Source organism: Oryx dammah, unplaced genomic scaffold, assembly GCF_014754425.2.
Source record: "Oryx dammah isolate SB20612 unplaced genomic scaffold, SCBI_Odam_1.1 HiC_scaffold_3, whole genome shotgun sequence".
NCBI classification, from domain to species: domain Eukaryota; kingdom Metazoa; phylum Chordata; class Mammalia; order Artiodactyla; family Bovidae; genus Oryx; species Oryx dammah.
The window spans coordinates 84,279,799-84,351,887 of NW_024070187.1; the positions used below are offsets into that span (position 1 = coordinate 84,279,799).

Below are 72,089 nucleotides of genomic sequence, written 5' to 3' on the forward strand. Positions count from 1 at the left end.
TTTTCAAATTATGTTATACCACTGAGTTTAAGTTTTATTTATTTATTTTTTGCATTTTCAAGTATGAATTTAATCAGTACAAAAAGAATGTCATTATCTCTCTACCTAGCTATCTAATTTATCTTACTTGAAAAAGAAAGCTAACTAATCTTTATCATATGAAAATGTAATAGATAATACAACCATTAAATCTCCTTTGATATTTATGAAGACTGCATAATGTGGGGCCTTGTCCAGTCTATCTTATCAAAATCTCCAGCAAGAACCCTGAGAACTTTCCTTTCTTTACAAATAATTCAAATAAGTTCAGAAAATTTTGTACTTATACCACTAGAAGCAGCGGAAGGGAGGAGATACAGAAGATACAAGCTGTGAGGAAATGTTTTCTTCTTTCTGCTCCTTTTCCTCTCATGTTCGTTCAAGTTGCACGGGAAGTTTCTCCATAAGATTTATGACAGCTTGTTCTCTTCCTTCCTGTATAGGAAAGAACAGAACAGAGAGCAGTCAGACCTCGCCTTATGAATAGGCAGCATTACAAAAACTATTAGTCATTTATTTAGACTGTATGCATTTTACCCACAACGTTGCTTTTAATTTTATTATTTGAAATGTACATTAAGCTAGATGAGCTTGAAATAAAGCTATTTCATCTTTATTTAAACAACAAACAAGTACCAATTATGACATAGTTTATAGAGGAAAAACATTCACAAATCTAACCTTATAGGTTTGCAGTTAGTGTCTCTTCAACAGCTGGATTCTGAGACTGGATGAAGCGTGGAGCTTTTATATTGTCAGCTTGGGCATCATTATCTAATTATATTTATGAGAATATTTTGAGAGGTAGTAAAGTATGCAATATCTGAAGATTATTTTTATGCAGTTTTATGTAGCATCAATAGTGATTAAGAATGACATTTAAGAGTCAACCAAACATAGCTTTGAATTTTAGTGCAAAGTTTCAGTTTCTTCACCTCAAAATGAGTATATTAATACTTCTGCAAGATTGTCTGACACTTAATAAATGTACATACTGCTAAACTTAAAATAGATAACCAACAAGGATCTACTGTATAGTATAAGGAATTCTACTCAGTTTTCTATAATAACCTAAATGGAAGAAGAATTTTTAAAAAGATACATATGTATGTATAACTGATTCAATTTGCTGTACACCTGAAACTAATACAACTTTGTGAATCAACTATGTTATTGCTGCTGTTTAGTCACTCAGTCATGTCCAACTCTTTTGTGACTCCCATGGACTGTAGCCTGCCAGACTTCTCTGTTAATGAGATTTCCTAGGAAAGAATACTGGAGTGGGCTGCCATTTCCTTCTCCATAATCAACTATGCCCAATATAAAATTTTTTAAAATAAATGATCAATAAAAATTGGAATAAAATATAATTTATGATCTCTAAAGGATTACTAAAGGATTACTGTTGGAGACATCAGTGTGAACTCTTTTACTTAATAATGATACAGATAGCTACCTATACAAATATTTATAAATATATGCACATATATAGTATACACATATCAAACTCTTTGTTAGCTGAGAGGGCTTAGGCTCAATGACAACAGAGAAATAATAAACACATCTAGAACCAAAATCTTGATTTTTATTAATTCTCCAAAAAAGGGAACTAGAGCTTCTTAGAGAAATGGCTGATTCTACAACTACAACACAGAATATGCAAGATGAGCCTGGAGCATTTCTCAGTGCCAGACATTAATAAAATGCTCAAAACAAGTAAGTAAATAAAAATAACTCTACAATAATGGGAATATATCAAAAGTATTCATAAGCCAACTAAAAGAGCTCCCAACAGACAAACTGGAACAATTTGAGCAAGGAAATATAGGATTAGCAACATAACCAAAAGTATAATAGGAGTCCATAATGATTTGAATAGTGGTTGAGAATTTAAAAACCCCTCACATAGATAGATTTTAATTTCTATAGATACTTCACTTTTTAGTAGATAAAGTGTTACTTCTTACTTATTAAGTGTGAGCTACAGACTGTGATTTTCTTCCAAAGTGTACAATATACAAAGGGAGGGGGAGAAAAAAAGAGTAACTTTGCAGTGGAAAGTACTGATAAACACTACTTCAGCCATGTGACCAACATTGATAAGTCATATAGTTACTATACATTCTTGATGTGATGTGGTATGAAAGTTAACATTAATAAATCTATGGGTTTTTTCCCAAAAATATTATCTCAGTATAATCATGGGGAAAATATATAAATCCCAATAGAGGGACATTCTATATAATAGCTAATCAGTACTTCTCAAAACTATTAAGGTTATCAAATACAGAGAAACTCTAAGAAGCTTTTCATATCTAAGAGGAGCCTAAGAAGACACAGCAATTAAATGCAATGTGATGCCCTGAATAGTAGCCTGATAAAGGAAACTAATATTAGAGAATAATCAAATAAATCTAAACAATATTTGGATTTTAGCTAATAATATCAATATGTGTTCATTTATTGTGATAAGTATGTCATATTAATGTAAGATATTAATTATAGAGGAAACCTTGTGAGGTGTCCAGGTGTGAGGTTCTCTGTATTATTTTTGCAAAAATTCTGTAAATCTAAAAGTGTTTTAAATGAAAAGTTAAAAAAAAAAGCACAATTGTTATATTTGGAAAAAAAAGAAGGGAGATATAGCTTGTGTTCTTGGATTGGAAGAATTAATATTAAAAAGTCCATACTACCCAAAGCAATCGAGAGTTTTAATGCAATCCCTAACAAAATACTCAAAACATTTTTCATAGAAATAGAAGAAATAATCCTAAAATATATATGGAACCACAAAAGACTCTGAACTGCCAAAGTAACCTTGAGAGAAAAAAAGAACAAACTGAAAACATCATGCTCCCTGATTTCAGGCTACCCTACAAAGTTACAGTGAAAGTCGTTCAGTTGTGTCCCACTCTTCATGATCCCATGGATTAGTCCATGGAATTCTTCAGGCCAGAATACTGGAATGGGTAGCCTTTCGCTTCTCCAGGGGATCTTCCCAACCCAAGGATGGAACCCAGATCTCCTGCATTACGGGCAGATTCTTTACCAGTTAGCCACAAGGGAAGCCTAAGAATACTAGAGTGAGTAGCCTATTCTTTCTCCAGGGGATCTTCCCATAGACCCCAGTTCAATCCCTGGGTCAGGAAGATCCCCTGGAGAAGGAACTAGCAACCCACTCCAGTATCCTTGCCTGAAAAACTCCATGGACAGAGGAGCCTGGTGGGCTGCAGTCCATGGAGTAGCAAAGAGTCTGACATGACTGAGTGACTAACATTTAACTTCACGAAGTTACAGTAATTTAAACAGCATGGTACTGACACGGAATCAGACACATGGTCCAATGGAACAAAATAAAGAGCTCATAAATAAATCCAGGCACTTATGGTCAATTAATCTGTGTCAAAGGAAGCAAGAATATGCAAGAGAAAAGGCCGTGTCTTCAATAACATATTCTGGGGAAACTGGACAGTTATATGTAAAAGAGAAAAAATAGAACATTTTCTAACACCTTATACAAAAATAAAATAAAAATGGATTAAAGACTTAAATGTAAGATCTGAAACCATAAAACTTCTAGAAGAAAATACAGGCAGAACACTGTTTGACAGAACCCATAGAAGTTATATATATACCGATTTGTTTGGTTCTGTCTCCTAAGGCAAAAGAAACAAAAATAAGTTAATGGGACCTAATTAAACTTAAAAAAAATTTGTACAGCAAAGGAAAGCATAGATAAAATGAAAAGACAACCTACTGGGAGGATGGGAGAAAACATTTCCGAATTATATGACCAATAAGGGATTAATATCCAAAATATAAAAACAGATACAACTCAATATCAAAAAAAAAAAAAGAACTGAATAAAAAATGGCAGAAGACCTGAACAGACATTTTTCCAAAAAAGATATATTGATTTCCAACAGGAAAAAAAAAAAAAAGCTCAACAGGTATGTCCTTGGTAATCCAGGGGCAAAGAACCTACTTTCTAGTACAAGTTACTCAGGTTTGATCCTTGGTCAGAGAACTAATATCCCACAGGCCGGGAGGAAACAAAGCCCATGCACCACAACTAGAGAAAGTCTGTATGCTGTCTGTATGCTGTAACAAAAAGCACAACCAAGCACAGCAATCAAGATTTAAAACCCAAAGCAGCCAAAATTAAAAAAAAAAAAAACAACCATAAATAAATAATAAAAAGATTTTTTAAAGTTCAACATTGCTAATCATCAGTTCAGTCCAGTTCAGTCGCTCAGTCGTGTCCAACTCTTTGCGACCCCATGAATTACAGTACGCCAGGCCTCCCTGTCCATCACCAACTCCTGGAGTTCACTCAAATTTACGTCCATCGAGTCGGTGATGCCCTCCAGCCATCTCATCCTTTGTCATCCCCTTTTCCTCCTGCCCCCAATCCCTCCCAGCATCAGAGTCTTTTCCAGTGAGTCAACTCTTCACATGAGGTGGCCAAAGTACTGGAGTTTCAGCTTTAGCATCATTCCCTCCAAAGAAAACCCAGGGCTGATCTCCTTCAGAATGGACTGGTTGGATCTCCTTGCAGTCCAAGGGACTCTTAAGAGTCTTCTCCAACACCACAGTTCAAAAGCATCAATTCTTCAGTGCTCAGCCTTCTTCACAGTCGAACTCTCACATCCATATATGACCACTGGAAAAACCATAGCTTCGACTAGATGGACTTTCGTTGGCAAAGTAATGTCTCTGCTTTTCAATATGCTATCTAGGTTGGTCATAACTTTTCTTCCAAAGAGTAAGCATCTTTTAATTTCATGGCTGCAATCACCATCTGCAGTGATTTTGGAGCTCCCCCCACCCTGAAAAAGCCTGACACTGTTTCCACTGTTTCCCCATCTATTTGCCATGAAGTGATGGGACCAGATGCCATGATCTTCGTTTTCTGAATGGTGAGCTTTAAGCCAACATTTTCACTCTTCTCTTTCACTTTCATCAACAGGATTTTTAGTTCCTCTTCAATTTCTGCCATAAGGGTGGTGTCATCTGCATATCTGAGGTTATTGATATTTCTTCTGGCAATCTTGATTCCAGCTTGTGTTTCTTCCAGCCCAGCGTTTCTCATGATGTACTCTGCATAGAAGTGAAATAAGCAGGGTGACAATATATAGCCTTTATGTACTCCTTTTCCTATTTGGAACCAGTCTGTTGTTCCATGTCCAGTTCTAACTGTTGCTTCCTGACCTACATATAGGTTTCTCAAGAGGCAGGTCAGGTGTTCTGGTATTCCCATCTCTTTCAGAATTTTCCACAGTTTATTGTGATCCACACAGTCAAAGGCTTTGGCATAGTCAATAAACAGTATAGAGGTTCTTTAAAAAAACTAAAGATAGAAAGCCCATGTGATCCAGCAATCCCACTGTTGGGTATAAATCCGAAGAAAATGAAAACACTAATTTGAAAGGTACATGCACCCCAATGTTCATAGCAGCATTTATGATACATGAGATGTGGATACAACCTGTGTCCTTCCACTGATGAATGTGTAAATAAGATGATGAGTGGATAAATATGCACGTGGAATAGTACTGAGTCATAGAAACAATGAAATTCTGACATTTGCAATAATGTAAATACACTTAGAGAGCATTATGCTTAGTGAAATGAGTTAGACAGAGAAAGACACATACTCTATGTTATCCCTCCTGAGTGGAATTTATAAAGTAAAACAAATGACTATAACACAACAGTAACAGATTCAGAGAGATAGAAATCAAACTAGTGGTTACCAGGAGAGGGAGGTATGGACAGACAAAATAATGGTATGTATTTAAGCTATACAAACTACGATGTGTAAAATAAAAATAACCAACAAGGTTGTATTGTACAGCACAGAAAGACATAGTCTTTATTTTGTAATAGCTTTAATCAGGGTACAGTCTATTAAAAAAAATTGACTCACAATGCTATACATCTGAAACCAACATAATATTGTAAATCAACTATGTTCAATTAAAAATAAAAGAATGCTAATATATCTCTTAGATATGAGATCTCTCTAATGAGACATCTCTTATAAAAGTTTACCTTAAAACTTATACATATTTACTAAAAGACTTATATTCCAAGGAAAAATCCATCAAAGAGAGCAACAGATAGATCTAAGAGTAGAAAAATGGGTAGAAAAGACATTGGGTTGGGAAGGTGTAGTGGAGATTCAGCCTAGAGAATCTCTTGTAGGCACCAGATTGTATATGAAATATTGAAACTATTATTAAGGGATCTACATCTGTTCAGATACAAGATGAAGAAACCAAGATGCTCCCAAATGTAACCATATCATGGCAATAGGAAATTCTCAGGAATCACAGGAAGCTGTTGAATTCTGGAAAGACTCTCCATAGGAAGTAAGTTCCTGTCCTCAGCTTAGGTTCTCAGAGCAGAGCTCCTATTCCCAGGGAATAGCCGTAGGGAGACTAATGTTGATCTTTCATCTTTGGAGACTTGAAAATTACATACTCAGAATTTAGGAATTTAGATAAACAGAAATTAGGTATAGAAACATTTCCAAAACCTGAACCATACTATCTGAGACATGAACCATGTAATTCCAACAGAGGCAAGGGCAGATGAGCTATCACTCAGGGAACAACTTGAAATCCTGAAGACAAACAGTAATGGCACAAAGTGTTCTGGGTCAAATTTTCAGGAAAGGGAAATTGAGGCAGAGCTAGGAAACACAGTACCAGTGTTAAAGCAGCATTTCTTGAGCCATGTTAGTAGGGACTAGAACTTAATTTTAAACCACAAGGAAAAGGAAGGAATAGTTTATGAAAAGGTGACAGTTTGTCCTAGTTTTAGGGACTCTCAGAGTGAATGATTAACCAGATTGAAAAATCAAAGCTTAGAAGCACTTTTTTTTTTCCTTTATAAAACCATTCAATTGTCCAAATTAAATCCTAACTGTCCTTATTTCACCAAACTGCAGATCAGACTTCTTTCTTCAGATTTTCAATTTAGGTTCCTCAAATCTCTGTACGGAACTGAAGTTCAGTCTCAGACATTTCCTTCTTATAAATGGCATCAAATTTCTCATTTTGGGCCACTGTGAAATAATTCTTCCAGTCACCTGCAATCCCTAAAAATTACAAATAAGAAAACATATGAAAGAATAAAATATTTTCTTTATTAAGGAAAAGCATTGTATACCAAAAAATAAGACTGAAAGTTTAAAGGAAGCCTTTCTTTGTATTTAAATACTTTAAAATTCATTTCTTTTTTTATTGGTAATTACTGCCATCTATACATAAATAAACAACAGGCTTCTCTGTTGACTGAGATGGTAAAGAATCTGCTTGCTATGCAGGAGACCCAGGTTTGATTCCTGGGTCAGGAAGACCCCCTGGAGAAGGGAATGGCTACCCACTGCAGTATTCTTGCCTGGAGAATTCCATGGGCAGAGGTGGACTACAGTCCATGGGGTCACAAAGAGTTGGACACAATTGAACAACTAACTCTTTGACAAGTTCATAATTAAACAGACTCTGGTTTTAAAGAAACATTATAAGAAGGGTTAGTTTTCTTGTCTAAATTTGCAGCTGTACAATAATTTCCTGAAAGAGATTATTTTAGTGTTTCTAATTGTCCCAGATCATACGGTTACCACTGGTCACTGAATCAATGATCAGGGAATATTTTACTGTCTTTGATGAGTTGCTTTTGGAAACCGTACAAAGAACTGGTCATGAGTATAGTCAAACCGTGAAACAGAAAGTTGATAAATATCTTTTCCCAGAAATAATAAATGAGGATGTTAGGATATTTGGATGATTCTTATGTTCCCTGAACTCACTAGATACATCTTATTTTAATTTTAGAGGAGAAGAATAGCATTAAAATCAAATCACTGAACAATTTTTATAGAAGTGAAACTGCTGGGATATAAATTTACATTTAATCTTTTATTCTTGGATGCTTAAAATATTTGTTTGAAAAATAAATTTTTAATGTACTGCTGAAGTGTTTGGAGGAAAACATTAATTTTGCAATTTATTTAACATTAAATTGAACTTCCCTGGTGGCCAAGTGGTTAAAAATCTGCCTGCCAGTCAAGGGACATGGGTTCTGTCCCTGACCCAGGAAGATCCCACATGCCATTGGGCAGCTAAGCCCATGCACCACAACTACTGACTTCATGCTCTAGAGCCCTTTAGCGCAACTACCTAGCCTGGATGCCACAACTACTGAGCCCACATGCCCTAGAGCCTCTCATCTGCAACAAGAGAAGCCACCACAAAGAGAAGCCTGTACTGCACAACTAGAGAGTAGCCCCCAGTTGCCAAAACCGGAGAAAGCCCATGTGCAGCAATGAGGACTCAGAGCAACCAAAAATAAATAAAATTTAAAAATAAATAAATACGATCATATTGAACTGCAAATCTTATTAAACCATGATGGCTTCATGAAGATTTTAAATCATTTTAACAAGAGACATCCCCATAGACAAAATTGTTTCCCTGGTTATTATACTTTATTCTGTTTTCACCAGAAGTTGATAGTTCTTTGGAATGTATGTGAGGATAGTTCATAATTGGGATAGTACACCTCTAAAGATGTCATTGAAAAGAGGAAGTGTAGATTTAAACAATAAAGAGATATATAAAGCATTCTAATAATCTTCTATTTTGAGTACAAATATTCTATACACAAACACATTTGCTTCACAAGAGTGAGGAAGTGTAAAAAATTTTTGATAAGATAAATTCTGGCCAAATCCCAGGATTTTCTGTTTTGTAGCAGTTTGGAACATAAGCATAAACATTGCCCTTTATCATCTCCCTATCATCATTAATATTGTGTGACCAAACTCTGACCTTGATTATCCAGAGTGGAATCCTTCAAAACTGTTCTTAGCCCTTTGTTCATACTTCACTTTTCAGAATTTTCCAATATCCATTCTCTTGCATTACAATATGAGCTTCTTGAGCATATATGTGTTATTTACATTCTAGAAAATATGATCTGCATATAGTTATTGATGAAGACCTTTTCTTAAATATTAACTAACAAATAAAAGGTATCTTTTAAGTGTTATTGAATGCATGAATGAACAAATAGATGTTATATTAGATAAAAGCATACTAAACTGCAAGATAATATGACTTGCTACTTTTGTGTATATCACTTTTGGTCAGAAAAAAATGCAGTGTAAGCTTCCATATCTTCCATGAAAATCCTTCCCCAAAGCTTGTGCTTCAGATGTTATTCTTTTCTCCTTTTTATCAGTGATGTAACCAGAACTTTGGCAGATTTATTACTGTATGTAATGTCAAAGGTTCAGAGAATGGCACAGCCTGGATAAATCCCAGAGCAATCTGACCACAAAAGTTGTGTCCTTCACTACTCGGGTGGAAAGAGTATCTTTCTTGTGGACTCTCTTCCTTTGAAGTTGTAGAAACCGTGGAATCCAGATACTGAGGTTATTTCTATACCCTAATGAGATATCATTCAATGGCATCAATTTTCATGACTAGGGGAAAAGCTCTCTTGGAAGTTACATTCAATGATCTGGTATAATGAAAATTTGCCTTATTTAATTAATAAGGGTTTGTTTGTTTGTTTTTTTTTTCTGTCTCTGTTTCTTCCACCAGGAAAACATGTGTGTGTGTGTTGTTGTATGTTGTATTACATCAGTCTTATTTGTTCAAACTTGTAATGCACCATTTGCAATGAAAAATTAGCCTTGACCTCTTATACTAGAGCTTACTTTTTAAGTAGTGTTTTGAAAATTTTAAAAAAAAAAACATAATTTGAAAACACTAGGTGTACACTAAGGTACAGAGAAAAATGTGTTAGAAAATTCTGTAATCATATAATACTTTCAGAATCGAGGGTCTTAATCCACATGTTCATATATACAATATATTCCCAGGTTATGTTTACTTTCAGGCACACCAACTGAAATTTTATCTTTCTCTCCAGTTCAGGAAAGAATATTGAAAAGATAGGGTGACATGACTAGGTGGATAAATTCTCACATTTAAGATAATAACACATTTTTAAAGAATACCTTTGAATCAGTTCTGATGAGATGGACGAAACTGGAGCCAATTATACAGAGTGAAGTAAGCCAGAAAGAAAAACACCAATACAGTATACTAACACATATATATGGAATTTAGAAAGATGGCAGTGATGACCCTGTATGCAGGACAGCAAAAAAGACACAGATGTGTATAACGGACTTTTGGACTCAGTGGGAGAGGGAGAGGGTGAGATGACTTGGGAGAATGGTATTGAAACATGTATAATATCATGTAAGAATCAAATTGCCAGTCTATGTCTGATGCAGGATATGGCACGCTTGGGGCTGGTACGCGGGGATAACCCAGAGAGATGTTGTGGGGAGGGGGGGTGGGAGGGGGGTTCAGGTTTGGGAATGCATGTACACCCGTGGTGGATTCATGTCAATGTATGGCAAAACCAATACAGAATTGTAAAGTAAAATAATAAATAAATAAATTAAAAAAAAAAAAGATAATAACACATTTTTGACCCAAACCACATATGATAACCCACAATTTATAGTACTTGACTTAATTGAAATAGAGCTGTATTTTGACAGTGAATGTCATATTTCTGTATTGTTGTCTTAAGTTACATTTAGATTCCATGTTTACCGTTAACATAATTCAGATAGTATTTTTAGGGAACAAAAACTTCCCACGTGCCCCTTCTCTTTGTGAATCCTTCTTAACAAAATGACCACTGCTTTCTAATAATAATGAGTCTATAGAGAAGATGGTACTGCACTGACTGACATTAATTTATTACTGGGAGGAAGGAGGAGGTCTGTGCCAATTTAAACAAAGTTTTAAATTTTAGGAATAAAAAATACAGAATGACTCACATCAGAAGTGACAAAACCACTCCCTTTTTGCAGAGTCGTAAAGAAAGGGAGAAAGATTATTAGGTACTCAAGGTGTTCCAATAACAGGTCTGCATGCATTATTTCCTTTAATAATTTCTAATCTAACTCAGCGACTTTTATGGTAGGTATTTTTAGTGTCCTTATTTTACAGATGAAAAAATTGAGTCCCAAACTGGCTAAATAACTGGGTAGAGATTATAAAACTTACCCTCATTTCAGAGCAATTCATAAGAAAGCAGAAAGGAAAAATAAACTCTGAAAATAGTAACCTTTGCGCATAAATGAGGACTTGCTGTGGTCCATCACTTCACTTGGTAGATGTGTATAATTCACTAGAGGGTTGTCCTTCATCATTTCAAATGATGTGTGATGGATTATCTTATCCAAGATCTCATCATCCAGGTTTTTCTCTAGAAATCGAATAACCTTCTTGATTTCTTGCTTTGGATTCTATCAATAGGGTAGAGATACACCCAAGAAAGTGGTAAATAATAAATCATTAAAATAGTGTGAAAAAAATCATGAAAATGAAAAAAGATCAATAACTTATGTTTAGTAAAGGTAGTGTGGAAATATTTTGCTTATTCTAAGTCTTATTTTTTATTCAAAGTACAATAATAATAAACTTTAACATAATTATTAATATCATTTAGTAAAACAGATTGTAGCAAAAATTTTAAGCTCAATTTGCAGTTAAATTTGAAAACTGACTGTTTTAGGGACCCAGTATCTTTATTCCTTCTGTCTTTATTTTTCTGTTACTCCTCCAAATTGGTTTCTTGTTTATAGTAATAATATTTAATAAAAATAATGTAATAAATTCAGGAAAAACTGAAGATATTTTTAAAATTTATAAACACTGATGAAATCTTGCTTGGATGTACATTATTAAAAACAAACTCCAGTGAAGGTGCAAAGAAATCAAGACCCAAATTATTCATTAGTCATTGAGAGTAAGAAGATAAAAATCTGAGAAATAAATAATTTTTTCAAATTCTAATGGCATTAACTTAATATCTGTAACTTTTTAGGAAGCTAAGCAAAAATCTATACAGGTATGTCTAGAAAGATTTTGGAGGGATTAACATCTAAGCTTAATTTAGAAAGATGTGTCAGAGTTTACCAAGATGCAGTCTCCTGAGCAATTGGAGAGTAAATTTCCAGTAAAGAAAATATAACTCTTGGAAGCATCAACTCACTGTGTTCAAGTGAGAAAAAAGAAAAGTGGTTGGAGTTGGGGTTGAGTTGTTCATAGGAGTGAGAGAGACTATGAGGCAGTAAAGATGAATTGGGATAAAATTTAGAACATCATTGGATGTCCTGCTGAAGGATTTGGATTGTATCTGTTATATAGTAGGGACACAACTCTTTAATAATGTGTCTTATTAACTCTGTGTGTGTTGAGTATGTGTGTGTGTATGTGTATTGAATGTGTTTGCATGTTTATGTTTTGGTAAAGAGTTTCCTATAATGGAAGTTCTGACAATATTTTATGTATCAGACTTTGACAAGAGAACACTGAAATGGCTACTAATGGGGTGCCAGGGGTTAGCATGACTTAAATGTCAGAAATGATGATAGTGGAGAAAAGACTAAGAGAAAAGTTAGTATTGAAAACAGAAAAAAACATATGGACAGGCAAACAAATATAGAGCAATTTCTGTTACATATTTATAGTGTTTGAAGAATAATTTGGACACTGCCAAAGTATCAGTGATGATGCTAATTTATAGACAAGTAGAAGTTAAAGCAGAGAGTGCTAGCTTCTACTTCTTTTTCACCTCATTGATTGAGAGTTTGAGAACTGATGCAGACATTCATAAACCTGATGTAAATTACTAGACTTCTCTCTGAATTTTATTCTTGATCTATACTTATAATTTTGTCATATTATTGTTTTTATATGAAAACCATTTCTATAACATTGTCTAAAATATAGCCATGATAGTAAAAAATGTTGTCTAACAAGTTTAATGTATAGTAAGTTTGAGTGGGATTCAAAATATCAGGATATTCTTATAGAACTGATTAGGCCAGACCATAAATCAATAAGCATAAATTGACCTGAAAAAGGCATTTTCAGTGAATAAGGAGAGAAATATCTGACACGAGTGTAATGTGGGGAGCAGCATGATGTCTGACTCAGAATTTGGATACCAGCTCAGCCTAGGAAATGTATTATTTTGTTTATCCTATGGAGAAAAAGAACTACATCCAGAAGTTAAATTTGCTCTCTTCATAAAGTGAATAAGTTTCACTTTGGTCTCCAGAAAGTAAAAAGAAAATACTTGGCACAGAAAGACAATTTTCTGTCTTATGAAGAACTTATAACTTAATTCTGATTAATCAAGCACCCAAGGGAGAGCATCACTTTTTAAAAGTGGTTTCATAAAACCACTCTAGTTTTACAGCTGTGTATTGTATTGCCAGCAAACTGTCATAAAGGGGCAATGGTAATGTTTAGATCACAAATTCTCTATGAGCTACAAGTAAGTGTGATAGAGAGTGGGAGCCTGGGCAGAGTAGAAAAGGACTCTTATTGATAAGATATGAGAAATGCCCTGAGAGTTTCTCAGAAATATATGCAACAAGAGAGAGTTTACATAAGGTAAGGTTTCTGTGCTGAGTAAGATTAAAAAAAAAAAAAAAGTGAAAGTGTTCCTCACTCAGTCCTGTCCAACCCACTCCAGTAGCAACCCACTCCACTACTCTTGCCTGGAAAATTCCATGGCTAGAGGAGCGTGGTAGGTTACAGTCCATGGGGTCACAAAGAGTCAGACACGACTGAGCAACTTCACTTCCTTTCGTTCTATAATTCTCTTTGGAGAAGGAAATGGCAACCTACTCCAGTGTTCTCGCCTGGAGAATCCCATGGACAGAAGGGCATGGTGGCCTACAGGCTATGGGGTTGCAGAGAGTCGGGACACGACTAAGCAACTAACACACACCACACAAATGTTTGCAAGCACTACTCTTTCATTCATTCAAGCAATCACTTATGCATACAATAAGTAGCCATGAGCACCTATATATGTGGTAGGTGTTGTAAGTACTGTGGATGCAGTTACAAGAAAGGTAGATATGCCTTCCATCAAGAATCTGAAATTCCACAAGATAGCCTTATTTGCATGTTCAGGCTTTTACAACTAGATAAGCTTGGTTTCCATGTTTGTGTGTCTGTGTGCATGTGTGTATTTCCTAATGAAATAAAATAGCCTGAGGATAGGCCTGGAACTTTGCAATAGTATTTAGGCTAATACTAGTTCATATGGTAGACTAGAAAAATCTTTATGAATCCCTGAACTAACAGGAAGAATGTAAAAGAGAGGGGCACACTTAAGATATAATAGGTAGGGCATGTGAACCAGTGGGATGTTCAGGAGAAAATGGAACCATATTCACTACATGAAAGTCAATGAGGACAATTTACTTTCAAATTGTCAACACTGAATGAACAACTAAACACCATTAACCAAAAGACAGAATAAAAGAAAAGGATTACCTTTTGGAAAGAGAGAGAAGCAAGATGAGTTTAATTTTAAACATGTTAAATTTGAGGGTCATTTTAAGAAAAACAAGGATCTGAATTCAGGTTAGAAGTTAAAATGGAGTTTTTGGTGGGTAATTAGCACATAGTTTTGGCAACAATGGGAATAGATATGATCATCAATCTATAAAAATAGTTCAAAAAAATGATGACTAAATGATAGAGATTCACAGGAAAACCATGACAAAATGATAACCCATTAAATGAAGGAGACAAATTTGAAAACAAAGGTGCTCAAGAGAAACACAATGATTAAAAAGGATAAGAGGATTAAAATGTCACTGATTTCACAATTAGATTCATTAAAGATCTTAGCAAGATCTGGGTAAACAGACATGGAAAATAGGCAAAGCAATTATATCATTTGAACTCCATAGATTAATTGAAAAAACTATTAATCCTTTTGCTCCAGGATGTAGTTGAGGAATTTTCTATAATGTATTTCTACTATTTTACCTCTTTCATATCTTCATAGAATAAGAAAAGTATCGGGTGTTCTTCCTTTTTCTTCCACCAACTTTTAACATGATTAAACCAGGAACCATAGGCCACTAAAACCAGAGAAATAGCTTATTTCCATAAACATTTATCAAATTGAAGATTTGTTTGTGAAAAATAAGTCAAACTATACAAATATTTTGTGGAATTTAGTAATCAAGGAACTGAAACTATAAAGTCTATATAAACAAGTATATATAATCCACTACTTATGGATGCACAAGTTTCAGATTTTTAAATATATTAATTACAAAAGAAACATTTCAGATGGAAATACATTGACCTCCAATAGGTTACCCTTGGCCACATGCAGAAGAAAACTATTCTTTTATGAAGTACTTATATCACTTGTTTATCTAACTACTGTAAATGTATTTAACTAATGATTTGGACAAATAAATTTCTGTTGTGAATAGGAACTGAGAATGGGTTTTTATCGACTGAAAAGAGATTTGAGAATATTTTCATTAAGCTGATGTTTAATACCAGGTTTATATATTGAATGTCATAGCAAATATTAAATGTATTTGATTTAATTTGAAATGATTTTTGAATGTACTTGTTACTAATCTGGAAAAAGAAGTGTTTTGAAAGGGAAATTCGTACTTGTAATGGTTAATATTATTAAAAATAATTTTTAGTGACATTAATTTTTAGCCAAGGCCATCCTACCATTTCCAGTCAAGAATTTCTCTAGATATTCTCCCCAGGTTCCAGGAAGAGGCTGCAAATTATTCATTAAGTCAAAGTGGTAAAATGAGACGGCAACATCCTTGGCATTTCGAGCCAAATAAATGATCTGTAGGGGGAAGATGAAGAAAATCAAATGCATGATATTTTATTTAAGAAAAAAAGTAACTTACAGTAGGCATGTAAAACAACAGATCTGAAATCCATGAAATTAAAAACAGTGAAATATCAAGAAAATTAATAGAAAAGAAAAAGTTGGTTCTTTTTTTAGAAAATCAACAAAATTGATAAATATCTAACAAGTCTGACAAAATAGAGAGGACATAAGTTACTGATAATGAGAAGTCTTTGGATGTGCAGGCACAAGATATATGTGGAAAATCTCTAACTTCCTTTCAATTTTGCTATCAATCTAAAATTCTTTTAAAATAAAATCACTGTAGAAAATAAAGTCTGTTAAAGAATAAGGAGGGAGTATTTTTAACAACTTCTTTTTAAATTTACTTTTTATTGAAGGATAATTTCTTAGAATTTTGCTGTTTTCTGTCAAACCTTAACATGAGTCAGCCATAAGTAAGTAAGTGTTAGTCGCTCAGTTGTGTCCAACTCTTTGCAACCCCATGGACTGCAGCTCACCAGGCTCCTCTATTTGTGAGATTTTCCAAGCCAGGATACTGGACTGGGTTGCCATTTCCTTCTCCAGAATCAGCCATCAGCTCAGTTCAGTTCAGTCACTCAGTTGTGTCCAACTCTTTGCGACCCCATGAACCACGGCACGCCAGGCCTCCCTGTCCATCACCAACTCCCGGAGTTCACTCAAACTCATGTGTATCGAGTCGGTGATGCCATCCAGCCACCTCATCCTCTGAAATCCCCTTCTCCTCCTACCACCAATCCCTCCCAGCACCAGAGTCTTTTCCAATGAGTCAACTCTTCACATGAGGTGGCCAAAGTATTGGAGTTTCAGCTTCAGCATCAGTCCTTCCAAGGAACATCAAGGACTGATCTCCTTTAGGATGGACTGGTTGGATCTCCTTGCAGTCTAAGGGACTCTCAAGAGTCTTCTCCAACACCACAGTTCAAAAGCATCAATTCTTCAGCACTCAGCTTTCTTCACAGTCCAACTCTCACATCCATACATGACCACTGGAAAAACCATAGCCTTGACTAGACAGACCTCTGTTGGCAAAGTACTATCTCTGCTTTTCAACATGCTATCTAGGTTGGTCATAACTTTCCTTCCAAGGAGTAAGTATCTTTTAATTTCATGGCTGCAGTCACTACCTGCAGTGATTTTGGAGCGCAAAAAAATAAAGTCTGACACTGTTTCTGCTGTTTCCCCATCTATTTGCCATGAAGTGATGGGACCAGATGCCATGATCTTAGTTTTCTGAATGTTGAGTTTTAAGCCAACTTTTTCACTCTCCTCTTTCACTTTCATCAAGAGGCTCTTTAGTTCTTCTTCACTTTCTGCCATAAGGGTGGTGTCATCTGCATATCTGAGGTTATTGATATTTCTCCCAGCAATCTTGATTCCAGCTTGTGCTTCTTCCAGCCCAGCATTTCTGATGATGTACTCTGCATATAATTTAAATAAGCAGGGTGACAATATGCAGCCTTGACGTACGCCTTTCCTGATTTGGAACCAGTCTGTTGTTCCATGTCCAGTTCTAACTGTTGCTTCCTGACCTGCATATGGGTTTTTCAAGAGGCAGGTCAAGTGGTCTGGTATTCCCATCTCTTTCAGAATTTTCCACAGTTTATTGTGATCCACACAGCCAAAGGCTTTGGCATAGTCAATAAACCAGAAATAAATGTTTTTCTGGAACTCTCTTGCTTTTTCCATGATCCAAAAGATGCTGGCAATTTGCTCTCTGGTTCCTCTGCCTTTTCTAAATCCAGCTTGAACATCTGGAAGTTTGCGGTTCATGTATTGCTGAAGGCTGGCTTGGAGAATTTTGAGCATTACTTTACTAGCATGTGAGATGAGTGCAATTGTGTGGTAGTTTGAGCATTCTTTGGCATTGCCTTTCTTTGGGATTGGAAGGAAAACTGACCTTTTCCAGTCCTGTGGCCACTGCTAAGTTTTCCAAATTTGCTGGCATATTGAGTGCAGCACTTTCACAGCATCATCTTTCAGGATTTGAAATAGCTCAAGTGGAATTCCATCATCTCCACCAGCTTTGTTCATAGTGATGCTTCCTAAGGCCCACTTGACCTCACATTCCAAGATGTCTGGCTCTAGGTGAGTGATCACATCATCGTGATTATCTTGGTGGTGATCTTTTTTGTACACCCATAGGTATACATATATCTCCTCCCTTTTGAACCTCCCTCCCATCTCCCTACCCCTCCCACCCCTCCAGGTTGATACAGAGCCCCTTTTTGAGTTTCCTGAACCATACAGTAAATTCCCATTGGCTGTCTATTTTATATATGATAATGTAAGTTTCCATGTTACTCTTTCCATACATCTCACCCTCTCCTCTCCTCCCCCTATGTCCATAAGTCTATCCTCTATGTCTGTTTCTCCATTGTTGCCCTGTAAATAAATTCTTCAGTACCATTTTTTTTGGATTCAGTATATATGTGTTAAAACATGTTATTTATCTTTCTCTTTCTGACTTACTTCACTCTGTATAATAGGTCCTAGGTTCATCCAACTCATTAGAACTGACTTTTTATAGCTGAGTAATAATATTCCATTATGTATATGTACCACAATTTCTTTATCCATTCATCTGTCAATGGACACCTAGGTCACTTCCATGTTCTAGCTATTGTAAATAGTGCTGGGATACATGGATCTCTTTCAATTTTGGTTTCCTCAGGGTATATGCCTAGAAGTGGGACTGCTGGGTCATATGGTGGTTTTATTCCCAGTTTTTTAAGGAATCTCCATACCATCTTCCATAGTGGTTGTATCAATTTACATTTTCACCAACAGTGCAAGAATGCTCCATTTTCTCCACACTCTCTCCAGCATTTATTGTTTGTAGACTTCTTGATGATGGCCTTTCTGACCAGTGTAAAGTGATATCTCATTATAGTTTTGATTTGTATTTCTCTAATAATGAGTGATGTTGAGCATCTTTTCATGTGTTTGTTATCCATCTGTATGTCTTTTTGGAGTAATTTCTGTTTAGGTCTTTTTCCCACTTTTTGATTGAGTTGTGTGTTTTTCTGGTATTGAGTTGTATGAGCTGCTTATATATTTTGGAAATTAATCCTTTGTCAGTTGTTTCATTTGCTATTATTTTCTCCAGCTCTGAGGGTTATCTTTCACCTTGTTTATAGTTTCCTTTGCTGTGCAAAAGCTTTTAAGTTTAATCAGGTCCCATTTGTTTACTTTTATGTTTATTTCCATTACTCTAGGAGGTGGGTCATAGAGGATCTGCTTTGACTTACATCATCAAGTGTTCTGCCTATGATTTCCTCCTAAAGTTTTATAGTTTCTGGTCTTACATTTAGGTCTTTAATCCATTTTGAGTTTTTCTTTGTGTATGGTGTTAGGAAGTTTTCTAATTTCATTCTTTTACATGAAGCTGTCTAGTTTTCCCAGCACCATTTGTTGGAGAGCCTGTCATTGCCCCATTGTTTATTCCTGCCTCCTTTGTCAAAAATAAGGTACATGTAGGTGCATGGGTTTATTTCTGGGCTTTCAATCTTATTCCATTGATCTGTACTTCTGTTTTTGTGCCAGTACCATACTGTCTTGATGACTGTAGCTTTGTAATATAATCTGAAGTCAGGAAGGTTGATTCCTCCAGATCCATTTTTCTTTCTCAAGACTGCTTTGGCTATTCAGGGTCTTTTGTGTTTGCATATGAATCATGGAATTTTTTGTTCCTGTTCTGTGAAAAATTCCATTGGTAATTTGATAGGGATTGTAGATTGCATTTGGTACTATTGTCATTTTCACAATATTGATTCTTCCTACCCAGGAACAGGGAATATCCTTCCATCTGTTTATGTCATCTTTGACTTCTTTTATTAGTGTCTTATAATTTTCTGTGTACAGTTCTTTTGTCTCCTTAGGTTAGTTTATTCCAAGATATTTAATTCTTTTTGTTGGAATGTTTAATGGGATTGATTTCTTAATTTCTCTTTCTGGTTTTTCATTGTTAGTATATAGAAATGCAAGTGATTTTTGTATCCTGCAACATTGCTCAATTCACTGATTAGCTCTAGTAATTTTCTGATACTATCTTTAGTGTTGTCTATTCTATGTACAGTATCATGTCATCTGCAAACAGTGAGAGCTTTACTTCTTCTTTTCTGATCTGGATTCCTTTTATTTCTTTTTCTTCTCTGATTGCTGTAGCTAGGACTTCCAGAACTATGTTGAATAATAGTGGCAAAGGTGAACACCCTTGTCTTATTTCTGATCTTAGGGGGAATGCTTTCAGTTTTTCACCATTAAGAATAATATTTGCTGTAGGCTTATCATATATAGCCTTTATTTGTTGAGATGGGTTCCTTCTATGCCCATTTTTTGAAGAGTTTTAATCATAAATAGGTGCTGAATTTTGTCAAAGGCTTTTTCTGCATCTATTGAGATTATATTATGATTTTTATCTTTCAATTTGTTAATATGGTGTATCACATTGATTGATTTAATCCTTGCATCCCTGGAATAATACAGTTTGATCATGGTGTATGAGCTTTTTGATATGTTGCTGAGTTCTGTTTGCTAAAATTTTGTTGAGGATTTTTACATCTATGTACATCAGTGATATTGGCCTGTAATTTTCTTTTTGTGTGTTGTCTTTACCTTGTTTTGGTATCAGGGTGATGGTGGCCTTGTAGGATGAGTTTGGAAGTGTTCCTTTCTCTGAAATTTTCTGAAAGAATTTTAAAAGGATAGGCATTAGCTCTGCTCTAAATGTTTGATAGAATTCTCTTGTGATGCCATCTGGTCCTGGGCTTTTGTTTTTAGGGAAATTTTTTTTTTTTTTTATCACAGCTTCAAATTCAGTGCTTATAATTGAGTTGTTCATAAATTCTGTTTCTTCTTGGTTCAGTCTTGGAAGATGATTGAACTTTTCTAAGAAACTGTCCATTTCTTCCAGGTTATCTATTTTATTGTCATATTGTTGTTCATAATAGTCTCTTATAATCCTTTGTATTTCTGCATTGTCTGTTGAAACCTCTCCTTTTTAATTTCTAATTTTGTTGATTTGATTCTTCTCTCTTTTTGACTTGATGAGTCTGGCTAAAAGGTTTGTCAATTTTGTTTATCTTCTCAAATAACCAGCTTTAATTTTATTAATCTTTATTATTGTTTCATGTTTTTTTCACTTATATATACTCTAATCTTTATGATTTCTTTCCTTCTACTAATTTTTGTTGTTATTGTTCTTCTTTTTCCAGTTGTTTTAGGTGTAAAGTTAGATTGTCTGTTCAGTGTTTTTCTTGTTTCTTGAGGTACAATTGTATTGCTATAAACTTCCCTCTTACAATTGCTTTTGCTCCATCCCATAGGTTTTGAGTTGTATTTTCATTGTCATTTGCTTCTAGAAATTTTTTTATTTCTTTAGTAATCTGTTGTTTATTTAGAAACATGTTGTTTAATCTCCATGTGTTTGTGCTTCTTATAGTTTTTTTCTTGTAATTGATATGTCCTTTGTATGTTACCTGTTGCTTTTCCCTTGCTGCTTTTAATATTCTTTTGTGTGTGTGTGTGTTTGAAACTTCCCTCATAGCTTAATTGGTAAAGCATCTGCCTGCAATGTGGGAGACTTGAGTTCAATTCCTGAGTCAGAAAGTTCCCCTGGGGAAGTAAATGGCAACCCACTCTAGTATTCTTGCCTGGAGAATTACATGGACAGAGGAGCCTGGTAAGACACGACTCAGCACTATCTTTTTCTTTCTTTGTGTTTAGTCTTTGTTAGTTTGATTAGTGTGTGTCTTGGCATGTTTCTCCTTGGGTTTATCCTTTATGAGAATCTTTGTGCCTCTTGAACTTGATTGGCTATTTCCTTTTCCATGTTGGGGAAATTTTCAGCTATAATCTCTTCAAACATTTTCTCATATCCTTTCTTTTACTCTTCTTCTTCTGGGATGTCTATAATCCGAATGTTGGTGTGTTTGATATTGTCCCGGAGGTCTCTGAGACTATCCTCAGTTCTTTTAATTCTTTTACTTTATTCTGCTCCTTAGAAGTTATTTCCACCATTTTATCTCCAGCTCACTGATTCCTTCTTTGGCTTCAGATATTCTGCTATTGAATCCTTCTAAAGTATTCTTAATTTCAGTAATTGTGTTGTTTGTATGTTTATTCTTTAATTCTTCTAGGTCTTTGTTAATTGATTCTTGCATTTTCTCTGTTTTGTTTTCAAGGTTTTTGATCATCTTTACTATCATCATTTTGAATTCTCTTTCAGATAGTTTGCCTATTTCCTCTTCTTTTTTTTTTTTTGACTTCTGTGTTTCTAATTTGTTCCTTCATTTGTGTAGTATTTCTCTGCCTTTTCATTTTTTGTTTTCACTTATTGTGTTTGAGATCTCCTTTTCCCAGGCATCAAGGTTGAATTCTTTCTTCCTCTTGGTTTCTCCCCTCCTAAGGTTGGTCCAGTGTTTTGTGTAAGCTTCATATAGGGTGAGATTTGTGCTGAGTTCTTGTTTGTTCATTTTTCCTGATGGCCAAGGCTGAGTGAGGTGACAATCCTGTCTGCTGATGACTGGGTTTGTAATTTTGTTTTGTTTGTTGTTTAGATGTTGTTTACAGGGTGCTACTGGTGGATGGATGATGCTGGGTCTTGAATTCAAGTGGTTTCCTTTGTGTGAGTTCTCACTATTTGATACTCCCTAGGGTTATTTTTCTGTTAATCTCTGGTCTTGGAGTCAGTGTTCCCACTTTAAAGGCTCAGAGCTTGGTCTTTTCTGTCCACTTAGCTTCATTTCAAAATGAGCTACTTTAATTAACTGCTCACCACTGTGGCATCAGAGACCAAGCTTGTCCTTCTTCGTAGAGGAGACTCCACCTCAGCCTTTCACAAGGTACTCATTCTGAGCCCTGTGGCCCTGGAGTCAAACCATTTCTCCCAAGTTTAACATCATGGTCTAAAATCTCCATGAAATCAAGAATGCATGGCCAGGAGGGGGGTCAACTGTCAGAAATACTTAAGCTCTGAGCCAAGCACTGCGTTTTACTTGCTGTGTCACCTTGAGCAATCCACTTGATCTTTCTGAGCCTCTTTCCTCCTCCAAGGCAGAGCCTGAGAGTGCAGTAGCCCAGGAGCAAGTAGATGCCTTTGTGCAGGTCTCCACGCCTGTGTGCTCTGCCCAGCCAGTCCCAGCCCCAGTGCACTGTGAGCTCCCACGGGCACCTGGACAGCCAGGCAGGCAGTTCCTGCTCCCAACAACTTTTCATTACAAAGTTCAACAACTTAGAATTTAACAACTTAGATTCCAACATGTGACAAACTAGTAAATGCCAGATAAATAATCTGAATAGCTTCAAAATATTGGGGGGGAAAAAGTTTCCAATTTAAAAGTTTCCCAAAAGCAAATACCCAGGCTCAGATGTCTCACTGAAGAATTTTACCAAACATATAAGAATTGACAACTTTATGCTGAGCTTTCAGAGAAGGTCAGACTATTGAGGACAGCTGGGAAATAGTAGCAATATTGTTCTGAGATAAAGATTCTGTTCCTACATAATTTTGGAAAATTTGAGTATGCATGTTTAGGCTAAAACATACTGTGTTTTTAAAAATTTAAACACTTTCTTATATAGCTCAGTTCTTATGGTAACAGGTGAACAAAGCATTTGAGCAATCACTTTACTATGTGAGTGAGAAAGAGTTAAAAGACATGTTAAAAACTGACTTGCTGTTTAGAGTATACCTTGCAGTTGTTTTCCCAGAAAGATTTAGGAATGAGATCAATTGGCAGATGTGTTTTCACAACCCGGGGTGATGGATTCTTCTCCAGTTGTTCTAAACCTGAGGAAATTTAGTTTGGTTATATAGGTGGATATATATACTATGTATATACAAAATGAACCTGTTGCTTCATTCTGTCTCCTAACTTCACCAAAAGTTTTCTCAGCCTTTTCTGTCTTGTGATTATTTTGCCATGCAAGGTCCTTTAAAAGCTCCTCCTACACACATAAATATGAATGTTGGGAATATGTAATGACATCTGAAGTATGCACATTCAGGTTCCAGAATAAATCTGAGTGCCAGTTTACTCTCCTTCACCTGCTGTATCTCACCTATTCCCTCTCTGGTGATGCTTCACAGACTGGTTCTCCACCCCACCCTCATCTCTCATCAGTTATCTGATTCCCCTGTTCCTTATTACTTTGATTCTATCACTTTTTCATTTAATATTTTTCTATGGTTCTGGAATCTCAACTCATTCTGCACTCATTTTGGTTACTTGTCCCAGAATGATTTTTTAGTTGCATGCCTTATCATTTCCTTGCTGACTTCAGACAACCACACAGAAAGAACAACACCTTTTCAGTTGATCCTTGTCTAATTGTAGAAGTAATGAGTTCTAGTAGCGGAGAGAATATGAATTCTTCTCTCTACACTGATAGACACATTCACCACCATAATAGTGTCTTCTTATCCCATGTTTCTAGCAGCATTCGAGAGCCAGCCCTTTCTTTCGAACACTTCTCACTTCCTGTAGGACACCCTAGTCTGCTGATTCTCTCTTAGTTCACTGAATATTCCTAAGAATTATAAGCCCTGCATGATCTGTCCCTGTCTAGTCTTCAATTGTTTTAAATCTCACCGTTCCAATCTTTCATTGTTGTTAATTTTTGGTGGTGGTGATATTTTTTAGTCCCCAGACTACCACCCAGGTCTTTTCTGCATCTAGGCCACCATATCTACTCCATCTTCCAGAAATATGCTTCCTCTAGCTGTGTACAAAGCTTTAGGTCTCCATTCAGAGCTAAGATCCCTAAATATCTAGTCTAAAGTAAAATCTCATGTTCCCTTTCATAGAACCCTACCTCTGGATATGTTAAACTAACAGTATTCATATATCGTTAGTTTATTTACTTATTTAATGTCACAATATTATTGTAAGCTCATTGGGGACAGGAAATTCAGTTTACTTCTCATTTTATATCTAGTCCATAGATCAGTGCTTAATTCTTTAGAAATACTCAATAAAATTTGTGCAATGAAAAAATGAATTGTATTAAAAATAAATTTTGTACTTTAAGAATTGGTGCTTCTTTATTTAATTACAGCAAGAATCTAAGTTAAGAAATTAATCCACCAAATGTATTTATTTAAAAAATAAAGTTTTGTTACTTACAGGACCTGGAAATTATATAGCACACCTGGTGCCACACAGCAAGGTCATTGGTGGAGAGAGAGTGAGTGGGCCCAGGGTTCTGCTTTTACTTTATTCTGGGGTGGGAGGCCTAGGGTTTTAAGTGCTCACTCCTTAATGGTGAATTTAAAACATAAAAGCAGAAATTTAAACCACAGGAAGAAAAAAACCCAAGATTTATTAGCAATCACCTTCTTTAAAATAATTGCCTCTTTGAAACTGATGCTTCATTGGCAATCAAAGCATATGTCAGGCACTTGGATTATGAAAAAGAAAAATACGAAACCAAACTGCTAGGTTTTACACTACAGTTGGCCACCAAGAAATTCAGTGATTAAGAAAAAAGAATTTAAGTTGCTTTAGGAATACAATGCCAGGCTAAATAGGAGAAATTATAAACAGCCTTATAGGGCTGCCAATAAAATACGGAAATGGAGTTGCTCAGTCATGTCCGACTTTTTGCGACCCCGTGGACTGTCACCTACCAGTCTCTTCCATCCGTGGGATTTTCCAGGCAAGAATATTGGAGTGGGCTGCCATTTCCTTCTCCAGGTGATCTTCCCAACCCAGGGATCGAACCCAGGTCTCCTGCGTTGCAGACAGGCGCTTAACCATCTGAGCCAAGAGTGTTTAAACAATAAAATATAAAATCTAGGACACTCATATACTGCCAAATTTATTAATAATGAATTTTTTATTTTAAAAGGCATTGGTACTTATTTAGTTGAAGCTTCCTCAGTGGTTCAGCACTAAAAGAATCCACCTGCAGTGCAGGAGATGCAAGAAATGTGGGTTTGACCCCTGGGTCAGGGAGATCCCCTGGAGGAGGTCATGGTAACCCACTCCAGTATTCTTGCCTGGAGAATCCCCTGGACAGACGAGCCAAGTGGGCTACAGTCCATGGGGTCAGAGAGTCGGACATGCCTGAAGAGACTGAGCATACTCACCACACGTTTATTTAATTATAATAATGTTCTAAATTGAAAAATTAGTCTAATAAATTTTATACAACAGAACTCAGTAAAAGGTAAGAAACTTTTTTATCAGTGAGATTTCTAGTCATTTTCCATAACAAAATTCTTTTATCTTTGGTTATTATACCTGGATGTGCATGCGATGGACTAAACTACAGTTTCTCTGTATACCTTGGTTACTGTTCTACTTGCATGCTTCTATTTCATGTTACCAAATACACTCCATTTTTCTTGAATGGAAATCACAAGATACAGTAACTAATATGATACTAATATGTTGCTATAAAATTATAATTCCTGGGTCTTTTAAAATTACCTGAAGTCCTTAGTCCAGGAAGAGCCAGTTCCAACATCGGAACTTTAGCAGTTATAACATCTCGCTTACATTTTTCAACATCTCCATCATGTAGAACCATGTCCACAATTTCACTGATCCAAGTGGTACCTGTGGGAAAAGAACATGTTCTTAACCTTCACCTGAATGTGGGGGAAGTTCCCTGTTGGAAGCCTGCCATCTTAAAATATTCTCTTAGAAAATTAATTCTGTAGAATTTCCCCTTCTATGCCCCAAATGTCTATTTTCATATAATCAAAGTAGGGGGCTAGACTGACTGTTAAGAATACTAATTTTATTTAGAATATTAACAATTTTGTGCAGAAGCTAATTTTCAGGAAACAAAAGTTGACGTTAGACCTGCATTGCCAGGTCACAGAACTCACCTGATTTGGGGTAAGTGACTATCACGATGTCATCTGGTCTGCTTTGAAACTGTTCAATCTTTTCCCAGTTGTTTGCAAAAGCATAGGTGATGGGACAGCCATGGATTAGCTTCAGACTTTTTCTCAGGACATCTTTTGAAGAAGTCATCTTTGTTCCAGATTATACAAATACCTAATGCACATGGAGAAAAGAGAGAATGAAACTAAGCTGAGTAACTAAAGTTATTAAGACATGGCAATTTGACAGAGTAAAACTGGCCTTTAACACAGAGAGAACAAGAGATCTAAATACAAAGGGCATTTTTATGGGTGTTCAGCAGTAGATTGCAAGAGCAGTAGCTGGCTTAGTGACAAGCAGATCAAAGGTCTTTAGTGGAATGGAAGCCTGGGAAACAAATAAGACTGAACATTTAAAAATCCCATTTTCCAGAAACATGCTAAAAAATCTGGACCTATCATTCTTCATCATACTTCTGTTGAATCTCATTTTTAAAATTTATTTATTTTTAATTGTAGGATAATTGCTTTACAATATTGTGTTGGTTTCTGCCACATATCAATATGAATCAGCCATAGGCAAACTTAAGTCCTTTCCCTCTTGGACCTCCCTCCCAACTTCCACCCCACCCCACCCCACCCTTCTAGTTGTCATAGAGCCCCAGACTGAGTTCCCTGAGTCATACAGGAAAGTCTCACTGGCTATCTATTTCACATATGGTAATGTATATGTTTCTATGCTACTCTTTCCATTCTTCCAACTCTCTCCTTCCCTTCCCTCCCCCCAGCGTTCATAAATCTATTCTCTATGTCTGCATCTCCATTGCAGCCCTGAAAATAAGTTCATCAGTACCATCTTTCCATATGCATAGATTCCATATATGCATTCATTAATATGCAGTATTTGTTTTTCTCTTTCTGACTTACTTCATGCTGTCTATTAGGCTTTAGGTCCATCCACATCTTTAGCACTGACTCAAATGTGTTCCTCTTTGTGGCTAATATTCCATTGTATATATGTACCACAGCTTTTTTCTTTTTCCTATTCATCCATCGATGGGTATGTAGATTACTTCCATGTCCTAGTTACTGTAAATAGCGCTGCAGTGAACACTGGCGTATATATATTTTTTTCAATTAAAGTTTTCTCAGGATACATGCCCAGTAGTTGGATTGTTGGATCATATGGTAGTTTTAGTCCTAGTTTTTTAAGGAATCCCCATACTGTTCTTTCATAGTGGCTGTATCAATTCACATTCCCACCAATAGTTCAAGAGGGTTCTCTTTTCTCCACAACCTCACTAGCGTTTACTGTTTGTAGATTTTTTTGGATGATGTCCATTCTGACCACTGTGGGAGACCTGGGTTCGATCCCTGGGTCGGGAAGATCCCCTGGAGAAGGAAATGGCAATCCACTCCAGTACTATTGCCTGGAAAAATCCATGGACAGAGGAGCTTGGTAGGCTACAATCCATGGAGTCACAAAGAGTTGGACGTGACTGAGCGACTTCACTTTCACTTTCACTTCATTCTGACCTGTGTGAGGTGATGTTTCATTGTAGCTTTAATTTGCATTTATATAATAACAAGTGATGTTGAGCTTATTTTCATGTGTTTATTAGCCATCTTTGGAGAAATGTCTGTTTAGGTCTTTTGCTCACTTGATTGCATGAGCTGCTTGTATATTTTGGAAATTAATCCCTTTTCAGATGCCTCTGGCATCTGGCTTCAAAGGGCCTCTTTGTCTGATCTTTCTCTGTTGCTCAGGGCATCAGGCACTTAAAGGGCCACCCTCTCTTGGGTCTATTGGTCAGCTGCTGGCTCTTGCATGTGGGGAAAGAGAGGCTACAGTGATGGCTCCACCCTCTGCATGTGACTCAGCAGTATTGCCTTACCTCCATGGCTGCCCAGCTTTCCTTCCAAGGCATTTCCCCCTTCTATCTCCTCCCTCATGCCCCCTTTCACTGTCTCCCTGAAGTCAACAGCAGATCTCACCCTGGGATTGCTCTCCAATCCCTACAGTCCAGCTCCGAGCCACTGCACATTCCAGGGGACTCGAATCCTGTCCGGGGTAGGTAAGGCTGTAGCAAAGATTGTGTGGTTCTCATTCCATTCAGACTGTCACAGATGAGCTGCTGCACTCTCCGACAGCCTCAAATGCTTCTCCTCTGTCCCAAACAACTGCCCTGATGTGGGTATCTGATCCCTGCTTCAGGTCCTCCACCCCCCGAGTATATGTCCAGTCCTGATAACTCTCCTTTTTTCCTCCCTCCTTCCTTCATCCTACTGTGATTTGTATCGATCTATATATTCCTTTCCCATGGTCAAAGACTCCTTCCCACTCTCAGCTGGTGTTCTGCAAGATATTCTGTGTCTGAAGGTGTATTGCTGATGCATCCATGGAGAGAGAAGTACGCCACATCCACCTTCTCCTCCGCCATCTTGTTTCTCCTTATTTTTTCTTAGAGGAAATCTGTTGTCTTTCTCACCTTGGTTCTTCTGTGTATAATGCATTTGTTTTCTCTGTCTGCTTCTAAGATAATCTATAATATCACTGGTTTCTAGCAATTAAATTATGATGTGCCTTCATGTGGTTATTTCCATGGGTTTGTATGTGTGCCTGTGCTTCCTGTTTATTGAACTTCTGTGAATTTGGGGTTTGCAGTCAATATTTCTTCAAATACCTTTTTTGAGGGTCTCTTTCACTTCTTTCTGATACTCCAAGATACATGAATTTGTTTACAACTCATTGAAGCTCCTTTAATCTTAAAAAAAATTTTTTTCTCTTTGTGTTTCAGTTCAGATAATGTCTATGGCTATATTTCTTTATATTCACTAACATTTCCTTCTGCAATGTGCAATCTGATTTTAATCCCTTCCAATGTTTTTTTTTTTTTTTTTTCCTTCAGACATTATAGTTTTCATCTCTAGAAGATCATTTGGGGAATGATTATACTCTTCCTGTCTCAACTTTTCAGTTCAGTTCAGTTCAATCATGTCTGACTCTTTGCAACCCCATGAATAGCAGCATGCCAGGCCTCCCTGTCCATCACCAGCTCCAGGAGTTTACTCAAACTCATGCCCATTGAGTCAATGATGCCATCCAACCATCTCATCCTCTGTCATCCTCTTCTCCTCCCACCTTCAATCTTTCCAGCATCAGGGTCTTTTCAAATGAGTCAGCTCTTCGCATCAGGTGGCCAAAGTATTGGAGTTTCAGCTTCAGCATCAGTCCTTCCAATGAATATTCAGGACTGATTTCCTTTAGGATAGACTGCTTAAATCTCCTTGTTGTTGAAGGGACTCTCAAGAATTTTCTCCAACACCACAGTTCAAAAGCATCAATTCTTCAGTGCTCAGTTTTCTTTATGGTCCAACTCTCACATCTATACATGACTACTAGAAAAACCATAGCCTTGACTAGACAGACCCTTTGTTTGCAAAGTAATGTCTCTGCTTTTTAATATGCTACCTAAGTTGGTCATAACTTTTCTTCTAAGGAGTAAGCGTCTTTTAATTTCATGGCTGCAATCACCATCTGCAGTGATTTGGGAGCCCAAAAGAATAAAGTCTGTCACTGTTTTCACTTTTTCTCCATCTATTTGCCATGAAGTGATGGGCCCAGATGACATGATCTTAGTTTTCTAAATGTTGAGCTTTAAGCCAACTTTTTCACTCTCCTCTTTCACTTTCATCAAGAGGCTCTTTGGTTCTTCTTCACTTTCTGCCATAAGGGTGGTGTTATTTGCATATCTGAGGTTATTGATATTAGCTCCGATATTTCTCCCGGCAATCTTGATTTCCGATTGTGCTTCCTCCAGCCCAGTGTTTCTCATGAAGTACTCTGCATATAAGTCAAATAAGCAGGGTGACAATATACAGCCTTGACGTACTCCTTTTCCTATTTGGAACCAGTCTGTTGTTCCATGTCCAGTTCTAACTGTTGCTTCCTGACCTGCATACAGGTTTCTCAAGAGGCAGGTCAGGTGGTTTACTATTCCCATCTCTTTCAGAATTTTCTACAGTTTATTGTGATCCACACAGTCAAAGGCTTTGGCATAGTCAATAAAGCAGAGAACTTTTAGAGCATATTGAATATTGTTATAATGACTGTTTTAATACCTTTGTTTGCTAACTCTAACATCTGTGTTAGTTCTAGATTATTTTCAATTACCTAATTTTTCCTTTCACTATGGTTGCCTTCTTCTGCGAATTAGCATGCCTGATACTTTCTATTGGATGTCTGATGTTGTACCTGGGTTTTCCTCCCTGAATTGTGGCCCAGGAATTCTCTCAAAGCAGTAAATGTGGGAAATAATAGGGCCCAAGTTGTTTTCTATCCACATTCCTGTTGGTTATTTCACACAAGGGGGAACATTTAACTTATGATACTCTATTTTGCTTAGAAGCTATGATAATTAATTTTATGTGTCCACTTGACTGGGCCACCAGATGACCAGACATTTGGTCAAACAGTATTCTGAGTATTTCTGTAAGGATGTTTTGGGATGAGATTAATGTTTAAATGGGTAATACTAAGTAAAGCAGATTGCCCTCTCTAGTGTGGAATGATCTCATTCTATGAGTTTAAGGCCTGATTAGAACAATAAATCTGAGTAAGAATGAATGCTTCCTACCTGATAGCCTTTGAGCTGCAATACAGTTTTTTTCCTGCCTTCGGATTGGAACTAAAACGTAAACTCTTCCTGAGTCTGAAGCCTGGCAGCTTTTGAATTAAACTATACCATTAACTCTCATTGTTCTTAGACTTCAGACTCAGTTGGAATTAAATCATCAGCTATTCTGGGTCTCCAGCTTGCAAATCATCTTGCACATCTTGGGACTTGCCCACCTCTAAAATTATCTAAGCCAATTACATATGATAAATCTCTTTATGTATATATACACATAAATATTTATATATAATAAAAATTGTCTTGCATATTTTTGAGTGGCAACTATTCTTATCATAATAATCCTAAATAATACTAATCCTGAATTAGAATATTATTGATCTGCTAACCTATTCAAAACATTTTGAGAGTATATTAGTCAGGATTCTCCAGAGAAATTGAATCAACTTGTCCCAAGCTGGAGACCCAGGACAGTCAAAGGTGTAGTTCCCTTCTGAAGGCCTGCAGGCTTGAGACCCAGTAAGAACACATGTTTAAGTGTGAAAATAGGAAAACATGATATCCCAGCTCAAAAACAGTCAGGCAAGAGGAATTCCACCTCACTCCAAGAGCGTCTGCCTTTTTATGTGATTCAGACCTTCAACTGACTGGATAAGGCTTGTCCACACTAGGGAGGGTAGTTTGTTTTATTCAAATAATAATTCAAATGTTAATCTCATCTAGGAAATACACTAACAGAAACACTGATAATAATGTTTGACCAAGCATCTGGGTTTTCTGTGTGTCAATCATTTTGACACACAAAATTGACCATCACATAGAGCTCATCATTATTTACTTTTTCCACTTCATCTTCACTGAACTTTGCATATGAAACTAGCCTGGCTCTTGCTAATGTGTTTCTCATTTTAAAACCCTCCTCTCTGCCCTCAAGGAATATAAGCCTCTCAGAAATAGAAGGAAAGGTAGAATGTAGAAACTTTAAGATCCATTATAATCTACTATTCCATTTATTTCTGAGAACTTGTGAATCAATAATAATGATAGATAATGTTTACAACCAGATGGATAGAGTTTGAATTAACAACATAAATTATGTATCTCAGATAAACTTGTATTGCCTCTAGCAAATAATTATAACTAGACATCAAAGACTGCTGATCACTGATTGTCAAATTGATATAAATATTTTTATCAGGCAAATATTTTGAAAGTAATTTGATGATTTGAAAATTGTTGAAACTTGTTAAACTAACAATTTGTGTAATGGGAACCACAAACAAAATCACTAACATAAAAGCTAGCTGCTATTTAAACTCACATGCTTTTGTATAGAAAAAGGAATGCTTTAGATTAAGATTTAGATTAAGGTTGTGTAACAACCTTGTGTTTTAGAGATAAGTTCTCCATATCCTGCTAGACCCCATTCTCCAGGCCCTTAAAAAAGTCTAGAAGAGGAGCGTCCCTGATGATCCAGTGGTTAATATGCAGGGGACACAGGTTCGATCCCTGGTTTGGAAATATCCCACAAGCAGTGGAGCAACTAAGTCCATGTGCCACAACTACTGAGCCCAAGTGCAGCAGCTATGGAAGCTCCAACTTTCTAGAGCCCATGCTCCACGACGAGAGAAGCCACTGTGATGAAAAGCCCGCACACCACAATGAAAAGCAGCTCCCACTCTCCGCCACTAGAGAAAGCCTGCACACAGCAATCAACAACCAGTGCAGCCAAAATAATAAATAATGTTTAAAAAAGTCTAGAAGAGACAAATCTGAACATATTTTTCATTTTACACTACAAGATATGCATTATATATCATATTTTATGTCTGACAATTAGTGAATATGCCTACAATAGTGTATTTTTTTAGTTTTCCCAATAAAAGTTATTATTATATAATGTATTTGTCTAAAAATATATGGCATCTTACACTAGAAATATAGGAAAAATAATTTGAATTTTACATCTTCATTACTGCTCCCAGAGTAAAGGATCTGGGGACCTGAGAAGCCTTGAAAAGAGTATCTAAGTGAAAGAGCAGTCTCAGCACAGAGTAGACATACATAGGTTTAGAGCCAGCAAGACCCTAAAACAAGGATGCCTGTGAGAGCTGTGTGGTCTGAGCAGTTTAGAAAATTAAATATTCCATATTAAATTGCTACCTTCATGATATTTCTTAATTATCCTATATGTTTGCATCTGTAGTCCCTTGTTAGGTCTAGAAAAAATTCTGAAACATGTCAACAGCTTCAAGAATGGAACAAATAATGTGGTTGGTCAAAAACTCAACAGAGCAAGAAGTGAAAGGAAGAGGAACTGAGTAGGTAAACATTGTACCTAGAATAAAGTAGGTGTTAAATGAACTGAATGAATGAATGAATGAATGAAGTAACATGTACTTCCCATTCAGAATCTTCTAAGATCTTAGGGATAGTGTTACTTTGGAGTTTGGATATAAGGAATGCGTGAGAGCAGAAATAAACATAGTATATTCAGATATTAGATTTGAGCTTCATATAGTAAATGAAATAGTTTTCCTTGAAACATTTTATTCTATTAATTCCTTAGCAAATTAAATTTTTCAGATTATGCAAAGGTAAATATCAATTCCAGGGCTCATTTGTACACTGGCATTTTCTGAATCAGTTGAGAAAATTAAATGAAGCTCTCTTTTTTAAAATTTTTTGGCTCTGGAATTTAGCATTTATAACTACAAAATTCCACTTACCAACTCTTATTAAACACACAGATTGTCATGGGAAAGCAAGTAGGTTTGAGGACACAGATCTATTTTCCATACGGTCTGCAACAAATCACACAGACAAATTTGTTTCTCACACAGTATGTGCTTAACATTATGTTATACATTTATAACATCATTCCTGGTTCCATTTCACATCTTAAAATTTTTAGTTTGTTTACTTACTCATTTTAATTTGACTTGTACTATTTTCTTGTATTTATATAATTGATTCATAATTGCTATTTAAATATGGTACATATGCAAGCCCTATGCACTACTGTCATCACTTGAGAGCTTGTATTACAGATGCAGAATCTGAGGCTCCAATCCAGAATCAGAATTTATATTTTAATAAAATCCCCAAGTAGGTTACATTTAGAAGAAAATTGGGAAAGCATGGTTTTAAACTACCGTTAAGGTACTCTTTTAACAATAATAGCATGCACATAAATGATTTATCAAAATGAATTGTTTTCCAGAAAATAAATTATATTGAATGTGCTTCATATATATTATCTCCCTGATGATAAGTCTTACTTTCATTTTATAGACTGAGATTAGGAAACAGAGTTGCAGGAATTCTGCTCAGACAAATAGCAAGTGAGGTGTGTCTCAGAAATAGAGTTCAGTTTTCCCAGCTTTGCTCATTTGGTCATACTGCATGGGTAGGCCTGACCAGAGTCTAAGGTGTTCCTGATTTATCTCATTTGGTTAAGGGTGTTCACAGTTTGTAGGGAATTTTTTGTTTGATTGTTTATTTGACAAAGCAAACTTCCCTCTGACAAAAAACTTTAGCTCCTCATGCTGCAAAAATGTTGTCAGAGAAGAAGGGATATGAGTAACAACAAGATAGTGACTACATACTAGTCACATCTGGGAAATGGGTGTAACCAATTCAAGAACCTTGGAGTAGCAGTCTGGGATTAGCATTGCCTCATCATGATGATGATGAGTTTAGAACTATATGAGAAGATAGATTCAGGGGAGAGAGACTGAAGATATAGGATTGTTCTTAGTCTCTTAGTCGTGTCCTATTCTTTGCAATCCCGTGGATCGTAGCGCACCAGACTCCTCTGTCCATGGGATTCTCCAGGCAAGAATTCTGGAGTGAGTTGCCAAGCCCTCCTCTAGGGGATCTTCCCAACCCAGGGATCAAACACAGGTCTCCCACATTGCAGGTGGATACTTTACCATCTGAGTCAGCAGGGAAGACAAAGAATTCTGGGGTGGGTAGGCTATCCCTTCTCCAGGGGAATCTTCCCAACCTGGAATTGAACTGGCGTCTCCTGTATTGCAGGCAGATTCTTTACCAGCTGAGCTACCACTAACATTACTGAGTAAGATACTTTGGCAGATAGTTGATAAGGGATATTTACTTTAAAAAATTGGTTCCTAGAAGTTTCTTAAATCTTAAAATGACAAAAAATGACAAAAACTTGTAATGCGTTATGTAGTACAGTCTACACAATACTACAAATCTACCTAGTTGAGTGATAAGTTAAAAATTAAATGTCTATAATTGACTTAAGAAACATTAATAGAAAATCCATGAACAGAGGAGCCTGGCAGGCTACGGTCTATGGAGTCACAAAGAACTGGATACGACTGACACACACAAACACACAATAGAATAAAGGAGGAAAAGGGAAACCATTGCCCCTCCTAGGAGAAATACACAGAATCTTCTGACACTGAGATTCTTTAGTGGGAAAAGAATATTCGCTCCATTTGTTTCACTCTAACAAACTGCAGCTCTACTTAGTCTACGTCAAACTCCAGCTAATGAAGTATATGAACTAAATAACACGTTCTGTATTCTGGAAAGTACCCTAAAGGGTGTGTATGTGCATGTGTGTATATGGGGTGAAGTACAGATGAGAGCAGAAAAATGAGAGCTTGGAGTGGATTCCATTTTCCATTATGAGCCTACAGTTTGATGGGAAGACCCACAATCCTGGCATGCTTCAGCAGAGTCCCATTGAACCTAGAAAAATGAAAGGGATCACTGAAAGACTAAGAGAGTCTGCACAACATAAACAACACCGCGTTTCCTGAGGGAAAACTGCAATTAGGCAAAAACATTCTAACAATAAACATATGTTCAAAACGGAAATTATTCAAGGAGCTCTTGGTGCTGTGGATGCATGATTAAAAACTCAGAGAAAAGAGATTTAAAAAGAAAACTTTACCTCAGGATTTAATCCCTCTTTTCAGTTTTCATTTTCAGTTGGTGGTGCAGCTGCTGAAAGGAATCTTGGGTGCTGGTGGGAGTCCTGAAGGGAGGGAAAGACGAGCTCGGGGAGGCTCGTTTCAGTCTCTGGGATTAAAAAAAAAAAAGTTTAAAGATATGATTTGAATGCTGTAGTCACTGACTTCATGGGCAAAGATATACAAATTTGAACTATATACACAGAAGCAGGGCCTGCTGCTTCATCAGCTGGAAGAGGCAGGAAGCCTTAAAAGGAAATGAGTCAGGGTGGCAGCCAAAAGTAAGCAAAGTCAGAGATTACATAGATTTAAAGGTTTACATGGCTTCAAAGAGAGAAAAGCAAAGGGAAAGAAGCTGAAGGGTCAATAGGTGGAATCTTGTTGTTTCTCTACAATTTTTAAAGAGTGTCTTGTAATAATTTTGATCATGATAAAAAGTCATTGTGTGTGTGTTTTCATCTGAAAGAAACATGAGTTTCCAACATTACAGAAAAAAGCTACATAAACATACACTAAAGATACACTTTGGCAGAAGAAATAGAGTACAGCTGATGGTTTCAGAATACACTTGTTTTCTGTCACTCTAATCATTTCCACAACCTCTTTTTTTTTTTTTTGGTAAGTCACATATACACAAAGAAGGAGTTTAGTAGGAGAATAATGTGCTGATGATGCTGATGCTGGAAGGGCAAGGGTCTACCACATCCTTTTCATGCAGAAAAGAGGGCAGCATTTTTAGAGATCTAGATTATTTTTGTGATATGTCTAAATATTAAATTTTTAAATATTGGCAACTAACTATTAATACATACATGAAACAATATAAGTATTTCTGTATGGCAGGACATGCCAAGGAATGCAACTGGCAAACTTTGGCAACAAGGTACTAATTTCAAGCAAACCCTACTTCAGATGTGCATAAGTTGCCTGGCCACCACATTATCAATTAAACTGTTAAGGGAAACACTGACTGAAGGCCCCATCCTGGTCAGACACCATAGCAACCATTTGCCTGAGTTATTTTATGACAAGAGGTCCTGATAAGGAACAAGTAAGTAACCAGCCGCCATCAACAGGAAAAATTTGGGAAAGCTCAAAAGAAGACATCACATGTCCTATCAACCTCCCAGAATCCTTCTTTCTGGAATCCAACTTGGCTGGATAATGCGTGTGACACCAGAAGGGACTCTGAGTCAGAAGACTGACCAGTGACAACTTGGCAAGTAATCCCATTACCATAAGACCCAAGACTATAAACCACAGGGCAGAGCAGTTTTCCTGGGTCCCCTACCATCCTGCTCTCCAGGATCCCCTTCCCAATAAAGTCTCTTGCTTTGTCAGCACTTGTATCTCTTCAGACAACTCATTTCTGATTGCTAGTCAAGAGCCCATTCTCAGCCCCTGGAAGAGGTCCGTGTTCCTACAACAAAACCATCAAACTTCAATTAGTATTAATACTAATTGAAAAACAACATAAATCAGAGCTTCTTGAGTTTTAGCATGTTTCAGAATCATTTTGGAGGCCATGACAAAATACAAATTACTGGATCCCAATACCCAGTGTTACTGATAAATTTGGTCTAAGATGGAGTCTGAAAATGTTCTATTAATATTTCAACAAACTCAGAGATATTACTGATGCTATTAGTTTGAGGATCATATTTTGAGAACCATGAATAAAAATTCACCTTTGTTTTAAAACTTGTATCAATATTCTATATTTCATTCATTCATTTATCTGTCCATTCATTTGTTTATTCATTCAGTCACCAGACCTAAAATGTCCCAGACACTACACTGGGAAAAAAAAGAAAGACATTGTGTTTGCCTTCCTGATTTACCAATAATTATTGATAGAAGGCATCCTCAATCTATTGATAGCTCAAGTTTTACCTTTAAGATTCAGAAATTCTAAATGATTTATGTAAAATCTTATAAATATTAGGTAAAGTATCAGGTTCAGAAAATAACTTGTGACTTCTAAGTCATGTGGGCTTACCAAACAAAAGAGCTAGATTAAGAAAGAAAAGATTCACAGTGCATGTACTCTTTTTTCCCTAAAATTAACCCTGTGTACACTTTAATCAATCTAAACAAAAGTGTTCAAGAAGTTTGAATTCTTCCAATGTCACTGTCTAATAAAATAAATACATAAATAAATTCTATGAAGAGTTAAATAAAAATTAAGGTTTTATTTATTTCAAGTGAGAAAGATAAAATTTTAGAGGCACACAAAATCTTAAAATATTTTTAAGTAATATATTTACATTGCAAGATAATTTAGAAGATAGAGAAAATGTGAATTTAAATTTGTTCTAAGTTTCACTGACAGAAACAACTGCTATTAATATTTGGGTATTTAAAGAATATTCTAAATATTTTTACACAAACTGCCCCCCTAAATGGTATTATGCTATACATGCCAGTTTTAAGCTGAATTTTGCTATTAAGAAAAATAGTTCATACTTTGAAAAAAAATGTTAGACAGAATTGCTAAATCAAAGCTATGTATTTCATTCAATTTAAACTTTCATGATTGGACTATCAATGCACATTTTATCAGTCTTAATGACCAACATCATGCAACTTTCCTTTACACAATAGCCTGATATTTATTAATAAATTTTAGTTTTTTATTATCTATCTTATAAGAAGATAAGTTCTTTGAAGACAAGGAATGTGTACTATGTTTTTAAAAATGCATATGCAAAGTAAATACAAAGAAATGATAAATATGCATATAATTTTTATAGATGCATTTGTGAGGAAAAGGGCTTCTAAATTTTAGCCACGCATGCTTATGTCCACAGTGAACTTTACTTTTCACTACATGTTAATAAAAATAATATCCTCAATTTTTGAACCTAGTAATACAGAATAAATGTTCTAATTTTTTTAAAGATCAAGTTTAAAAGATATATTGAGAGGAAACGTTGAAACTGGACATTTTACTTTATGATATTTAACTCCAGGCAAAAGTGATGACCGCTTTTCTCAGATTTCTCTATTTATATTTTAAGAACATTTCTTTTTATTTTCCATAGTTGCTGTTGCTGTTGTTCAGTGGCTAAGTTGTGTCCAACTCTTTGTGACCCCGTAGACTGCAACATGCCAGCTTCCTCGGTCCTCCACTATCTTCTGGAGTTTGCTCAAATTCATGTCCACAGAGCTGGTGATCTCATCCTCTGCTACCACCTTCTCCTCTTGCCCTTGATCTTTCCCAGCATCAAGGTCTTTTCCAATGAGTCGACTCTTCATATCAGGTGGCCAAAATATTGGAGCTCCAGCTTCAGGGACAGTTTTTCCAATGAGTATTCAGGGTTGATTTCCTTTAGGATTGATTGACTGGATCTCCTTGCTGTCCAAGGGACTCTCAAAAATCTTCTCCAGTACCACAATTAAAAAGCATCAGTTCTTTGCCACTCCTCCTTCTTTATGGTCTAACTCTCATATTCATACATAGCTACTGCAAAAACCATAGCTTTGACTGCATGGATCTTTGTCAGCAAAGATCTACTTTTTAATATGCTGTCTAGGTTTGTCATAATTTTCCTTCCAAAGGAGTTTGCATCTTTTAATTTCATGACTGCAGTCACCATTTGCAGTGATTTTTAGAGCCCAAGAAATTAAGATCTGTCACTGCTTCTACTTCCCCCATTCTATTTGCTATGAAGTGATAGGATCGGATCTAAGAGCTTGAAATTTAGTGTCCTAATATTTATCTACTTTCTCCAAGTTTAATTTTTCTTATACCAGTAATGTGTGCATACATAATCGTTTTCTACTTACCCTTCTTAAGAATGCATGAGTCTAAAGGAAAAGGTAAACTTTTTTTGAAATTGCTTGTTTGCCTTTAATTCCTGAGAATGGGGCTGTCTTCTTCCTCCTGTGATAGAAATAATGGTAAGAGTCACTTCCTTGAAATTCTTGGTGTCATCATAGCTCATCTACCTAAGAAAGCAGGGATTAGGTGGAAGATCTCTCTTCCTCCCTCTCTGAAGGCAGATTACACTGACAGGCATTGCCAAAATCGGTTTTTCCTCACTTCCCTATTTAGAACTGGAGAAATCCCTCATCTGAATATTAATATCCTCATATACCTCAGTCACCTTTGATGAGGAAAAGGATGGTAACAGTGAAGGAATATTATTGGATAAAGAAATATTAACAAGAAATACAAAAAATTATTGGCATTGGGAAATAAAATATACAAAAGTGAGCTTAAATAATTTAGACTTCTTTCCTTAGATGTCTTCAAAAGAAAAAAAAAATTCACTCATTTGACATAATTTAAACTTTACTTGCTAGTGATATAGATTAGCACTGATCTTGACCCTTAGAATGAACTTGGTAGATGTTCTGATGAATTAAAGGCTTTTTGATTTATGTCAATACTCATAAAGTTATGTAATATATTAAAAGTTTTTAGTCCTAGATATAGGAACTAGATTAATTTTATTTAATCAGTTGTGCTTGGTAAATGCCAGCATGTAATTAATCTCACAATTGCTTTCTTTAATCCTTAATTTGACCCAAAATCTGGTAATTACCCTTAAGTGTGAACACAGTAGAGTGATGAGATCATGAAATTCAATGTCTACGAGATAAATTTGAATTCAAATACAGACTTTCTCACTTGTTGCTTGTTGGGTACAGTTATTAAAACCAAAATGAACATTAAATTTTCAACTGACACCAGTCAAATATATCCTCTTCTTCCTCATGAAAGACAGCTTCATTTGGTTAGGCAAGGATTTGGGGTTTATGGATATGGACAGGCATTTTTTTTTCTTTCTTCTTATTGTTAATAAAAATGAGTTTTCAGAACAATACACAGTGAACGTCTCAGCACCTAAGTTATAATCTTGAGTGCTACAGGAGTGCTAACTATCTTTGCTGCCAAAGGGAAAAGTCCTGTTTGACACTGTGGTTTTTGTTTATAATCCTGACTTTATCTTGACCCTGGAGAAGGAAATAATAAAGCCTACTACTTGATGTCCAGTTTTCTTCTTCCATTTGTACAAACCCACTCCATCCCCAACACACACCACACATACACACACAAAGGGTTAACCCTGTTCACCATAACATTAGAAGGACTTGAGTGGAAGACCTTTCCCCTCTTATCGCAAGGTGGGAAAGAAGCAACTGGAGACACACGTTGGTTCTGTCTTTTCTTTAGTATACACTTGGGAAAGGTGAGTGAGAAGCTGCCTCTACTGCCCACACTTTCTCCTGTGATTTACATTTCTTGAAAAAGAAACAACAAAAGCTCTCTTAAGGAAGTGTGTCTTTTAGCCCAAGTCCTCATAAGCTGTCTCAGCAAAAAGTAAAAATGACATTTTCTATTAACATATAACTTGTACTTTAATATCCCAACATTTATCCCATTATTTCTCCCTCCCCGATCTCTGTGGCTCTGGAGATACAAACCTCATATCTGAACCTCACCCATTCTCAGCCTGATAAAGTTCATTGGTTGGGCAGGAGTACTTATTGAGCATATTGTTTGATATAAGTTTTTAAAAATGAATATTTACTTGTTTGTATCTTAGATTAATAGTACCTTTGTGTATATCGGTGGATCAAAATACTATAAATTTTTATTTAAAAATCCTTAGAAATTCTAATTTTATAGCTAAGTTCTTAGAAGAGTATTGCCTTCTTTTAAATTCTTATCATCTAGATTTTTACTATAAATTGTTTTTAAATAAATTACCATTATTTGCTTCTTTAAAATAAGTTATATTGTTAATATTTTTGAGAATTTTTACTTTCATAGCTGGATGAGGCAAACATATATCAAAGAGTAACTAGTCTTTTTTTTTGGGCTGGGCCATGTGACTTGCAGGATCTTAATTTCCTGATCAGGGACTGAAACTGGGTCCCCATCAGTGAAAGCCCAAAATCCTAACCACTGAATTTCCAGGGGAATCCCAGCAGAGACTAGTCTAAAATGTTATTTTATGACTATTTGAAATACAAAACAAATTACTGCTTTTACTTTATTTGCATTAAATAAAATGCATTTTTTTCTTTGCAAGGTATAATAATGATATTTTCATTTTTCTTTAATAAAATTAAGTTGATATTATACATTCTAGTTCCTGAAATTTCTAAAATTTATATTAACTTGAGATGAGTGACATCTTTAAATTATTGCATGTTCTTAAAGAACTAAAAATCTGAGTCTAGGATTAAATTTATATCATCTGACTGTGTGCTAGTCACTTAGTCGTATCAGACTTTTTATGAACCCATAGACTGTAGCCCACCAGACAGTAATTCAGTTGACATAGTTGGCTGAACACACACCCTATGAACATCTGAATGTGCTCATAAAATAATAAAGAACTTTAACCAAGAAATAAATACAAAATGGTGATTCAGACTTCTATAAATATAGGTGGCTTATGCTATTCTTTGCAACTTTTTTAACTTTTCTTGAAGAACTGAAATTTTCTCAGACAGGTTGAATATAGTGAGTCTATTCCTGATGTTTAAGCTGGTTTTAGAAAAGGCAGAGGAACCAGAGATCAAATTGTCAACATCCACTGGATCATGGAAAAAGCAAGAGACTTCCAGAGAAACATCTATCTCTGCTTTATTGACTATGCCAAAGCCTTTGACTGTGTGGATCACAATAAACTGTGGAAAATTCTGAAAGATGGGAATACCAGAGCACCTGACCTGCCTCTTGAGAAATCTGTATGCAGACCAGGAAGCAACAGTTAGAACTAGACAAGGAACAATAGACTGGTTCCAAATAGAAAAAGGAGTACGTCAAGGCTATATATTGTCACCCTGCTTATTTAAATTATATGCAGAGTACATCATAGGAAACCCTGGACTGGAAGAAGCACAAGCTGCAATCAAGATTGCTGGGAGAAATATCAATAACCTCAGATATGCAGATGACACCACCCTTATGGCAGAAAGTGAAGAGGAACTAAAAAGCCTCTTGATGAAAGTGAAAGAGGAGAGTGAAAAAGTTGGTTTAAAGCTCAACGTTCAGAAAATGAAGATCATGGCATCTGGTCCCATCACTTCATGGGAAATAGATGGGGAAACAATGGAAACAGTATCAGACTTTATTTTTGGGGGGCTCCAAAATCACTGCAGATGGTGACTGCAGCCATGAAATTAAAAGACGCTTATTCCTTGGAAGAAAATTATGAGCAACCTAGATAGCATATTCAAAAGCAGAGACATTACTTTGCCGACTAAGGTCCGTCTAGTCAAGGGTATGGTTTTTCCAGTAGTCAAGTATGGATGTGAGAGTTGGACTGTGAAGAAGGCTGAGCACCGAAGAATTGATGCTTTTGAACTGTGGTGCTGGAGAAGACTCTTGAGAGTCCCTTGGACTGCAAGGAGATCCAACCAGTCCATTCTGAAGGAGATCAACCCTGGGATTTCTTTGGAAGGAATGATGCTAAAGCTGAAACTCCAGTACTTTGGCCACCTCATGCAAAGTGCTGACTCATTGGAAAAGACTTTGATGCTGGGAGGGATTGGGGGCAAGAGAAGAAGGGGACGACAGAGGATGAGATGGCTGGATGGCATCACGGTCTTGATGGACTGAGTCTGAGTGAACTCCGGGAGATGGTGATGGACAGGGAGGCCTGGCGTGCTGCAGTTCATGGGGTTGCAAAGAGTCAGACACGACTGAGCGACTGAACTGAACTGAATAAGAGGTAAAGGTATAGAAAGTATAGAATAATGTATTACAACTCACACCCCTACTCCACACTCTTTGCCCAAGATTTAATTAATTCTGATTAGTTTTGTTGTGACTTCATTTTTAAATACCCTTCACTTTCTAGTCTCCACCATTTATAACCAATTATGTTAGAGATTCAGACACGACTGAGTGACTGAACTGAACTGAACTGATGTTAGAGATTTAGGGTTGAAGATCAGACCTAAAGATACTTTCTAACCTGATCTCAGCCACTTTTCTCTCAGTAAAGACTAAGAAATATTTCTTAATTTGTCCACTGTTGATTTTCTAATTAATGAAATGCTGAGTTTGGTCAAGGGTGAGGTAGAGTTTTAAAGCAGAACAGAATTGCCTAGATTCCAATCCCAGTTCTGTTGGACATTGGGAAAGCCACATATTGTAATACAAATCTCCCTACTTTCTATATGTAAGATTTTGGGGAAATCATTTAATCTCTCCTTTTGCAGTGGATTTTTCTCTGTCAGTGTGTATGTGTATATATGTATGTGTGTGTATATATATATATATATCCCACTATTTATTACTGCTATATATAATAGTATTCAATTATATATATATATAATGGAATAATATTTATCCATAAACAAGAATGAAATTTTGCCATTTGAGGCAGCATGGATGTACCTGGAGGGTATCAAGTGAAATAAGTCAGACAGGGAAAAACAAATCCTATATTATTTCTCATATGTGGATATAAAGAAAAACAGAAAAATGAACAAAAATAACAAAAGAGAAACAGAGTTACAGATATAGAGGAGACACAGGCGGCTGCCAGAGTGTAGAGAGATGGAGAGATGAGGAGAGATAAATTGGTGAGGGGGTTTAAGAGGTATAAACTTCCAGTTTCATGATAAATGAGTAACAGGTATAAAATGTACAGTGTGGGGAATATAGTCAATAACTGTCTAATATCTTCATATGGTGCATATCACCTATCATGGTGATAATTTTACATCTAGAGAAATACTGACACTGTGTTGTCTAGCAGGAATTAACACAAGTTTAGGTCAACTCTACTTAGAAAACAAAGTCATAGAAAAAAGAGATCGTTCCTATGGTTACCAGAAGTGGATGAGGGTGAAGGTAGATTTGGATGAAGGCATTTAAATATTACAAATTTCTGCTTATAAGATAAATAAGTACTTGAGACATAAGGTACAACATGCTAAATATAATTAACACTATGTCATATGTGAAAACTGTTAAAAGTGGATTGCCATTTCCTTCTTCAGGGGATCTTCCCAACCCAGGGATCAAACCCGGGTCTCCCGCATTGTAGACAGATGCTTTACCATCTGAGCCACCAGGGAAGTCCAATTATTAGTATTATAAAGCAAATCTGATTGCTTTCTAAATGTAAGCTTTTAGGGAAATCATTTAAATTATTAGTAATGGATTTTCTCTGTTTGTAAAATGCTTATGACTCTGTTACAGGAGAAGGCAATGGCAACCACTCCAGGACTCTTGCCTGGAAAATCCCATGAACAGAGGAGCCTGGTAGGCTGTAGTCCACGGGATCGCACAGAGTCGGACACGACTGAAGTGACTTAGCAGCAGCAGCAGCAGCAGCAGCAGCAGCAGCAGCATGCAGTTACAAGCATAATGTAGATGGATCCTAAACTACATATCATGTGTAATTCATAAATGAGATTGTGCTTACATAAAGAAATGATCCTCTTAAGTGTAGAATTAATGGACTTTTAGATATGCAGATGACACCACCCTTATGGCAGAAGTGAAGAGGAACTAAAAAGCCTCTTGATGAAAGTGAAAGAGGAGAGTGAAAAAGTTGGCTTAAAGCTCAACATTCAGAAAACTAAGATCATGGCATCTGATCCCATCACTTCATGGGAAATAGATGGGGAAACAGTGGAAACAGTGTCAGACTATTTTGGGGGGCTCCAAAATCACTGCAGATGGTGATTGCAGCCATGAAATTAAGACGCTTACTCCTTGGAAGGAAAGTTATCACCAACCTAGATAGGTTGAAAATTGATATTGAAAAGCAGAGACATTACTTTGCTGTCTAAGGTCCGTCTAGTCAAGGCTGTGGTTTTTCCAGTGGTCATGTATGGATGTGAAAGTTGGACTGTGAAGAAAGCTGAGCACCGAAGAATTGATGGTTTTGAGCTGTGGTGTTGAAGAAGGCTCTTGAGAGACCCTTGGACTGCAAGGAGATCCAACCAGTCCATTCTGAAGGAGATCAGTCCTGGGTGTTCCTTGGAAGGACTGATGCTAAAGCTGAAACTCCAGTACTTTGGCCACCTCATGTGAAGAGTTGACTCATTGGAAAAGACTCTGATGCTGGGAGGGATTGGGGGTAGGAGGAGAAGGGGACAACAGAGGATGAAATGGCTGGATGGCATCACCGACTCAATGGACATGAGTTTGGGTGAACTCTGGGAGTTGGTGATGGACAGGGAGGTCTGGCATGCTGTGATTCATGGGGTTGCAAAGAGTCGGACATGACTGAGAGACTGAACTGAACTGAAAATGCTTATAATTATCAATACCTGTAATGTGAAGAAATGTGAGGGATACTTCACAAAAGTAAATCAAAACAGGAAGTAAAGATGGATTAAACATTTTTGAAAACTCAGTTTATAGCATCCACTGTGAATTCCTTTATTATTAACTGTCTTCTATGCGCATGTACCATAGTCAAGAAAAACAAAAACAAAATCCAAAAGTAGTTATTATTTATTCTGACTTGAAGACATAAGACACAGGCAGTTTTTTGTCCTCATTGATTAAAAACACATGTGTTCTACAAAGAATACATTTTCTTGGTAACACACTTCTGCAATATAAAGGATAATCCTCCTTACCTTTCAGGGGGAACAAACATGGGGTTTTGTGCTGGTTTATTACCAGTAATATCTTAAGAACAAAGGCACAAGTTATGGCCCAATAACAAATATAGGTCTTTCAGCTAAATAGTATGCTGACATTTTACATCTTTAAATGAAGATTTTCAATTATAATTAAATAAATTATAGATTTTATTAAATCATATACAATAAAGCATATACATTTGCTCATTAATAGGTTGTGAATTTTCTTTATTGCTCTGAAACACAAGAATAGCTTTTTTATCCCAAAATATTGCCCTCTCTATATTGGAAGAATACTTTTCCTATTTGCATATATAATCTAAGTATATTAAATTTGTTAAATCAAAGACAAGGAAAAATGCAATGGACATAATTATATTATTAAGGTAAATAGGGAACCAGTCTAAATTGTTTTTGAAATTTCATACATAAAATATGTTATTTTAAAATCTGGTGCAAACAGCACTTTTGAAACAGGTAAGGTATTTGATTCCACAATGAAGGATACCTTGGGAACCTGAGACATATGTGTCTAATGTATGGAAAGGTATAGGTAATTGAAAACAACAGACAAATAATTTTCCTTTGCCCAGGAAAGAAGGAAAAGATTTACCACTTCTGGCATAGAAGGCAGTCTCAATTCTATGGTATGAATATATTCCTTTTCTTTTTGGAACAATCTGAGTATAGATTTTACTTTTTTTTTTTAACACAATCTCTTTAATCAGCTTACATTAAATAACCTTCCTGATAAGAGATTAATAGATAGATCATTCAGTCATTACTTCTTATATAATTGAATAATATGGGGCCATTATTAAAGGATTGCCAGAATGTTAAAGGATGTTATTTTCCTGCATTTGCTGTTCTACAATCAATAACTGAAAAGGGTTCCCTGGTGGCTCAGACGTTAAAGAGTATGCCTGCAGTGCGGGAGATCCCAGGTTTGATCCCTGGGTCGGAAAAATCCCCTGGAGAAGGATATGGCAACCCACTCCAGTATTCTTGACTGGAAAATCCCATAGACGGAGGAGCCTGACAGGCTAGAGTTCACGGGGTCGCAAAGAGTGGGACATGACTGAGAGACTTCACTTTCTTTCACTTTCTAACTATTGAAAAAATATTCCTTCAGTTCAGGTTATAACAGAAGTCTGAGCAAATTTCTATTTTTTTCATACTTGTCTGTATCACAAGATAGCTCAAAGGGTAAAGAATCTGCCTGTAATGCGGGACACCAGGGCTTGATCCCTGGGGTTGGGAAGATCCCCTGGAGAAAGACATGGCAACCCACTCCAGTATTCTTGCCTGGAGAATCCCTATGGACAGAGGAGCCTGGCGGGCTACAGTTCATAGGGTCACAAAGAGTCGGACATGACTGAGCAACTAAGCACTTTAATCTTTTAAGAGGAGGGCATATTTTAGCTCTGTATCACCAGAGGTCTCTGGTGTGAGTCAGAAGGCAGATGAAGAAAAGAGGCCTGATGGAAAGGTGATTCATTATACCTGGGCATCTTGACAGAAGTGATTTAAATATGACTTATTATTGTGAACGAATTATGAGAAAACAGAGAAATTCTAGGAAGACAAAAGAATTAAGTGGCACTTTCAATTCTTTGAAAATTGAGGTATAATTGACATATAACAATACATTAGTTTCAGGTGCATAAGGATTCTATATGTAAATATTGTGAAATGATAACCTTAATAAATCTAGTCAACATCCATCACCACATGGCTATACTTCTTTTGTTATAAGAAAGTCTAAGATCTCTCTAATCAACTTTCAAATATACAACATAGTATTTTAAGCTATAGATAACAATTATTTTGTTTTTTACTCTGTGCACTGCAAAGGATTCCAGTTTGCAGACAATAGGGTGCCTTGTACATAATTAATTGTATAAAGACAAGGCCTTTAAATTTTACTTTCTAAGGAGACAAAAAAATTCTTTAAACACACCAAGGTTTTCCCATCATCTCATGGAAAACTACTTAACTGAATGTAGAACTTTAAAAATCTTACACTTTCCTTTCTCTTTAAAGATATCTTTTCAAGATTTTTACTTTCTATGACAAAAAGTTACCATCAGTTGTGATTTCAAAGACATTTGATGTTAACAATGAGTGAGAAAATAAGGGCTTTCTGAAATATGAGTCAAAAGTGAACTAACAAGAGGGCATTTTGAAAATGATTTATAGTTATAAGATTGTAACAGTGAAAATAATGTAAATGTATCATTTAGGGGAATCATATCAACACTCTTAAAAACCTGGGAAACATGATTTGTTAACTAATTTAAAATTTTTCCAAAGACTTTTGATGGCTTTTGAACTTCTTTGTTAAGACCCATAAAAATACAATTTAAATGACACCTCATACTGCATGAAGATACAAAGTTATTACCAAATTCCAGCAAAATGCTTTTCCTAAATAGTCACTGTTGTTCAGTCGCTCAGTCGTGTCCGACTCTGAGATCCCATGGACTGCAGCACACCAGGCAGCAGGCTTCCCTGTCCTAAATGTTAGATAAGATTGAAAGCTGAGTACATGACTTGGTAAGCACAGGAAAAAATTTACTTTTTTTTTTTGTTTTACATTTCAACATGTGTTTTTCACCTTTACAATAACTGAAGCAAAATACTTAAATAATCTAAATTTAGAACCATATTTTCAAATCAAAATGTTGCATTGACATATATACACTATCATGTGTAAAACTGATAGTTAGTGGGAAGTGTCTATATAACAGAGGGAGCCCAGCCTGGCTCTCTTTGATGACTTAGATAGGTGGGATGGGAGTGGGGAGGAAGGGAGACTTGAGAGGGAGAAAACATATATATAATTATGACTGACTCACATTGTTGTACAGCAGAAACCAATATAACCTTATAAAGCAATTTTCCACCAATTAAAAAATTTTTTAAAAGAAATACAAAAATATTTTTAAAAATCATAATACCATTTCAATCACATTGTTCCTCATTCTAAATTATTCTAAAACTATTTTAGTAACAGTAAATGTACTTGTATAATTGGTAAATAATATATTCTGGATTATTTATCCTTATTTATCTCTTTAATTAATATATATGTTAATTTCACAGCATACATAATGTATTTATATAAAAATATATAATTTACAAAGAAATAGATTTGTATATATTATTGGAGTATGCTTAAAGCATGTTATCATAATGGTGATTGTTCAGAAAGATTTGGAGACTCCCATATTATATATCAAATATTCAGAAAGAACAAAATTTGAGAGCATCTGTTATTTCCACATCAGAGAAGATTTTCAGTTATGTTTGTAATTGTATTCTTATCTAAATTATCTGATAGTCATGAGGCATGAATAACATGCAACAGCAGAAATTGGAGAGCATGAAGGAAGGTGAATATAAGATAAGTTCATGAGAGAATATGAGGATAAGAGTGAATAACTGAGACTTAAAAGATTAAATAACCAGAAATTAAGCTATCCCCTCTAAGTGCTTTTAGGGCATATTTGGCATGTATGGTTGGCTGCATAATTACTCTCTGTGAAGTTTAGTTTAGTTTAATCGCTCAGTTGTGTCCAACTCTTTGCAACCCCATGGACTGTAGCCCACCAGGCTCCTCTGTCCATGGGATTTTCCAGGCAAGAGTACTGGAGTGGATTGCCACTGACTAGCAAAATTGTGAAAAATTAGAATACCTATTTCAAAGAACTGAATGAAGATCAGTTGAAGTGAAGTCATGTAAATTGTATAGCATAGAACAGAGTAAGTTCTCAATAAACATCAGCTATTAGTATTGTGGCTGGTTTTTGTTTTCTTACCCTTGCAAGACGTTTGGTCTTGTCTAAAACATCTATTAGACATTTGATCCATGCTAAAAGGTCCTTTAAATTTGGGCATATTTGGTCTTTTTCAAAACATCCATGAACCATGCCAAAAATTACTTTATATTTGGTAGTGGTGGGTTAGTTGCTAAATAATGTCCGACACTTGTGACCCCATGGACTATAGCCCACCAGGGTCCTCTGTTCATTAGATTTCCTAGGCAAGAATACTGGAGTAGGTTGTTGTTTCCTTCTCCAGGGGATCTTCCCAACTCAGAGATTGAACCCAGGTCTCCTCCATTACAGATGGATTCTTTATCAACTGAGCCAACTTTATATTTGGTCATATTCAAAATCATTTGGCATAGATCAAAAGTGCCTGTGTATCTTTTGAACAGGACCAAATGTCTTATGGACATTGTGAGTAGGACCAAATGTTTGTTAACTTTTCTTATAATTAGTTATCTGTATTTTCTTTTTATTCCAAGCCTGGATTAAAGTTTTTTGAATTCTTTGTTACATCTAAGTTACTTTATTTATACATATATATGTTATTTATACATGTTTAGTCACTCAGTTGAGTCCGACTCTTTGCAACCCTATGAACTATAGCGCACCAGGCTTCTCTGTCCTTGGGAATTCTCCAGGCAAGAATACTGGAGTGGGTTGCCATGCCCTTCTCCAAGGGATCTTCCCAACCCAGGGATCAAACCCAGGTCTCTCCCGCATTGCAGGTGAATTCTTTACCATCTAAGCCACCAGGGAAGCCCTATTTATACATAGGAAGTAGCTAATAAATATTAATGAGCTTGATACTATGATGACTCACTATTGATTTTTATCTCTGATAGTAAATAATGAATTATTATTATTACATACTTTGGTAATATATGTTTGTTAGTTACTTGGTACTGTTTTAGATTATTAATGTATAAACTATAAGAGTAGAAGACCATGATTAATAAACTATTCAAAATTGAATCTACAGTAGACACTTTAAGGAAATACACAAAAATGTCTTTGATATTTTATAATGCTGATAACATTCTAAGCATACAACAAAGAGAATATAATGCCTTCTTAAGAGGATATTTTGGGTCTAATCCATCTATCTTGAAGATTTCGTTAAATATCTTCCTTACCAGTTCAACAACGCAGGCCTTAAATTTAAAAAATTAAGGAAAATTATAAATTTTTAGACTTAATTTTATTTAGTTTTTAAGAATAATAAAGCATAATAAAAACATTGTAGAAGGTAGTTAAAATAATAAAATAATGTTGATCTTTCATATGCAAACTCTGAAATTCTTTGAATATTCTATTATAAAACACTATAGATAGTATATTCAAAAGCAGAGACATTACTTTGCCGACTAAGGTCCATCTAGTCAAGGCTATGATTTTTCCTGTGGTCATGTATGGATGTGAGAGTTGGACTGTGAAGAAGGCTGAGCGCCAAAGAATTGATGCTTTCGAACTGTGGTGTTGGAGAAGACTCTTGAGAGTCCCTTGGACTGCAAGGAGATCCAACCAGTCCATTCTGAAGGAGATCAGCCCTGGGATTTCTTTGGAAGGAATGATGCTAAAGTTGAAACTCCAGTACTTTGGCCACTTCATGCGAAGAGTTGACTCATTGGAAAAGACTCTGACGCTGGGAGAGATTGGGGGCAGGAGGAGAAAGGGACGACAGAGGATGAGATGGCTGGATGGCATCACTGACTTGATGGCCGTGAGTCTGAGTGAACTCTGGGAGTTGGTGATGGACAGGGAGGCCTGGCGTGCTGCGACTCATGGGGTCGCAAAGAGTCGGACACGACTGAGTGACTAAACTGAATGTCAGTAAATAGGGAAACATTACACATAACTAAAGCAACTGGAAAAAGAGCAAGTATTTCTCAGATCTTTGAATGAAATTGCAGTGTAAACCCTTTCATTTTCTTTTCATAATCTTCTTCAAATCTTTCATACTGGTCTACAGTGAACTGATTTTTCCAGTCTCCTGAAACACCTGAAAAGAAAGATGAGATGGTAAATTTTAAACTAATGTTAAAATTTTCTAATATCAAATTTAAGCTTAATTACCAGCTTGTAGTTTTAGACCTCTAACTTTATACTGCCATATCTACTCCATAACTCTGTCATTCACCTCTCACTCCCACTCCTAGACTCCTAGACCTTCCTAGTTTTCCAAAAATCTCCATGGGCTTTTCCAGTATCTTATATAAAGAAATAACTTCTTGAATAGCTTCAGGAAATGTCACTGAGAGAAAAATCCAATGTCTCAAAATCTTTTCTATTTGATTTCAAGAGCTTGATTAATAAAGGACCAGAGAGTTTTTCAGTCATTTAAAACTATCTTTTCCAATGTAAAATGATAATTTATTTAAAACTTTCTATGATCAAGTAAGATTTAGAAACTACTATATTCAATGAAGAAAGCTGAGCGCCAAAGAACTGATGCTTTTGAACTGTGATGTTGGAGGAGACTCTTGAGAGTCCCTTGGACTGCAAGGCGATCCAACCAGTCCATTCTAAAGGAGATCAGTCCTGGGTGTTCTTTGGAAGGAATGGTGCTAAAGCTGAAACTCCAATACTCTGGCCACCTGATGCAAAGATTGACTCATTGGAAAAGACTCTGATGCTGGGAGGGATTGGGACGACAGGAGGAGAAGGGGACGACAGGAGGAGTAGGGGACGACAGAGGATGCGATGGCTGGATGGCATCACTGACTCAATGAATGTGAGTCTGAGTGAACTCTGGGAGTTGGTGATGGACAGGGAGGCCTGGCATGCTGTGATTCATGGGGTCACAAAGAGTCAGACACAACTGAGCTACTGAGCTGAACTGAACTGATATTCAATGTAATTAAATCTATTTCATTATTATTGTATTGTTCTTTCAGTCTTCCCGATACAAACACATCTAAAACCTTAGAGGAAGAAATAGGAAGTAGTATTTATAATGCATATCTGATAGAAATAATGTCATTTTCATAAGGCAATTAAGAAGACACATTTGGAGGCCCAGTTTTAGAGAAAAAATGAAGAAAATATGCCAAAACAACTGTCAGTCTGGCCTAGGACTTCTTAACCTTGACATTTTATTTATGTATATCTCCACTGTTGATATTTCAAGTTGGCCAGTTCTTTGCTGGGGAGGAGGTGGGGGTTGTCCTGTGCATTGTGGGGGGTTTAAGCACCATCCTTAGCCCCTATACATTGGAAGCCAACAGCGAACCCCTAGTCATGATCACCAGCAATGACTTCAAATGTTGTCAAACATCCCCTGGGAGGCAAAATCATACCTGGCCAAGATCCAGATATTCCCAGCAAGGCTTATCCATTGCATAGTTCCTAACCTCCTAAAAATATCTCTAGAATGTACTGATGCATTATAATTACAATTTCCTTTAATAGTCCCTTTTTAGGTTCTCATCAAAACATCTGTTCCTCCAAAGCTGTCTTAGATTATATTAATATTTACTCTCTTCTTCACGGTATGTCCATTGTCTTTACACCTATGTCCATTGTAGTGTGTTGTGTGATTCCTCCTGGCCTCATTAACTTTGGGCTTGGATTTTTTGTATGCTTTGGTCAATGGAATTTGAACTTTAAAGGGCCTGGCAAGTTTCCAACATCTTTCTTGATCTTTCTCTCTTTTGTGAGGGCATAGCTCACAAAAGGGCAGCTCTTTCAGTCTGGGTTTCAGAAAGAGAAGACACAAGAGGCAGAGCCCATGAGAGTCAAACAAAACTAATCTGAGTCAAAAAGAAATGAACAAAACTGCTGCAGCCACAGTTGGCCAGCCCACACCAATATTAAACAAAAACAAATCCCTAAGCTACTGAGATTCTTGGGGTTGTTTGTTTTAGCAAAGATGACTAACGCATACACAACTAACAGAATTTATCAATCAATCTCATCATAAGGACAAAGAAATACACATTTTGTTCAGTCACTTAGTCGTGTCCAACTTTTTGTGACCCCATGGACTACAGCATGCCAGCCTTCCTTGTCTTTCACCATCTTCCAGATTTTGCTCAAATTCATGTCCGTTGAGTTGGTTATGCCACCCAACCACACACACACACACACACACACACACACACACACAGTTCAACTCAACATATATTCAGTAAAGGAATATTTTGTGCAAAATGTTGACTACACATTGAGTTCAATACTTGAGTATGCAATGATTTATCATAATCATAGAAACAATCACAAGGAATTGGATTTTCTTTCATGGCAAGCCACTCCAGTACTCTTGTCTTGAAAATTGCATGGATGGAGGAGCCTGGTAGGCTAAAGTCCATGGGGTCACAAAGAGTTGGACACGACTGAGAGACTTCATTTTCACTTTTCACTAATTTAGTATTCCCAACATCATTTAAGCTAGTTACCAACCACAGCAAAAATTTTAGGGAATATGAAGACTATCTAGATAATTCAGACAAATAACAGTCATTCTTCTGATACATCACTGAGTGCCAAAATCCATACTTATCAACACACAGACTCTTGAGTAAATATTTTTATTAGAAAGCTTGTCGTACATGTTAGAATTACAGTAATAATAAATATTGTTGCCATGAATTATTTCCTTTAACAATATTTTTCATAAAATTTTCTCCCCAACATACCTAATCTCTTCCCATTTAATTTGATACTATTCTTATCTGCCTACATACAATGTCCATAATATTACTATCAATCATATAGAAGCTATTATATAATGTATATAAAGCTACCTTTTCTCATGAAGGGAGACACAGAATGGTCCATACTAAATTTTGGCATAGTGGTATAATTTGCACTAGGATTTTGCTTCATCATATCAAAGGAGCTGTGATAGAGGATCTTATCCACAGTTTCTTCTGGAAGGTCTTTATCTAGAAATTTTAATAACTTCCAAATTTCACACTTTGGATCCTAAAAAATGTTATAAAGAAACAGGATTATTTCAGGTAGATTTAGTCATGAAGTAGGTAATGCATTTTATAAGGATCCACACATATCAATGTGGCAGAGGAAATATTTCTATAGTTTTATATGGCCTTTTCATTTTTCTTTCCCAAGTGTATAATCCTATTCTTGATTATACCAGGCAACCATCTGCTAAAAGGAAGAGGTAAGATTTGTTTCAAAAAATGGAAAAAAAAATAGGTCAATATTCAACTTTTTACTTTCAAAAGTAGAATTATCCTGTAGAATAATAGATGGTGATAAAACAAACTTGGGTCTCCTGAATTGCAGGTGTATTCTTTACAGACTGAGCCAGCAGGGAAGCCCTATGATGCTAACAGCTCAGTTCAGTTCAGTTGCTCAGTCGTGTCTGACTCTTTGTGACCCCATGAATCGCAGCACTCCAGGCCTCCCTGTCCATCACCAACTCCCGGAGTTCACTCAGACTCATGTCCATCGAGTCAGTGATGCCATCCAGCCATCTCATGGCAAGGTATAATTAAGATAAGATATAATTATGATAAAAGGAAATTTTCAAAACCCTTTTATCTTCTTTTTATAGCATATCTAATATTAAGAATAGATTTTCCACCAAGCATTTAAAGAAGAATTAATATGAATATTTCTCAAACTCTTCCAAAAAGTAAAATCTAAGAGAATACTTCCAAACTCATTTTATGAAGCCTGCCTTATACTGACAACAAATCTAGACAAGGAGAGTATCAGAAATGAAAATTACAAGTCAATATTTCTGGTGAACATCAGTGCAAAGATCCTGAACAAAATACTGGCAAACTAAATTCAACAGCACATTAAAAGGATCATATGCTATAATCAAGTGAGATTTATTCTGGGGATGCATAAATGTTTCAACATCTGCAAATCAATCAATGTGGTACATCACATTAACAAAATCAAGAATATAATCACATGATCATCTCAACTGATGCAGAGTAAATCATTTGACAAAATTTAACACCGATTTATGATTAAGAACTCTCAACAAAGGGAATAGAGAAGGAACATACATCAGCAAAATTAAGGCCACATATAAGTCCAGAGCTAACATACTCAATGGTGAAAAGCTGAAAGTTTTCTGAGGCTAGGAATAATGGTTAACCATAGTCAATAATACTCTGTTATAAGTTTTAAAGTTGCAGAGAGAGTATATCTAAAAATTCTCATCACAAGAAAAAATATATATAACTCTCTGTGGTGATGGATGTCAATTAGACTTATTGTGGTAGTTATTTTATACTGTAGACAGATATCGAATCATTCTGTTGTACACCTGAAACTAATATTATATGTCAATTATATCTTGATAAAATAATGAATAGATATACCTCTCAGGGAAATCTCTTATAGCAGAAAAAAGATATTCTTTATACCTCTCACACTTAAATAGACATTTTGATAGTCCGAGTATATGAGGACAGTAAAATAAAAACCTGTGCACTTTCCAGCCCAGGGAGTGGTAGGGAAGAGAAAGAGACAATAATGAAGAGGAGAGATCCATTTAATGTGTCCCTTGTGACTTTCCTTCTCTGTGCATCAGGACTGGACCTAGACCAGCATGTTAGATGTAACGAAAGAGTTGCATTCAGATCTAATAGCTTGGGCCCTGCTACCCACTGGGGAAGTGTTCTTCTTGGCGCTCTAAACCAGACTGGAACAGAGAGCCATAATCTTAGTGAACTGGGGAGGTCAGCCAGAAAGGCAATCTGAGCTTTCGCTTTCCTAAGACATCCATCTCAAATCATGGAAACAGAACCAGAGAGTTTCTGTGGTGGCTCTAATAGAATCTATTTCTTATAACTGCAGAACTTAACATGGTAGCAATAAGATACACACCCTAATTCTTCAAGTGGAAGAATTACTATAAAAGTTGAATCCCTAGTTGTGACTAGTCTATCAGGTGAAAGGTACATGGAGGAGTGAGGGAAAGGCCTGGAATGGTAATATTTGGGGTATATCTCATGACCGAGACACTGGAACCCTTGATTAATTTTGAGCTTTTTCTGACAGAAGATTTAGATTCTCCTCCCATATTTGAGAAGATTCAAATTCCTTAGAATAGGAAATGGCAACCCACTCCAGTATTCTTGCCTGGGACATCCCATGGATGGAGTAACCTGGCAGGCTTCAGTCCATGGGGTCGCAAAGAGTCAAACATAACTTAGCAACTAACCAACAAAAACAAAACTTCCTTAGCTCAAAGAACTTATTATGACCTAATGTGGGAACTTCTCTTTCAAGATAATGCTTATCTTCTTCAATCCCTATTTGTTGCTTCTTGTCCCATAATTAGGGTAATATATCAGCCCATAATCCAGAGTGGCAAGTGCAAAGTGGTTTGAACAGGATGCATGGGAAGCTGAGAATTTGACTAGAAAATCTGCCAGAGAGGGCTGCCTTAGGTGAGTAAGGTAGTTTCTTTAGTGGCTGTGTGTGGAATAGATTTCCAAACTAAGAGATGAATGAGTCATAGTCATCCAAAGGAATTTACGTGTGGACAGGTTCTCTGAGAGATATTCAGTTTAAAGATGAGCAATATTTCTTAAATGAATTGCTTAAATAATCAGGACAGGATAAGTTTTCAATCAAATTGTAGAATGAATTATTTTCAATGCTAATGATTAAACGGAAGGAGAAAAAATAAAACTTATATGGTTTAGAGATTACATAATAAAAATTATATTGCTTCCCCAATATCCTTGCCATAATATTATAGGAGACTAAAAAAAAATAAATAAACATACACATAAAATAATTAGAAGTGGTTGATACTATGAAAATAACAATAGCAGCAAAAGAGACTTTAGTAGACAAAAGATAAGTTATCTGATCTTGTGAACATGAGAGAGCTCTGTGGAGAGGTAACACCTAAGACATGAAGCATGAAAAGAGATTAATCTAAAAATAGTAGGAAAAATGTGTCAAGTAAGCTCAATTTTTTGAGAAATGGAAAATGGCATCAGAGGAGATTGGAAAAACAGACAGGGACTAAATAATGTGCAAATCTATAAATTTTCTTAATGTTTTATATTCTGAGGTTTCCCTGTTGGCTCATCCAGGTTAAAGAATCCACTTGCCAATGCAGGAGACACAGGTTTCATCCCTGGGTCAGGAAGATACTCTGAAGAAGGAAATGGCAACCCACTCCAGTATTCTTGCCTGGAATATTCAATGGACAGAGGTGCTTGGTGGGCTAAAGTCCATGGGGTCACAGAGAGTCGGATAAAACTTAGTGACTAAACAACAGCAGCAGAGACAGAAGTCACTGAGAGATTGTTAGAAGAGAGTGGACATACTTTGATTTAGATTTTAAGAAGATCATTCTCTCTGAGTGAATAATAGAGGCAAAATTAGTTCAAATATATCAAGACAGTTGGCTGACCTAGACTAGGAGACAGTATTAGCAGAAAGGAGTAGATTAAGTAAAAGATCAAGTTTCAAGGCTGAATTAATAAAACAGTAGATTAGTCATGAGGACTTGCCAGATGGCACTAGAATTAAACAAACAAACAAACAAACAAGCAAATCACCTCCCAAAGCAGGAGACTAAGGGACATCAGTTGGGCCCCTCGTTGGTGAAGATCCCCTGGAGAAGGAAAATTGCAATTCATTCAGCATCCTTGCCTGGAGAGTCTCATGGACAGAGGAACTTGGTGGGTTCTGGTCCAGTTCAGTTCATTTTAGTCACTCAGTCATGTCTGACTCTTTGCGACCCCATGGACTGCACCATGCCAGGCTTCCCTGTCCATCACCAGCTCCCAGAGCCTACTCAAACTCATGTCCATTGAATCAGTGATGCCATCCAACCATCTCATTCTTTGTTGCCCCCTTCTCCTGCCTTCAATCTTTTCCAGCATCTGAGTCTTTTCCAGTGAGTCAGTTCTTTGCATCAGGCGGCCAAAGTATTGGAGTTTCAGCTTCAGTATCAGTCTTTCCAATGAATATTCAAGGCTGATTTTCCTTCGGATAGACTAGTTGGATCTCCTTGCTGTGCAAGGGATGCTCAAGAGTCTCTCCAACACAACAGTTCAAAAGCATCAATTCTTTGGCACTCAGCTTTCTTTATAGTCCAACTCTCACATCCATATATGACTACTGGAAAAACTATAGCTGTGACTAGATGGAACTTTGTTGGCAAACTAATGTCTCTACTTTTTAATATGCTGTCTCGATTGGTCATAGCTTTTCTTCCAAGGAGCAAGAATCTTTTAATTTCATGGCTGCAGTCGCCATCTTCAGTGATTTTGGAGACCAAGAAAATAAAGTCTCTCACTGTTTCCATTGTTTCTCTATCTATTTGCCATGTAGTGATGGGACCGGATGCCATGATCTTCGTTTTCTGAATGTTGAGCTTTAAGCCAACATTTCACTCTCCTCTTTCATCAAGAGGCTCTTTAGTTCTTCTTCACTTTCTTCCATAAGTGTGGTATCATCTGCATATCTGAGGATATTGATATTTATCCAGGCAATCTTGATTCCAGCTTGTGCTTCATCCAGCCTGGCATTTCACATGACATACTGTGCATATACGTTAAATAAGCAGGGTGACAATATACAGCCTTGACGTACTCCTTTTCCTATTTGGAACCAGGCTGTTGTTCCATATCCAGTTCTAACTGTTGCTTCTTGACCTGCACACAGATTTCTTAGGAAGCAAGTCAAGTGGTCTGATATTCCCATCTCTTTCAGAATTTTCAACAGTTTGTTGTGATCCACACAGTCAAAGGCTTTGGCATAGTCAATAAAGCAGAAATAGATGGTTTTCTGGAACCCTGTTGCTTTTTTGATGATCCAGCGGATGTTGGCAATTTGATCTCTGGTTCCTCTGCCTTTTCTAAAGCCAGCTTGAACATCTGGAAGTTCATAGTTCATAGTTCATGTATTGCTGAAGCCTGGCTTGGAGAATTTTGAGCATTACTTTACTAGCGTGTGCAATTGTGTGGTAGTTGGAGCATTCTTTGGCATTGCCTTTCTTTGGGATTGGAATGAAGACACCTTTTCCAGTCCTGTGGCCACTGCTGACTTTTCCAAATTTGCTGGCATATTGAGTGCAGCACTTTCACAGCATCATCTTTCAGGATTTGAAATAGCTCAACTGGAATTCCATCACCTCCACTAGCTTTGTTCATAGTGATGCTTTCTAAGGCCCACTTGACTTCACATTCCAGGATGTCTAGCTCTAGATGAGTGGTCACATCATCATGATTATCTTGGTCTTGAGGATCTTTTTTGTACAGTTCTTCTGGGTATTCTTGCCACCTCTTCTTAATATCTTCTGCTTCTGTTAGGTCCATACCATTTCTGTCCTTTATTGTGCCCATCTTTGCATGAAATGTTCTCTGCTGCTAAGTTGCTGCTAAGTCACTTCAGTCGTGTCCGACTCTGTGCAACCCCATAGACGGTAGCCTACCAGGCTCCCCTGTCCCTGGGATTCTCCAGGCAAGAACACTGGAGTGGGTTGCCATTTCCTTCTCCAGTGCATGAAAATGAAAGGGAAGTCACTCAGTCAGGTCCAACTCTTCGCGACCCATGGACTGCAGCCTACCAGGCTCCTCTGCCCATGGGATTTTCCAGGCAAGAGTACTGGAGTGGGGTGCCATTGCCTTCTCTGGAAATGTTCCCTTGGTATCTCTAATTTTATTGAAGGGATCTCTAGTCCTTCCCATTCTATTGTTTTCCTCTATTTCTTTGCACTGATCACTGAAGAAGGTTTTCTTATCTCTCCTTGCTATTCTTTGGAACTCTGCATTCAAATGGGAATATCTTTCCTTTTCTCCTTTGCCTTTCACTTCTTTTCTTGTCACAGCTATTTGTAAGGCCTCCTCAGACAACCATTTTTCCTTTTTTCATTTCTTTTTTGGGGGATGGTCTTGATCACTGCCTCCTGTACAATGTCACGAACCTCCGTCCATAGTTCTTCAGGCACTCTGTCTATCAGATCTACTCCTCTGAATCTGCTTGTCACTTCCACTGTATACTCATAAGGGATTAGATTTAGGTCATACCTGAGTGGTCTAGTTCCTGAATGCTTCTAGTCCATAGTCGCAAAGAGTCCGAAAAGACTGAAATGACTTAGCACGCACAGATTACTCATCTTTATAGATCAAAAAGAAAAGAAAGTGTGATACAAAGATGAATCTTAGGTTTCCTTAAAAATGAAGAAATTGTAGTTTACTCTTACATCTTTCATGTCTTCATAGAAGACAGATAAAGTATGCAATAATCTTTTTTCTTCTCCCACCAGCCCTTAACATGGTCATACCAAGAACCAAAAGCCACTAAATTGAGACATTAAATGATCACATAATTAAAGTATTTACATGAAGTAAAGAATTGTTCAACATTATTCCCAGTCATCATCACACATCAGGATGATTAGTTATTAGTTCAGGAATGAGGGGTGGTAGGATAAGAGACATATATCAAATAACTCTTGTTCTCACCCAACTTACAATCTTAGAAAGGATGAAATACTTCTGTTACATGTGTCCCCTAAAATTCTTATGTTGAAGTCCTGATCACTAGTACTTCAGACTACAACAGATTTTGGAAATAAACTAAAGAAGTAGTTATTAGGCAAAAAGGAACTAGAAATTGAAGATTTAGAAAATTCTCAGCTTATCCATATTGCAAAGATATCTGAGAAAGCATGCTCTGAAAAAAACACCAAGGATGTGACTGGCAGAATTCATCAAAGAGGTTAAGTGTGTGACTTAAAGATACAAGTAGTTATCTCAGTGAAAACTCTGCCAGTTTGCACTGAAGGGACAGTGGCAGGATTAAGTGTGAGAAGACTGTTAGACTTCTGGGTCTCCACAGGCAAGAAATAGACCAATAGAGCCATGTGGCTGCAAACACGCTTCTTTCTTCAAGGATGACCCTAAAGGAGGTTCAGAGGTCATCAGGAAATTACAACAAACATGTACAATGAGACCATATGAAGATACAGGGAGAAGACGGTCACCTACAAGACAAGAAGAAAAGCCTCAGAAATCAACCCTGAGTACACCTTTATCTTGGATGTCTAACCTTCAGAACTGTGAGAAAATAAATGAGTTGTTTAAGCCATCCAGTCTGTGGTACTTTGCTATGACAGCCTAGCACAAAAAATACAGCTACAAATAAATAAAACTAAAATTACAAGAGCAAGATGGCAGATACTAAGTAGCACAGAAGGCAAGTGGTATTGAAGTTCATAGGAGAGGGAGAGAAAGTGAAAGACAGGGATTGAGAGATTAAGAATGGGATGTGGAAGAAGCATACAGTTACTACCATAGGCATTAATATGTTTCCTAAAAGAGGCTCTGTAGAAGAACAAAGATTTGAATATAAAATTTTCACTCGAGGATTTCCAGTTTATATAATAAAAATTGAGGAATGGTAGAGAAAGTCCAAAAGATATGTACAAAATCAAAACAATACCAGGGGAGGGAAGGTAAGAAAGTGCTTTTCAGTGGTCAGTAAGCAGTAACAAAACAGAGATTTAGGATCGAAGACTCTGTAAGTCTCATATTCCCCAAAAGTCTTTAAAGGGAAGAGACTATATGTTTTATATCTTCTGCTTTGTCTATCTTCCTCATACAGATAGAATGTTGGGTATCTAGTAGGTTTATAATAAAAACAAGATTTGTATTTAAACGTTGTATCTCCTTGTAAAAAGATTTTCACAACGGAACTCTATCATTAAAATAAGATTTAGACTCATCCTTTCCAGTCATGAATTTATCTAGGAATTCCTCCCAGGTACCAGGATCTGGATGCATTCTTGCCATCTGGTAAAAATAACAGTAAGACACGGCTACATCTTTAGCATTCCATGCCACATAGACCATCTGTGGAGAGATAGGGAAAATCATCATTTCATTTATATTCTTTAATCGTTTGTATTCTTTTTTTTTGCTTACCCTGGCAGAATGTTTATTTTCCTTTTTTTAATCATAACCTAAGCTTTATATTTATATTCTGACATAGTATATTCATGACTATATATAACACAAAAACTTCTCATATCTCACATCCCTGATTTGTCTTTAGTCTTTCAAAAGAAGAACATCTCTTAACACATGGAAAACTAAGTATAATAAGAATTACAGTAAATATTGAATTTTAAGAATGCACTAAACTTGTTCCTAAATTTAGACTATTTCTCTGTATAACTTGTTAAAACTAATAATGAAAGGAAAAAGCAAATTTATAAAGCTGAAAAAACACCTTACCTTTTATTGAAAAGAAACTATTATTTGGGTACATTTAATCAATGTACATAACGATCATTGCTGTTTATAATGATTGACATGGGAGTAAAATTTATGTATTAAGATGTCAACTATGTTTGAAGGCAGACCTTTTGAACACATTTCCCAATAAAAGTGATATTGCTAGGCCTTGCTGGCAAATCCTATGAAGTCCATTAAGCCTAGTCATCCCCTGAAAATACTACTTATAAATACTACTTATCCCCTGAAAGCCCACCTGAAAACACTGAAGCCCTGGCCACTTATGAAGTAAATATATTTCTAAGTAAAAATGTATTTCAGGAAGAAATCTCCTTTCATCTAAATAGAATCTGAGCTTTCTTCTTCTTTTCCAACTGATGGAGAAAGGAAATGAGAACTTTTATAATCCCATACCACTGGTAGTTCTCATATTCTGGACAAGCTTAGAAAGAGGAAAGAAGTGACATGAGAGGAAAGGGACTTTTCAAAAGTTTAGAGTTTGGACTCTTTTGCTGATATAATTTCTTGAGAAAATACTAAACTTTGCAAACATTCTCAATTGCTGTTTCAATACTGAGAGACCATGGCGATGAATCAACTGCTTTCTTATCATCACCACGTCTATTTCCTTAATGAAGTCTGTGAGATAGAAATGTAGATAAAAGGCTCTCAGAGATATTCCCCAGTTCTCCTAACACCAAGGTATTTCTGGGAACTTCTGTGAGTTTTTACTTCTAGATTTAAGATGATAAACTATATCCTTACTTCCTTATCACGTTTGTTTTAATTAGATGTTGAATGAAAAACAAAGGTAGACACAAACACACATACAAAGACATTTTGGATAATATAAGTAAAGTATAATCAATCAATTTTTCAAAAGAAAAACTACAGCTGAAAAACAACAGCTGTTTTGCTCATTCTATTTAAGATGCGGTGATAGAGACATGCTCTAAACACCTTTCTCAGATCTACAGGTCTGGTGACTGCCTGCTTTCCAGATTCATTTTCCAACCACATTAAACCATTTGTGGAATCTGCCTCATGCCTTGCTGTTTCATGTGTTAGGCTATGGACATATAGTTTTCTTTTTCTAAACTGATCTTGTTAATCTGAAAATCTCCTACTTTTTCTTTAAGATGTTGATCAAAATTTTCCTTCATTTATGAGACTTCTTTCAGGACTTCCCTTGTAGTCCAGTGGTTAGGACCCTATGCTTCCACTGCAGAGGACATGGGGTTCTATCCCTGGTTTGGGAACTAAGTTGCTGCAAGTTGTGCAGCATAGCCAGAGAGAGAGACTACTTTGCCCCATAGAATCTTTACTTCATGTACTGACACTTACTTCGCTGAGATGTAATTATTTTTTCATATATATACATATATACATGAATATTTTATGTGTCTTCTCCACAGTATTTGATGTATTCTATAAGACTATAAGTCTATAAGACTATATACGTTGGTTATTGAAGAATATTTTTTTCAGTATGTATTTATTCTTTTAGCAATATTAGATTATTTGTGACCTATTTAAAAATTGAAATATAAATAATTGCAAATACATTACAATATAGCACATACCACAAATATATTAATACATAATTGCAAATATATTTAGATAGTAATAGGGAGTTGGTAAATATTTTTGCTTGATGTCTGTACATCCTACCTGCTGTTTAGCAAAGCCATAAGAAGGATATAAATCTGCCCATAATGCATTAAGTAACTGGATGTTTTATTCTATTTTTGAGTATGATATAGTCGGACACGACTGAAGTGACTTAGCATGCATGTGTGCATTGGAGAAGGAAATGGCAACCCACTCCAGTATTCTTGCCTGGAGAATCCCAGGAACAGAGAAGCCTTGTGGGCTGCCGTCTATGGGCCGCACAGAGTCAGACACGAATGAAGCGACTTAGCAATAGCAGCATAAGACTATATGCTTTATGGGGCAGAGGTCCCTGACTTTTTAAACCTTTGCCTAATGCGGTCATAGAGAAAGAAAATTATTATATCAATTTTTTTAAAAGAACATTACTACTTAGGTTATAGGTATTAAACAGATATTTTGATATAAAAGTGTAATTGAAGCAATAAAGCCTCTAGAGGCAAACAGAGGGAGAATATATTCATGATTTGGGGGATGACATTTTAAACAATTACAGAAAGTTCCAGACACAAAGAAAAAAACTGATATATCCACCAATGCCAAAATTAAAAACTCCTTTAAAAGATATTGCTAAGAAAGTTAAAAAGGAAAAAAAAATAAAATAAAACAGAGTAAGATATAAAGAAATTAAATTATCTTATGAAAAGACTTGTATCAAGACTATATGGAGAACTTCTAGCTTAATAATTAAAAAGAAAGAAGCCCCTATAGAAAAAAGCAAAGGATTTGTACACATACCTCAGAAAAGGTGATATCTAAGGCAATGGCACCCCACTCCAGTACTCTTGCCTGGAAAATCCCATGGATGGAGGAGTCTGGTAGGCTGTAGTCCATGGAGTCGCTGACAGTCGGACATGACTGAGCGACTTCCCTTTCACTTTTCACTTTCATGGATTGGAGAAGGAAATGGCAACCCACTCCAGTGTTCTTGCCTGGAGAATCCCAGGGACGGGCGAGCCTGGTAGGCTGCCGTCTATGGGGTCGCACAGAGTCGGACACGACTGAAGCGACTTAGCAGCAGCAAGCTATGTAAACTTGCTTGAAACAATTAATCATTAGGAAAATATAAAGTAAAACCACAATGAGATGTCACCAATTTGCCACCATGTAAGAGTATTTTTAGCTATATTTTGGATTTATGAGGACATGGAGAACTTCGATTCATATACTACTGATCAAAGTGTACACTAGTCATATGCTTTGGAAAGAAATTGGAAAATTTTTTCTAAAGCTGGACAAATGCATACTTTAAGATGCAGTTCTATCCCAAGATGTGTAACTAAGGGAAATATAAACATATATGTGCTATTTAATACTTGCATAAGAATGTGCACTGCAGAACTACTTTTATTACTGACAATAAACAATAACCCAACTGTCCATCAATTATACCATGAATAAGTAATTTGTGAAATATTCACATGCACATATTGGAATGTCTAACATCAGTGGTTCTCAAATGTTAATATGAACCAAATATTCTTGGAGGTCTTATTAAAACTCAGATTGCTGGACCCCAAGCCCATAATTTCTGACTCAGTAGGCTGGATTTGGGCCTGAGAATTTGCATCTCTAGTGAGCTACTTTTGCTCATGATACCACAATTTATGACGTAAACAGGTCTATATTAAGAAACCAAGACAAAAGCAAAATAGCAAGCATGGTAAGAATTGATCCCACAGATATTGCATTAAATAAAATAAGCTAAACATTCAAGAGAATTACTTTACAGGAAAAACAGGCAAATCACCTTACGATGAAAACATTCACAAATAGTGATTATGTCTGCAAATAGGGGTTCCTGTCTGGAAGTGCACAGGAATAGAGCTTTATCGGGCTGTATTCCTCATTCAATTCCTTGGTCAATTTCTTGTTGTGGGGTCTAATTTCGTGGGTATGCTCACTTTGTGAAAACTCATCAATCCGTATCCTTAGCATTTATGTACTTTCACTTTAAACATTACATGAATTAAAATGCTTATTAAAAAGGTAGCTTGAAACAAATCCATTGTTGTTGTGACAAGTCCATTGTTGTAAGTCATGTCCAACTCTTTTGCAACCCCATAGACTGTAGCACCCTAGGCTCTTTTGTCCACTGGATTTCCCAGGCAAGAATACTGGAGTGAGTTGCCATTTCCTTCACCAGAGGATCTTACTGACCCAGGGATTGAACCAGTGTCTCATATTGGCAGGCAGATTCTTTACCATTTAGCAACCAGTGAAGTCCATAATATAGTAGTTAGCTAAACCTGCAATGTAATATTTTGCTGTTGCTTATTCACTAAGTTATGTCCAGTTCTTTGGCCACCCCATGGATTGCAGCCCACTAGGCTCCTCTCTCCATGGGATTTCCCCTGCAAAAATACTGGAGTGGGTTGCCATTTCCTTCTCCAGGGGATTTTCTCAACCCAGGGATCCAACCTCCCTTTCCTACTTGGCAGGTGGATTCTTTACCACTGAGCCAACAGGGAAATGTTATAAATTATAACATGCTGTATGTTATACAGCACAAGCTCTGTCTGTATCATTTTGAAACACCACAAAAAGGGGGATTTAATCCTATGCAGAAAAGGAACATTATGAGAAATTACCATTTGTAAGTCTTTGGATTATTAATTCCATGAATGGCACTTGTTTGTATATTGTAACTCTTTACATTTCTCCGCATTCCCATTGTTATAGATCAAATCCAATATTTCACTAATCCAGGTTATATTATAAATTATATATAAGTTCATATTGGTAAATTAAAATTATACTGAATTAATGAAGGAGTTCTGGGTTATTTAAACATCCATTGTTTAAAAACAATGAGTGAAGGGATCTAGACAAGAAGGCATTTTAGAGAAGAGAAAGCCTGAGTGATTCTCAGTGTTTGGGCACTGAGAAAAATCCTATCTATAGCACTTGTGTTCAGTGGTATTATTTTGATCCTTGGGATATATGGATGAAATTATTATTTTTTTCAATGATTTATCCAGGGATTGCAATTTCTCATCTTAATTTCTGCAAAATTAGTCAAAGTAATCACAACATAAAGTTTGCTTTTTTAAAATTTTGCTACCTTGCAGTTATTTTTCCAAAATGAAGAAGGGAGAAGTTGGACAGGTAGGTGTGTTTTCACTAATCAAGGAGACTGCATGTTATTCAAGTCCTCAAAACCTGCAAGCATAAAAGTTAAACTACATTTTAAATATGGAATCATAAAGGTTAATTAAAATATAACCTAAGACTTTGTAAACATTAACTCCATTATGTGACTTGAAATGGATATATTACTACATGTCCTCATATACTTCTGAGATCCACAATAAGGTAAAAACTGATCAATTCTGGTAAGCTAGGATTTTTTATTTATAAATAATGGGGCTTATTATCTTTATAAGTGTCTATAAATCCTCAGACAAAAAGGCTTACTGAGGCAGTAAGTCAAGTGCAAGTAGTCCAAGTTTTTCCTTCATTTATCTTCCTCTTTTTCTTATTTACAGTATGGGGAAATTGAACTATAGGACTTCAAAATCTCTTTCCAGCTTTTTTATATTCAAATCTTAAAATCAAATTAAGCCATGAGATCCATGGTTAATTTTAAATATTTTAATAACACAAAACCACATATTCCCATCATCATTTTCTTTGAGTCTGTGAACATCAGCTACATAATAGTAGACATGATTCTATAATCATCTATAATAATCTATAATGAATCAAACACCGAATTTTCTACATATAATGATCACACATTATTTAAATGTTGAAAGCTTCTGTGTGTCCTATTCAGGAAAAAAAAAAAAAACTCATTAAAATGTCTTCATATGTAGATATTATCTTTGGGTGGAAGTTGACTATAATATGGGTATTGGCATAGCCAAATTCTTACTCTTTTATTGTAGACACTTACGATTCAACTGCACAAGCTCTGTCTGTATCATTTTCAAGCACCACAAAAACGGGGATTTAATCCTATGCAGAAAAGGAACATTAAGAGAAAGTACCATTTGTAAGTCTTGGAATTATTAATTCCGTGAATGGCACTCATCCACATTCCCATTGTTATAGATCAAATCCAATATTTCACTAATCCAGATTGTTCCTGAGGAAAAGAGAATCAAAGAAACTGAAAACTTCTGTGTTAAAAAGTATATGAGAGGGTTGGTGCAAGGGGATGATCCAGAGAGATGATACGGGGTGGGAGGTAGGAGGGGGGTTCATGTTTGGGAACTAATGTACACCTGTGGTGGATTCATGTCAATGTATGGCAAAACCAATACAGTATTGTAAAGTAAAATAAAGTAAAAATAAAAAGTAAAAAAAAAAAGTATACGAGAGGGTTAATAGAGGTAGAAAAGCACTGTAATATATTTTAAAAAAATGTGTTCTTCATTTGCATTCTTTTTTCCTAGGAGATAGGAAATATCAGTATCTCTTTTCTTAGGAGATATCAGTATCTATCTTGAACATATTACATATGTATATGTGTCTATATGTCTAAAATCTGATTAAAATAACCATGAAAGTAAGACAGGCAAAGGACATAAGCATGACTTTTTAAGCAGACAGAATTTAAGTAGCAATAGCATACCCTCCTGGGTGAAATGGATGAGGGAATTAGTCACATTCAGTGAACCTGACCAGCAATTTGTGTATTTCCTATTAAAATAAAAAGATTATTAGTTTTGGGGTCAAAAGAGCACTTCTGGTAAAAATGTTCAGCATTTGGTGGAATGGTGAACAGGGAAACAAAGAAGACATTGTAGATGCATCCATGGAGACCCATGTGTCATTCATCAACAAAAGACAATGGATTCTGAATGACAGGGCAGACCAAGTCACTCTGATCTTTCTGAGATTGTGCCTCACTGGTCTTTTGAGAAATGGACCCAAGTGTATGAGAATACACTCTACCCAATTGTCTACGGCACTCAGTGATCAGGGTATTGAGGCACTGCTAAACAAACAAACGAAACAAACACCATAGTACCTAGGAGAAAAATACCGTATTAATTGTTTCTGTCCTCTTCCTCTTTACCCAGTGTGTAATAATAGTCTCTAAATTGCATAATCATGGATAGAAATTAAATATACAAATTAAATAACTGATCTGTGCACACAGCATTTCTGAAGAATGAGCTGTCTGTAGATGCAACTTTGGATTGGTTCCAGGTATTAGAGTACTTTAGACTTCCTTACTGTTCAGTCCTTTCTTATGGACAACTCTTCCTCTTCCTTGTCCCTACATCATGAGCATGAGTCTCTCTCCTCTATCCTTCTACATAGACAATTATAGTACTAAGAAAAAGATGAGGCAAATCATTATTACCCTTGAACATTTTGTTGCTTGGTCTCATTTCCGCTTGGGCTTCCCTCATGTGGTAAAGAATCTGCCTGATATTTCAGGAGATGCAGATTTGATCCTTCTATCAGAAAATCCCCTGCAGAAGGAAGTGGCGACTCACTGCAGTATTCTTTCCTGGGAAATCCCATGGACAGAGATGCCTGGTGGCCTACGGTCCATGGGGTCGCAAAGAGTCAGACACAACTTAGTGACTGAATGACAGCAACTGGTTTTGGCTTAAGTGATGATTCATGAGGGGGATAAAAAGAGACCTAAATGCCAAAGTACAATATAGCACATTTTATTTCCTGTTAGTGAGTGGTTTGAATGGTGGTCAATGAAATCTGATTGAAAAAGATGCCAATTTATGGTTTGAACTGTAAATGTTTACCTTCCACAATATCTGAAAAAAATAGCACATGGTTTAGCTCATTAATGAGTTCATTAACTTGAAACTTTTTATAAAAAAAAAATCAACAGGGCACCGATATATTAGTAATTTTAAGATGTAATCTCAATAGATTGTAAGGGAAACAAACTAAAAACAAAACAACAGGAATAAAGAGATAGGATTAATTTATGTGAAGCCAATTAACTCTTACTATGCCAGAAAAAGTTCACCTTCAAGGGTTACTTTCATAGATGAACTATTTGAATGATGGTAGCTTCCAAAAATTGTCTTTAGAATGCTCCCAAATACCATTTGTTATTGTTGTTTAGTTGCTAAGTCATGCCCAACTCTGTGATGGACTGTAGCCTGCCAGGTTCCTCTCTCCGCAAGAATATTGGAGTGGGCTGCCATTTCCTTCTCCAGGAGATCTGCCAGACCCAGGGACTGAACCTGCATCTCCTTCATTGACAGGTGGATTTTTTTTTTTTTTTTAACCACTGAGCCACCAGGGAAGCTCCCTTAATACCATATACAAAAATAAATTAAAAATGGATTGAAGACCTAAATGTAAGGCTAGATACTTTAAAAGTCTTAAAGGAAAGCATAATTAGAACACTCTCAGACATAAATTACAGCAAGATCATTTTTGATAAACCTCCTTGAGTAATGGAAATAAAAGCAAAAATTAACAAATGGTTAGGTTTTTTGTTTTTTTGATTTTGATCAGCATGAGCTGTTTGCATATTTTGGAGATTAATCCCTTGTTGCTTGTTTCTTTTGTAAATACTGTATTTTCTCTCATTGTGAAGGCTATCTTTTCACTTTGTTTATATTTTCCTTTGCTGT

At 36.2% G+C, this 72,089-nt stretch overlaps 1 protein-coding gene and 1 pseudogene across 4 annotated transcripts; both read right to left on the minus strand.

Moving 5' to 3' along the window:
- Window positions 1-5,883: 5,883 nt before the first annotated feature.
- Window positions 5,884-36,366, minus strand: LOC120862206 (sulfotransferase family cytosolic 1B member 1). Of its 4 annotated transcripts, none has more exons than XM_040238329.1 (8): window positions 36,233-36,366; window positions 26,669-26,840; window positions 26,265-26,393; window positions 23,523-23,620; window positions 15,654-15,780; window positions 14,940-15,034; window positions 11,206-11,386; window positions 5,884-7,144 (listed from the first exon to the last, which is right to left on the minus strand). In XM_040238329.1, the coding sequence occupies exons 2-8, from the start codon at window positions 26,814-26,816 to the stop codon at window positions 7,032-7,034; spliced, it is 891 nt and encodes a 296-aa protein (XP_040094263.1). In that variant the 5' UTR covers window positions 26,817-26,840; window positions 36,233-36,366; the 3' UTR covers window positions 5,884-7,031. The 4 variants fall into 4 exon arrangements, with proteins under 4 accessions (XP_040094263.1, XP_040094264.1, XP_040094266.1 ...); XM_040238330.1 differs by lacking the exon at window positions 36,233-36,366 and adding an exon at window positions 34,029-34,103; XM_040238332.1 differs by lacking the exon at window positions 11,206-11,386.
- Window positions 36,367-52,545: 16,179 nt separating this feature from the next.
- Window positions 52,546-72,089, minus strand: part of LOC120862208 — a 23,842-nt pseudogene continuing 4,298 nt past the window's right edge.

Bases quoted from the DNA above. Each gene is read 5' to 3' on its own strand.
- LOC120862206 (XM_040238329.1), bottom strand. From the start codon at position 26,816: ATGACTTCTTCAAAAGATGTCCTGAGAAAAAGTCTGAAGCTAATCCAT. The intron at 15,781-23,522 runs GTATACTCTAAA...TTCCCCCTACAG, and splicing joins TCTGGGAAAACAACTGCAAG to ATCATTTATTTGGCTCGAAA. The intron at 15,035-15,653 runs GTAGGATGGCCT...CTCTGGTTTTAG, and splicing joins GAAATTCTTGACTGGAAATG to TGGCCTATGGTTCCTGGTTT.